Source organism: Anopheles nili, chromosome 3, assembly GCF_943737925.1.
Source record: "Anopheles nili chromosome 3, idAnoNiliSN_F5_01, whole genome shotgun sequence".
Lineage (NCBI taxonomy): Eukaryota > Metazoa > Arthropoda > Insecta > Diptera > Culicidae > Anopheles > Anopheles nili.
In genome coordinates, this window is record NC_071292.1 from 11,037,786 (window position 1) to 11,106,463 (window position 68,678).

The following is a 68,678-nucleotide window of genomic DNA, read 5'->3' on the forward strand; positions in this document are numbered from 1 at the left end:
GCTTCGGGAGCGAGCGCGTGCGGGGTTTGTTTTCCGACTCGTGCCCTTTTCCACCTCGGGGCCTCGCATCGCTTTCACCGTCCATCGACTCGTGGCTCGTGGGGTCAGGGAAATGAAAGAGTGAGAGAGAGGTGTGGTGCTTTCCCGTCCTGCATCCCCATTTCGATCCGCCGAAGGACGGCTGCTTTTCCGGAAGCAAAGTTTTACTCCCCACGCCTCTCGGGAAAGTCGAACCACCCGTCGGTGGGTGGGTGGCTTTTTTTTTTCCTCTCCATCCGCCTCTTTATTTGCGCTTTTCCTTCTCGCTTCCATTTTTTTTCCTTTTTCCGTTTTCCTCTCCTTTGTTTCTCCTTCTCCCTCCCTCCCCACCTTCCCCTTTCCCGGATCTGCTGTGTCAACTGTCAGGACACACGCCAGGCTCGTAATTCATTCCACCCGGGACGCCGGCCAGCGAAACCGAGCACTTGGACGGTTTAATCCGCGCGGGACGATGCTGCCGGGCTTTTTCCGGCTCCCGGCCGGCCTTTAGCGCACACCTTTCGGTGAACGGTGGGTGGTCGAACAGGCATCCCACCTTCTTTGCTACCAGCAACAGCCAAAACCCACCCCGCCGAGGTAGCGTGTGGAAAATTCGCTCCGTTTTCGGTCGGCAGCCCCGTTTCATCACTTACTTTTCCACGAAGGAGGCTCGGACGGGGTGGTCGGGTGTTGGGAAAGTTTTTCCCTGACCCCAGCCCGAGGCCGGAAGGAAAATCCCCAACCACCACCGGCCCCCAAACCCGACCATCCATTTAGGACGGCACGTTAGCGCTCACTCCCTGGAAGGGGCAATTGGCCGCCCTCGTTCGCTTGTGGCTTCGGTTGGTTCGTGTTTGCCTTTACCCCTTCAGGATCGCTTCCGTCCCGTGGGTGGGTGAGGATGGGGAACAAATAGCGCGCGCTCACGTCCGGCCGCATTCGAGCCGAACGTGTCCGGCTTTCCCGGTGGACGTGGGAGGTCAGACCAAACCATCCTTCACCCGAGTTGGTTCCGAACGATGATGGCGATTGCGATTATGCGGTCGATGCGGTGCGCGGTACGCTCTTCACCTCTCTGTGCTTCCCTGCTTTGGGCCACGACCACGCCAATCAACCCATTTCCCTCATCGCGCTCCGGGCACGCCTTCACGCTAACGACGACGCCAGCCTTTCAGCTGTCACTTTTCCGCCCTGTCAAATACGCGCACGGACTTCCGGTCCTTCGGCGAATGATTTCCGGTCGAGGAGGGAGGGAGGGGATGATTTTGGGAATCGTTTGTCTTCCTGCCTTTTCCACCGGTCCACCCACCCCGGATGGAGGCGCCCAGTCGCGCTGGTCGCGTGTGGTGCTGTCCGGTTTGCCTACCCATCAGGCGCGTCCGTTCGTGGTGATGGTCACAAATTTCGCTTCCCACACCCGCGCGTCAGGTCAGGCGAACCGGTCACAGGATTAGGGCAGGATTTCCTTCATTTGCACCCGTTGGGTTGGGTCGCACGTTTGGGGGTGATTTTCGTGCCGAGCGTTTTCGAGCTGAACTACCCAGCACTCCAGCTCTCGCACCAAACGTGGCGTTTCGTCGGCACGCGAGCCTTCACAACTGAAATCGGTGGTCCCCTCTGGTCCTCTTGGTTTCCCCTCACTCCACTACACGGTGGGGTAAGCACATGAAATATGATGCCATAGCGCGCGCACGAGAAGGCTAACGATCGCCGCCGTCGTCACCGTCAGAGTCGTCGTCGTCGTCGTCGCCGTCGTCGTCGACACTAACCTGCTGACAATCAGTGCCGAGGCGTGCCCCGTGTCCGTGTGCCACTGTACGTGTGCCAAACGCACACGCCGTCCGGTTGGTACGGAAGCGAAAAAGGACGGAGCCTCCGTGCGCCACCGTTTCGCACACTCTCTAATCCCAAATTGCAGCCCAAGCAGCGTTGGCTCCCATCGGGGCCAACGGAAAGGCCCCGGCTGGCAAACATCCTTCTGCTCTTGCTCTTCTCAAATGACTGCCCTTCGCCCTTCTCCAGCCATGGCCCATCACACACACCCTCTCTCGGCGTGCCGTCCCTTCGCCACGTTTGAGGATAGTTTTCACTTGGGACCGACGCTCGGGCGCTCACTTGATGGCGCCACACGTTGCTCGTTCGTTCGTTCGGTCGAGCCAGGATGAAGGAGCCATCTTGTGGTGGAGTGGAGCCAGCAGAGGAGGCAGCGAGAGGGCGTAGGAAAATTTGATGTGATGCCTGCCCTCGGGGCCCCCGGTCTTGGGCTCTTGCGTCGGGTCGGGTGACTCGGTTTCCGCCTCGTTTTGCTCGTTTTCGCCCACACGACGTCCCGATGGCTATCGTTCGCTTGGCGCCTCGCAGCGGGTCGTACTGTTACGCTGGAGCCTGTCTCGTGCGGTGGATACACAGTGTTGGGCGTGCGTTTTGCGGCTTGCGGTGGTTTGGCATAAAATAAGGCTTTAAGGCGGTCCTTGGAAAAAAGCCTTATGGATAAAGTTGAGGAGTTTTCGAGACAATGGATCATTTTGTACTTAAATCCTCACACCCATAGAAGCTCATTTTGTTCACCTTTTGAAGAATAAAAAAAGTCTCTTGTGATTTGAGTGTATGTTCTGCAAACGACTCTCAAGCAATCCTTTGCAAAAGGTGTCAAACCTTCATAAAACTCTCTCCCTAATACATTATCAAATCCTCGCAAACCTTGCAAATAAAAAACAGTCCCTCCACACTGCCGTAATTGATTGCCAAACGTATCGCGCAATAAAACGTGGTGGTAATGGTGGCAAGCGGCACAAAAAAAGTGTATACATTAGGCATAAATTTGAATTTATAAACGCTAATTTCCATACGGCAAGCCGCAACTGTCGTGTCACACACTGTACCCAGTGGGCGCGCACCACCCAAAAAGGACCTGCCGGCTCTAAGCACGCCGTGGCACACGCCTGCTGCTATCGTGCCACTCTCACACCCCACCCCCACCCTCCTCTCTCTCTCTCTCTCCACCATCCCTTCCCAACCACAACCGCGGACCCTTCCAGCTCGGCGCTTCCGTTGCTATTGCCGTTTCCTGTGGTTGGCTCTGCTTGCGTATCGTCTGCACCGGCGACCCACCGACCCACCGCCAACACTCCTTCGCCTTTCCACCTCACGACAGCACGAAACCGCTCCTCCATCATCAAACCTCCCTCCGGTCCCACGCCGCTATCGCCTGCGCCATTTCGCCAGCAAACGACATCGACGAGGACGACGTCGAGGACGACGTGCGATGTTTGCGCTCATGCAACCGACGACCGAGCCCGTGGCCCCCGTCCTCCTACCCCCGTTTGGGTTTCGTTTCGGTTTTTCCGTCGTGCCTTTTTGCGCCTTTTCCCTCGTATTTTTTTTTCTCCTTCTCATGCCACGGTCGACAGGCGCAGCGCTCCCTTGGGTTGGGGTGCGAACGTTCGCTGCCAGCTTCGGGGGTGGGTTTTATAGGACGGCGCGTGCACACTCCCCCACCCAAAAACGATTACCAGGAACTCCCTCCCCCTCTCCTCCCACCACACCTCATCGTTCTCGACCTCGTCGTCGTCGTCCGTGGCCCGTGGTGTGCTGAATTTAACGAGGGTGAATAACGCGCGCGCGATGTTCACCTCCACCCACCCGACCTACTCGTTTTACGCGGGCGACAGCTCGCCGCAGGAAAATTCCACCACCGAAGCCGAGTATGGGGGTGGGGGGTTGCGAGACGAATTTTCCTTTCGCAGTCGTGAGGGGGAAAAACCCATCCGAGTCGCGAGCTGCGGTGCACCCTTCGCTCGCGGTCACCCGCTTGCGCTTTCCGACCAAATTATCCGCGCTTCCGCAGGCCAACATTATGCCCGGCACCCTCCGTGTACCCCTCCCCCCCCCCCCCCCCTTCACGACACATTTCGCGCCTTCAGCGAAGGGCGCAGCCGGCACTGCTGCGATCAACAATCGCTGCCGTTTGCCCCTGCAGGGTAGGCAACCCGCGATGTCGCCGTGGCGTGTGGTGAAGGGTGCGCCCTTGCGCTCTCGTTCACCCTCACCCGTGCAGCCGATAATCCCCCCTCCCCCGGTCCCTGGCTGCTCGCTTCCAACCGGGGCGGAAGGTGATGATTCAGATAAGTGGCAGTAGCGTGCTCGAGCTCGAAACGCGTGGTCGATGCACACCGGCACACGCACAAGCGTACACGTGCACAGCACCCTCGCGTCGAGTGCTTTTCCGGTGCCGGTGCCGGTGCTGGGGGTGTGGGTGTGGGTGACTCGTCAGCGTTGGCTGCGGGCTCGCTCGGGATGCCGCTCGAAGGGCGCCCTGGGGCTCGCTGGCTGATAAGGACATCAAGCCGTGCCGTGGTTGCGTGGGTTTGTAAGGGCACACGGGGTGCTGGCGAGGGAGGAGGGGGGAGGGGGGGAGGGGTGAAATTGGTGTGGGTGGGCAACCCCGGGGCGCATTTGATGGTGGTTTACGTTTCGACCGTCGCTTCGCCTTTTCTCGCTGGGTGTTTTTTTTTCTTCTCTCTTCATTTTGCTGCTTTTTCAAAAAGCCACCACCACGCAGCGGACGGCTCGGATAAATCCTCACCCCTCTCAATGGGAGGGGGGGGGGTAGGCGGTCTGAGGGGAAGAAAAAAAATAATAATAATACCGAAACGTCAACCGTAACCGCTGCGCGCCGTTCCGCCCGGGTGTTGAAGCGGATCGTGGGCACGCTCGAGCATTTGCGGCCGGCTGAAACACCCTGCCGCACATTAATCCCCGTCGGTTTTGGCACCCTTTGCGCCCGCACACACACACACACACCCCCGTCCTCTGGTTTTAAGCACCTGCTGCTGCTGCTGCTGCTGCTGGCACACGAGCACCCTAGCGCTCTTCCGGGTGGGTGGAAAAATAAAACCCACCCTCTCGCTTTCGGGGTTTGGGTTTTTGGGTGATCGTTTCATGACTTCCGTCGTGCGCGGCTCGCCTGGGTGTTAACTTCCTTTGCGGGCGCCTTTTGGAAGCAGGTCGTGAGTTGGGGTTACGATTGGGCACACACACACACACACACACGCGCGGACATGATGATGGATCCGATTTTCCCGGGTGCGACCTGAGCCAACCGGCGGCAAGCTGGCGCAAACTTTTACGCAATCCTGCCCACGCGGGCAAAGGAAGCAGTGGGTGGTGTCGTGAGAGTGAGACCATTTTTCGTCACCCCCACCCCCAGTGGGCGAATAATTTATGCAAGCCAAATCCGCCCGCGCTAACGTGCGCGTTCGGTACGCTCGACTAATGCGCCGGCTGTCAGGTTGGAATAATCGGTAAAAATTGCTCCACGCGAGACGCGAAACGGGGGTGCGTTTTTCCGGCCGTTCGATACGCGATTGATGAGCGGCTGGTGATCCGGCTGGCATGGAAGAAGAAGAAAGAGGAGGCTTCTGTTGTGAAGGATTATGCGAAAGTTCCACCTTCCAGCAGGCATCTTGGCATCGTCGTTCGTGTGGCTTTAGCGTTGGCGTGGGGTGTGATATATTTCATCCCTCCGCACCAACCAAACCAGCTGCAGTTTTCCTTAATTTAAAGCGAACGCACACGGGAACCGGGAGCGAATTTAGATGTTTGTGCAGACGCCCCAAAGCAGGGCTTATAAAACATCCTGCAGGCTTTTGTTTGTCTCACCATTCTCACCGGTGGAATTTAATCCGAGTTGATTGATTTTTTTCATCGTTCGTATGGCGCAAAAAAAATCGCCCACCTTCTTATCCTCGATCGAGGTTCCAAGCGCGTGTATGTGTATGTGCTTTCTTTTTGTCGTGCCAATTTGCGGAGGCGCAACGTGGATTATTTCTCTCACCACCGATAAACGGTGCCGCTTTCCAATCAATCCCATCCATCGGTGCGCCCGGTGGTTTCGCAAATAGTTTATTTACGATTAAATTATTTCCACTCGATGCTAAAATGTATCATCTTCGGGTGAACCGAACGACTGAATGGGGAAGCCTCGCAAAAAACGAGCCACCCCCACGAGGTAGTTAAATTAATAAGAGAGCCATCTTCCGTCCCACTTTAACGCACCGTGCCGCACACACACACAGACCGTAATGCCCGGTCGCAATATAAAACACCACCACCACGCCTAGGGCTCACCCACGCCTCTCCGCCACCTGACCACAGGCGGGCGGGAAAACTTAGTTTTCCAGTAATTGCCCCGAGCTCGACGCCGAACTCGGCTGCGTTCACGTGCCGCCGTACCGTGGCGCCAAAGGCAGCAACGATTACCGTTTTGTGGTCTCCACACCGTGGGTGGCAGCTCGGTGGAATGTAAAACGGACGACTGTAACGTACACTTCACGCCACCCACCGAGCAAGAGAAAGAAAGAGAGAGAGAGAGAGCGAGAGTGATCGTGGGCGTGAAAAAGAGGTGTAAACCGAGAGCCCACGAGTGCGAGAGAGTGGAGGGATGAAAAACCACCCACCCACACAGGCAAAAAAAGCGACAACATTATCCTCCGGTTCGCGCCGTGGCCACCGATGGGAGGAAAATTCCCCAACCGTGCCCAGCGGTGGTTTGGGAAGGAAGTTGGAAAATTAAATTTATCACCGGTAGGTGGCACCGATGACCGGGGGCGGGGGACCACCGACAACCGGTGGGAGTGCATGGTGCTCCTGTCTGCTCGTGTGCCAACCGGATGACACCACAAACCAGCGGATGATAAATTGTCCCGGGCGCCGGGAAAACCCGGCAGAAGCAGAGGAGCCAGACAGGTGGGCGAAGGTTTTGGAATAAACTTTAATGCTTACCGCTCTCGACGGACCCGGTGGGTCGGTGGGGGGTGGGAAGGGGGGAGTGTTGGATGCGGGGGTCAGTCCTGGGTGGCGTGTCCTTCGCCCCTGGGCCACGGAGCCCGGTTTTCCCGGTAGGGACGAAGACGGTCGGTTAATTAGATGGGATAATTTATAGGGCTTTTGGCCGACCGTGAAGCCACGTGCCTGGAGCCCGTACGTGGGTCGGTGTTTTGGGGGAAGGACGTACTCATATTTCGCCACATGTCAGAGTGTGCCCGAGTTGGGGGGTTGATTTTCGGCGCGTCTAAATCATGCGAGAGAAATGGGACCGGGAAAGCGAACCACGCCGTCAAATGAGGCAACCGATCCGAAAGCGCAAATTATCATCGAAATTGAGCCTTTAAATGTTTAATTATAATGAGGATTAGGCTGGCTGTGGGGTGGGAAAGGACGAACAGAGTGAAGGGTCGATGCGCTGTGAAATAAGCCGTGGGCTTAGTTGGGAGGCACGCGTCATATTTTTGCCCTTTCCTCGGTGGCTTCAGTTGCCGAGCCCATGACCATTTATTAGGAAATTCATTCGTTTACTCGATGCATTATTCAATAAGGCTGTGCTAAATTTAAGGAATCGAAATGTCAAATAATTAGTGCATATCAATAAGTCGATCTAACTATCGATCTAATGCACGTGTACTAATCGAAAAGGAGGATGCAAAACAGAAGGATTGAAAAAATATAGGAGATTTAATTTACATTTTCCCATAGTTTTTCAACATTGTCTCCACGTATTTGTAAATTTATCATATCAAGAGCGCCACCTGAAGCTATAGAAAACCAACTGCTACCATAAGCAACGTTTCGTTGTTTCATTAGAATGAAGCATGGCACAAAAAAGCACCTCGACAGCTGACGAAAACCCTGCCGTCAGCTTTGTAATTTACCGACAACCCAGAGGGAAAGCGATTTCCACGATGCGGCAACCCTCTTAGTGACCGTCACCGTGCCGACAGGCTTAACGAAGCAAACCAGATGCACCGACGCGCTTGAACGCGCTCCAACGCCTGCAAAACCGAACGCCTGACGGTCCTTCCGGTGCCCGGATGTGTCCGACGGTTCGGTTTTCCACCGCTCGCTTCGCGCCTCCGTGCCGGGCTCAGAATTAAATGTATATTTAAACACGGCAAAAGGCACGAGTCACCTGCGTGCCGGCGAGGCCGACGGTTTCTCCACGCGCCCAAGATTAGGCTCGTGCAGCTCGGGACATGTTCAGGACCTGTTCTGGGGAAAAAGGCGTGACGTGTGGAGCAGGAAAAGCTGGCAAAAACACAGACACGAGCCGGTGCAGGCGGGTGCCACCGTGCTCTAATTTCCTCCAAATAGCGAGGGCACGTTTGCAGACCGTGCGCTGCTTCCGGTTGTGTCCTTTCGCTTGCTCGTGTCCTCGCTACAGACGCCACGCCACGATAGCCAGGAGGTTTCCCTATTTTTCTCCCTCCCCAGGCGCCAGGTGTGGAATGGGCTTCCGGCTGTACGGAACGTAATGGCTGCAAAAGGATCGACAGTGGCGATAGTAGCAGCAACAACAGCAGCAAAAAAAAAGAACAGGGTGGAACAGGAACCCACTCACACTCACGTATTCTTGAGCGAACGGACGCACAACGCACGGCCATGTCACGCAAAAGCTTATCACGTCCACCCAGGGGGCGCCAGGACGAAAGGATAGACAACCGGTCCTTGCTGCAATCACCTGCAGACGGTTCTCCGGTCATGTGTGGCGAAGCTGTGGGTCCGTCACTTGATGCGATTCCCGGGCGACATCCGTACCGGTGAGCGGATCCTGTACCCGGCAGGTGTGCCACACTAACGGAAGCGCGTTACCGTGCTCCTGTGTGGGTGTATGGAAATTATCGTGCCTCAGAGTGCTGTTCGTTATATTAATTATCCGACGACGGCAGATGTTGGGAAAAGTACTGCACCCTGCGTTGGAAAGCATCCTTATACGGGTTGTCTCTGCTGCGGAAGTCGCAGCCAAAATCTAGGAGCGCATGTAAACGCGCCAGGACCTTGCAGTGAGTTTTGTGCTAGGATTATCCGACGAGTACATCGACAGCAAGCTAGCTTTAAACTGCGCTAAGCTACGCTGCTCGTTTGTATGTATTTTACAAAAGGTGGTACAAAAAAAAACGATGCTTATTTAATTAAATTCTAGCACCTTCAACGAACGCAAGGAGCGCTTGAGCTCGTGTTATTTGCCCCACGAAGCACGCCAAGGATCGCACGCTACTTGGTGAGTCTCGCACGGATGCTTGAATCCGACCGTTTTCCCAGCCCGCGTGTGAAACGGTAGAAAATGGTTCAACGCGCCACCCAGTACGCGCGGGAAAACCACCCAACCCGATTGGAAGCGCGTTCGTTCGCCTGCACTTCGAAGGATACGGTCTGACGCTCCGATACGGCCCCGAGCCGTATTCACCGCATCTAACGGCGACCGTGAGCACGCCATCGCCAAGTGGGCGTAGAAGGGCGTGTATGTGTGCCCTGTCCTGTGTGTGTGAAGCGAGTTTTTTTTCTGACTGTACGTGCCAGCACATGCAGGCTTGGCTGCAGAAATTTCATGCTGCACCTGCCGCTCGAGAGGACGAGTAGGAGCCCAGGTTTTTCACACAACGACGGTACGATCCTGCGCTCGGGTGAACGTGGATGGGTTGTGTGGGAAATGCACGCATTTTCGCATCGGTGGCTTTCCCGCCCGAAGGTCCCGGATTGAGAGGAGCTGTTGACTCCGGCTGGAACCGTCCACTCGAATTTTCTTTCATGAATTTCCACGCGTTCCACACGGGACGGGTTGCTTTGCGTTGTGGCCTACGCGCAATGCAGTGGCGCATTTTGTGGAATTGGGTGCTTTTTTGCTGGCGGCAGGTGGAAGGAAGGCCCTTCCATATAACCCACCGGACACTCCTCGAATCCTGGTACCCTCTGGCAATAAGTGCCCAATTAACCGATGCACACGTTTAAACGCGAACGTAGCTGTCGGTTTCGAATGGTCAGCCGTGGCCTACTGCGCTTAGTATGGAATATCGAATTTCGATCGAACGCTCGATGGAGGCGCCTGGTCGTTTGTAGCCATACCTCCCCACATCGCTACAAACGACCAGGCGTCTCCATCAAAAACAGTGCAAGCAAATTAACACCCGCTCGCAGGGAGCTAATTGAATTCGCTGAATTGCCTTTCGATTTCGTGCGGAGTATTTATGGTGAGCTTTTTTTCCTAAAGTTATTTACAAGAAAAAAAAACGTTTATAACGTTTACAAAATTGATTGAATGGTTTGCAGATAACTAATTTTCCTCTCCAGAAGCGCTCTAAGAACCTCTAACAATCGTCCTGGCTTCTGTTGCCATTTACTGACCGTGCTTTGGTGCTTTTTCTTCTCTTCCACAGACCTCTCAGAGGGTTTGACGATACGTTTCCATTTTTTGTCTTGCTACCACCGACCGACAAAACCGGACCGGCATGCCAGTCGACACGTAACACGCGCTCGACCCCTTATTAGACTTTTTATTTCAACGCCATCGCGAGCAACCATAAAATGACTGCAAAGAAGGATAAGGACTACAAGAATCATAAACACGGCAGTGGTAAGTCTCGATTTTATCGCGTCGATCGGGGTATTGAAGATAAAAACGTTCCGAACTCTCTCACGCTTTCCGCAGAGTTAAGCGCAACAGCAATATCGTCCAAGCTAGACAGTCACCTAGCAAACCACACCGGTACTACCGCATCAGGTCTGATATCGGCTCAGGATCCTTTAAAACGCACCAACAAACCCCTGATGGAGAAGCGACGGCGGGCACGCATCAACCAGAGTTTGGCCATCCTGAAGGCCCTCATCCTCGAGTCAACGGTGAAGAGCAAGACGGGCGATGGCCAGACGAAGCACTCGAAGCTGGAGAAGGCCGACATCCTGGAGCTAACGGTGCGTCACTTCCAGCGGCACCGGAATCTCGACAGTCCCGGCATCGACAAGTACCGGGCGGGTTACACAGACTGCGCCCGGGAGGTGGCTCGATATCTGGCCACTCCGGAACCACCTCCACTACCAAGTGTCCCGACGCTCACAGATGCCGGATCGAAGGCACGGTTGTTGCGTCATCTCGACAACTGTATCGCTGAGATCGACACGGAGATCTGCCCCAAAGGGACCACCGGAAATGGACACGTTCCGGTTACGGCGAGCGGTTCTGTTGGTCAGGACGCCAAGATGTTGGTGGATGGCTCGAGTGGAGCGGTGATGTATGATGGGTTGAAGAAAGCCAAGGACATGCTGGTGGACTATGGCACGGGAGCCGTAATACCACCGGACGGAAACCCGCTCGACTACAGCAAGTCAAACCGTGAGATTGGCCGCTCGCCGTATTCCTACCGAGGTTCTCCGACGGATCTCGCTATGTTGGCTGCCTCAAAGACACCCGGAATGGTAAGCATCAGTTGCGGTGGCCAAGGACGGTTGATTTTTCGATCGAACGGTTCGACTGATCCTTTTTCCGATCTTCTCATACAGCTGCATCAAGACGAGAACAACAACCGAGGAACGAGTGGTGGAACTATGGGTTCAGTACACGGTGTGAAAGCCAGTGGTCACCATCATCACCTGCATCATCCGGCGACGGCGGTTTCAGTGGGCAACCTGGAGGATATGATCCACGGTAGCGAAATAGCGACAACCTCAGCCGGAGGCAGCCATTCGGCGGCGTTAAACAAAATGATGCTTGGCCACCATCAACACTCGCACCCGCACCAACAGCAGCACTCAAAACTGTCCATAGATATGGCGAACCTGAAGAACTGCAGGTTGGATCCGAGTGCGATCAAGCACGAACCTGGCACAACCGCAGCGATGCTGGCCAATGGCTACTCCACCACGTCCTCGGCGGTGTCCTCTCCAACACCGTCACCTGCGGGCGGTAACCTAGAATCCGACAAAGATGTTTCAAACGTAAGTATATCCGCGCGAGCCGAAGAAGATCCTTCAGGTTTGACGTGTGGTTGACGTATGGTTTGTTTTGCAGCACTCCGAGCATGGCGTTGTTGTACCACCGGCGGCCGGATATCCGCCCCAAAGCCAGGTGGCATTGCTTCTCCCCGACCACTACATCCAGCTGGCGACGGCTCTCGGGCTTGGCAGCACACCACCCATGATGGAACACCCGAGTGCAGCAGCAGCCGCAGCAGCTGCTGCAGCAGCGGCCGCTTCACTCTCAAGCACCGACTTCGAGACGCTAATCGAGCAGAACCGCCGACAAGCAGCCGTAATGGCGCACGAGAAAATGACGGCCGAAATGCTTGGCAGTCTGCACGCACTTCCCGAGAACGTGGACGAGAGCTACTGGGAGTTGTACAAGAAGTCACTCGGCATTCCGGACTCGATCAGTAAGCTCAGCCTCACGGACGTACGGGCGCTAATGGCAAAGGGCATACCGATGACCGGACCATTGCCGAAGGAAGAATGTGTAAGTCCTCCCGTAGGACCACCAGCGCCCGCGGCCACCGTCACAAAGATGGAGGTCGACGAACAGCACCACACCGTTCACGCACCGGTTCCGGTGAAGGCAGAACCACCGATTGACGTGTCACCGGAGCCCGGTAATTGCGACCCGGACTGTGAGGTGACGGGCGAGAGCCTACACGTGAAGAAGGAATCGGTGGATGGGGACACGCCAATGATATCGACACACCCGGAAGCACCCCGTACGCCCTACCTAGACGAACGGGACCACCGGAGTGTGAGTCCACGATCGCTCGAGGATCGTCGATCGCCAGCTAGCAGCAGTGCCAGTGGAAGCAGCGAACGATGCAGCAGCAACAATGGCGGACCGATGGATGGCATGCATTCCCAAACATGGCGCCCTTGGTAAAGGCAACCTGCGTCTCTTCCGCGAGAGTGGCGTCAGACAGTGTAAATATTCCCAGTACATGTGCAATAATTCTACTACGTTTGTAAGTTGGCATGGTCCCACGGTGGGTCGTAAGGGCCAGTTTCACGCCCATCCAGGTGGCGTGTTTTATTTCCCTCTGCTTTGTGGGTTCAAGCATGCGGTCGATTGCCGTTCGATCGGTTTGGGACATACTTCCACTGCACCTCCCGGGGATTCCTGTCGTTCTCCGGGGCGAATGTCTCATGCGAATTCGAACTGGCACACCGCGGAGAGGCTTTACGTGGAAAACGAACCCGGAATGTGCGTAGATTATAGAAGAAACCAAAAAACCGATGCATATAGTTATATCTAACCAAACCGATCGCTTGCTATCATTACATGAACTCTATGATTACTGAATGTGAAGTCTTCTTGTTCTGCGTAAACAACAAAAAACACTAGATTTTAGATTGTAACTAAAGAACGGGTGATGTGAACAAGCATAGAAGCATAACACAAGGCAGCGCAACATTTCGTGGTAGCTCTTAGAGGACACGGTCATGAAAGCCTACAATATGAGCGAATAAAACAAAAATGAGAAAATTACCTATTTGCATTCTTTTTTACTGTATTTAAAATCACACGAGAGAGTTGGCACATCCGAAACACAATGGATCACGTGGCGACTTTCGGCAGATGGGGAAAGGATGCGTCATCATAACCGTCGGTCCATTTCGTTGGGACTCTAGCTCCACGGAATCCAACAGCTAGGATGTACGGCTTCGGAAGAACAGATAAGGTCCGTCCGATCACAGGTTGAACACGCGGTGTTACGCGATGCCAAAGTTCTGTCCACAACAGTTTCGTTTCTGATGTACTTTAAGATCATTTTTCTGCAAAAGAAAAGTGCAAACATGGAGATATTAGAAAGGTTTTGTGTGGAAATTATAGAAGATTCTGTACCTGTGCGTACGCCCGACCACAAGGACATCCGTACGGTCGCTCTCCCGTATGAGTGCGGATGTGAATGCGAAGTTTATCCGAACGTGAGAATGCCCGCCCACACGTTGGACATTCATGCGGTTTCTCTCCTAAACGGTAATGAATTAACGTTAGTAAAGCTCAACTAGAGACGTATCTGCGAACAAAAACATACCCGTGTGCTTCCGCATATGCATAATGAGATCCGCACGACGTGGGTACCCTTTCCCGCAAACCGAACAATGGCAAACGCTCTGTCCGTTGTGACGGCGTAAGTGAACCGCCAAGTTGCTGGATGATCCGCAATTATGGCCGCAAATGTTGCATAGAAAAACCCTTTTCGGTTTACACGTTTCGGGAACTTTTCGGGCAATTTTTCTCCTAACAGTATTTGAGGGAGATCCGTCATTTCGATGCGATTTTCGATGGTTGGTGTAGCTTGACTTGTGCTTCATTTGCCTCCCACATACCTCGCATTCAAACACCTAATGGTTGCGGTAGTAGTAGTTTAGTTATACCGCAAAAGTTTATCGTTTGAAATTTCTTACCTCACGTGCATTATGCTTGATTATGTCGTCTTGCCGTTGCATTAAAGGTTGGCCATGTGTTTTTGAATGTTGCACGTTCGCTGTCTTATCCGGCGGCAAATGCTCCTTGTGAAGATGACTAGAAAGCCAATCTAAACAGTAGACCGTTTCTGAACATGTGTCATAATTTAATGTTTCCTGCCGACTATCTTCCGTCTAGTTAAATAGAAAATAATTAGCTCCCTGTTAGAATGTATTCAAATGTTCAACTTGCACATATGTACCGTAGATTTTTCTGTATCATTACAGTTTTTCCGTTTATGTATCTTCCGATGGTTGGAAAGGTAAGCCATTGTGGTGAATCGTTTTCCACAATCTTCACACACATAAAATCGATCGTTTGCGTGCGTTCGTAAATGATCAATAAATAAGCTTTTTTTGCCGATCTTTTTGTCGCATTGCGGACATTGCCATAGCTCTTGTGGATGAAAATTCAAATGGTATTTCAGCAGCTCAAACGACGAGTACGCTTTCGGACAGAAGAAACACTGGCGAATCTTGGGAAGCCCACGATCGTCAGCATGATCACTTTTGATATGATAGTTCATTTTACCGATGAGAATGGATTCTCCGCATAATGCACATGGCATATGGTCACGATCCGTAGTTATGTCTTTAAGAGTATCGGTAAAATGCGAAGATGAGTCTTTTTTGCTTTCCATGTCATCACTACTTCCGGTGAGCTCATCTTCGCTGCCGGCATCGCTATCCAAGTAGATTTCTGAGGTACACTCCTGTTCATGTCCAATGGTCCCTGGATACGTCTGCTCTTCTAACGAATCACGCCTGATAATATCAACGTGCAGCTCTTCTGAATGTTCCGGTGATTCATTTCGATGACTACTTTGGGATTCTACAAGCTGTCGCAATTTTTCCTCCAGCACATTACTTGATTCAATACACATCGCTTTGAATTTTACTATGGACTCAATGAAATCGGTGCACTGACTACAGATCAAATGTGATAATGAATCTTCTTCGAATATCTACAAAAAAAGATGAATGAGTGTTTTGGTAAAGTTATATGCTCCAGTGATGACAAATGGTTACCTCAAGTTTAGAAACGTTCTGAACAAGATATGGAATATCGATGGTTACGTGGTCAAAAATTGAACGCAAACTGCTATCATTTCCAAGGCATAACCGGCAGACCGAATGGATTTCGTCTTCAACCGACTCCTTCTGCATTTTGTGTTTTTTTTTTTTTGAAACACAAACCACGTGTACTATAAAGCAAAGACCACGTGTCGATGGTTTGCAGTTTGTGGCCGATTGATGTTGCGACTACTTTCACTTATTTACTTTAAAGGCATACTCGTGAGACCGATTGGAGTCCAGTATTACATGCAGACACAAGTAAACGGAACCGAAAACGGTTTCCAGGCCTTTCTTGATTATACTACGCTCTGACGGACTAAAATCAGGATGACACTGCCAGAACCGATAAGTTCTACATCTAATCGCATATTTTCCTGCATTTTTTACTGTTTGCTTTTAAAAACACTCGCTTACACAGTATAATATTTTGATATTACATGTTTGTTGATGTAAATTTCTTCGATTTGTTGACATCCTTTATTGACAATAGCTCATGGTACATGACAGGTTGGGCTAAACTTTCTCCTGTCAAAAGTTTGTCGAGTTGTAAACAAACCCAATTTTACTCATCGTACGTGGGAAGTAGTGATTTTTGTGTTGTATTTTTGAAATCCTTTTTAAACGCCCCCAAAAACACGCTTCCCGCTGTTGGGTGCATATTAGTTCCCAGTTCAGCCCCAGCTTCCGTCCGTTGATCGCCGTCGGGGATGGAAAACGATAAAATGGAAATCTACGAATCGCTGGTGCGTTGGCTGAGTGTACTGAATGTTTCGGCTGAGCATGAAACTGTACAGCAGCTCTCCGATGGTGTAGCTCTCGCACAGGCACTAAACCAAATCGCACCAGAAATATTCACCGATGGCTGGCTGGCCAAGATAAAGACCGACGTCGGGGCCAACTGGAGGCTAAAAGTGAGTAATCTGCGAAAAATCATCGAGGGCATCTACGTGTATTACCAGGACGAGCTGAGCTTGAATCTGTCAGAGGAGTTGCGCCCGGACGCGCTGAAGATCGCCGAGAAATGCGACGCCCACGAGCTGGGGCGTCTGTTGCAGCTCATCTTGGGCTGTGCAGTGAACTGCATCGAGAAACAGAAGTACATCACGCAGATCATGGAACTCGAGGAGTCGCTACAGCGAAATATCATGGCCGCGCTGCAGGACATCGAGTACATCTGGCAGGGCACTTCACCGTCGCGAAATTCCATCAACACCACCGCTAGCTTGGACGTAAAAACGCTGCAAGAGGACCGGGATACGTTGGCGCAGAAGTGCCACGAAACGAACAAGAAGATGTTGGTGCTGATCGAAGAGAAGTCGGCCCTGCAGCAGGAGGTTTCCAAGTTGCAGGCCATCGTGGGGCGGTACGAAAATCCCAATCTGATCGGAGATGACGGAACCTCGCTCGGTCCGATCCAGTTGGGCTCCTCGAGGTACAACGATTTGCGCAAGCTGGTGGACAGTTTGAAGGATGAGCTGCTGCAGGCCGAAACAGCTCGGGACGACCTGAAGATGAAGTCGATGATCCAGGAGAAAGAGATCGGCGAGCTGCAGGTGAAGATCGACGAACTACACGCGGCCTCGGCGGAGATCGCCCAGCTCAAGGACGAAATAGACATTCTAAAGGAGGCGAATGAGAAGCTGAAAATATGTGAAACGCAGTTACACACGTACAAGAAAAAGCTTGAGGACTACAACGATCTCCGGAAGCAGATCAAGTTGCAGGAGGAGCGCAGTGCGGATTACCTGAAACAAAATCTCGAATACGAGGAAGAGGCCAAGAAGTACGCCGGTTTGAAGGGACAGGTAGAACTGTACAAGACAAAAATCCAGGATCTGCACGGCATGCTGGACGAGGAGATGGGCAAGACGGTCCGAGCCGAGTTCGAGTACAACCAGCTTCAAGCCGAGCTGGCGGTGATTCAGCGTGAGAAGGAGCATCTGCTAAACGAGCGAGATACGCTCCGGGAGGCGTTCGATGAGCTCAAGTGCGGCCAGGCAATCAGTGCGGACGGCACGGGTCATGGCAGTCATGGTGCGGGTGGAAATACAATGTCGAAGGAGCTGCACTCCAACAATCTGTACGAGCGTATCGAGCGGTTAGAGCGTGAAAACAAGGCACTACGGGAAGGACAGGGTGGACAAACGGCACTATCGGTGAGATGGCTTAAAGTGAGTTTTACCAGGAATGATACCAATGGGATCGTTTTTTTTCTTCTTGTTAGCAATTATTGGATGATGCAAACCAGCGCAATGAAAAGCTACGGGACCAACTGAAGACGGCGAACCAGAAGATTCTGCTTCTCAGTCAGCACCACACGGACGACACCAGTTCCAAGAGGTATCTCTTATTCTATCTGGCGGTTATTATTCTCCCCAAGAGGCCAATTCATTCTCCCTTTTTCTCACACCCAGCGAGTTAGAGATGCAATTGAAGCAAACGCTTGAACTCGGTGAGCAACGTTCTTCGCAAATGGACGAACCGCAACTGCAGATCAGCAATATGCACTCAAAAATCGCCAACCTAGAGGCCGCCCTTGTCGTCAAGGATCAGGAGCTGCAGGCGGCTGACGTGCGCTACAAGAAATGTGTAGAAAAGGCGAAGGAGGTGATTAAAGCCTTAGATGCCCATGCGATCACCGGTGAGTAGTGCCTAAGGTGAGCCCAAAAGGCTCGGTTTCGGGCGGATCGTATTGAGCTTGTTTCAATTTTCACCGCACTATCGCTATCCTTTCAGAGGCACTTCTCATGGATAAGGTCGACTCGCCGAGTGGTACCGGAGTCGAAGGGAACCTGACGACGACCGGGAGTGGCACTCGGCCACCGATGGGCCAACAGGAAGAACAACTGATAGCGACAGCGTTCTACCGGCTCGGTATGGCTTGCCACCGGGAGGCTGTAGACGCACGATTGCTCAGCGGTCCGGGGCAAAGCTTTCTCGCTCGGCAACGACAGCCGGCGGCGAGGAAACCGATGAATGCTAATATTGGCAAGAAATAACCAAACATTGCGTTTATCTTCTAATCATCCATTTCAACGGCCTGTACGCCTGCCGGAACGGTGCCTTACCCTTAGCGAACTAGTGGTCTTGAACGGCGAGGACGACGGTAAGTTTTGTTATCAAGGTTTTGATTTCCTTTCGTATGCAGTACTCTGCAGTAGAGACAAACACTGCTTCCAATGTGGGAATCGTGCCTTCAGCGAGCTCCCACGGATATTGACTTACTTTCAGCGAAAGTAGCATTGGATATTTGATTGTGCGTGCTTTTTTTAGGAGTGAGATTGTTTGGTGTATTATTTATTTTACACGGATGATTTACGTTTTTAATCTTATATAAATGATCGAATCGTATTGCAAAGACAAGAAATATATATATACAACGTCTGACGAACAATCTGTGTGGATCGTTTTCATCTAAACACGTGATATTTATTCATTAATCCTGAGCCCGTAAATAGCGTGTCAAGTAGGCCTAAGATTCCTTGTTTTCTCCGTTCGCCGGTACCTCGTCGATCGAGAGGAAGTCATTTCGATTGGACGAACTCAGCCCGGCTTCCAGCACACGGTGTGCCCATCGTATATTCTCCTGCACCTGCTCGATCTTCTCCACGGGGGTCCACGTTTGATCGAACTCAAGCTTATAGCTGCCCAGGTACTGATGTTCGCAACCCTTCGGTCCCCATTCGTCAGGCGACAGCATGCTGAAGTATGTCTGACCCGAGTCCCGTTTGTACAGGTGATAAATATGACCAGGAATCTTGCGAAAGTTACATGCTGCGTGATGAAGCTGCTGGGCAGCTTGTGTTTCTTCTAGAATCTTCTTCGCTTGCTGTTGGAGGAAGCGCACTTGTTCCGCGATCATGACTAGCTTCGCACACGCATTGTTCGTCACAGCAATATCTGCCGTCTGTATTTCCTTAGCGAGAGTAACAATGTCGTCCGCTTCCCGTACTCCCGTCCTGTACATGCTAACGATCGCCGTTCCATTTGGGGCTGGATTACGTTCTACCAGGGTTACTGTAACAAGAATCAAGAATATTTTAGAGTTCAAGCGATTCTGGTTTCTCACTTGGCAAACCAATATAGCAAATAATTCGCATAGTTCCTTTGCAAGACTTACCCTTTGAGAGCGCGTCCTGATACTCTTTTGCTGTTTTGTCTAGAGCCATTGTGATTTTCAAACTGTTGTGAAATATCGGTTCAACAAGCACATGTGCTGCGTTGAGCACAGGACGACAGAAGATACTGGATTGTCTGGTCCTCTCGTGCCAATGATTCCTTCTGTGCTCTTATCAATCCATGCTAATGTGAAGAGCAAAAAATCCCGAACCCCACCATGCGGAGGTTTACGCCAAAAATCTACGAAATAGTGTCGTTATCAGGTAACTTGTTATTGTAAGTTACACTGTTTACGTTTTAATCTAAAATCAAGCGATTCACAAGGTTCTGCCAGAGAGCAACTATTTGACATTAAAAAAAAGGAAGAAATTTCAAACGGTTTGACAATTGCCTCACTAAATTAATACGTTCTTCGTAATAATTATTCTCCAACATATAGTAATTCATAATACATGTAAATCGGTAGTCTATTTGTAGCTCTCTAATTCCAAGTTCATAACATATTCATTACCCATCAACTACTCTGCCTACGCACATGTTAGGTGATATGTGCTTACTTTTGTGTACTTGATATCATTTATTCATTTCATAGTTGTTTACCAAGGGGTACATGAACTTAAACACAGACGTTCTTATACATTTGAATTGTTTATATAGTGTAGTTATACGAAATATATAAAAGGTCAGAAACGCACATTTACCGTCATATAACACGCTACGCAGACTGCAAATTGACCATGATACGACCTAACAACTGACAAGCACCCTCACAGGGTAGCGCTGCACAAAGTTTTCATTCACTAGTTCACGAGTTGGTGCCAGCAAGGGCAGAACGGCAGCTCGACGAGCTGCACCACAAATTACAGCATCCAAAATAATACGAGCCCTCCGCCGAGTGTCGTCATCTGGTGTACAGTGCTGGTGGTCCGGGAAAACCTTCGATCACGCCCCGCAAAGTGGTTGTGCTGCCGCCAAACCCTGGGGGGCCTCTAATTGGTTCACCCTAGCGCCTCGCGTATGTTGCGTGTATGTTTTTTTTGCTCTCGCTGTTTTGACAGGCTGCGAAAGGCAGCCAGGCAGCAGTTAGCTTTTCTCGCGATGGTGGTGATGAAATAGACCCAATCAATCCCAGCGCCTGGCTACAAGTGGAACGAAAAAGGCCCATTCACAACGACGATAACGTACGCGCACCAGCAATCGAACTGCTCGAGTGCAGTGACAAACGCGAGCCAAAAGGCAAGGGCTTGGTGAAGAAAAAAACGAACCAGAACAGAGAAACAACAAAGCAAAGAACAGCGATTCGCGGAAGACCTTACACACGCTACCGTACGGCGGAATGTCCGCCTGCTTGCGTACGGGGTGTGCAAATCGCGCAAGTGGCCCGCATGTGTAAAGGCAACGGGTGTGGTGAGCTAATTGACGTGTGGGGGGGTTTTAATTTAAGCGGAATCGCGCTACTACGGAGCGGCAGGGTCTGGTGCCCTTTAATTTGAAAGGTTGTCAAAATGTGCGCGCATCATGCGGGAACAGCCCCGTTCTTCCCGTAGCCACTGCCCAGACTGCCCAGCCCCGGGTGCGAAACGGTGCTGCCTTCTCAGAACGGTGCGCTGGCTAAAAAAGGAGAAACGACCCGCGACTGATCGAACGTCACGATCGCGTGCGGGATTGGGACGAGAAAAGTGCGCATATTTCGGACAACGCGAGATTCCGCCGATCTGCCGTCTCCTAGGGTGGAGGAGAGTGGGAGTGTGCGTTGGAGAAAAAAAAGCTACGCCCCAAAAGGGTCTGGCTTGGGCTAGTCTGAAACCCTAAACCCTTTCCCTATCTAACGCGTGGTGTTTTACGCATTTTAGTCGCTTTTATCGCGCCCAGATGTCTCACCATCCGGTGATGACGCAAAACCAAACGGTGGTTGCTTTGATGCAGTGCAGTTCGTGTTTACCTTTCTCTGGCCTATTGCGATTCGTGCAGAAGAGAAAAAAGTCCTTCCTTTTTTTTGTTCACCTTTTTTTTCAATTCCATTCTCTTCCATCCCCAAGCAGCTCTCGTGCAAAACCACCCGAAAAGTATAGCTCAACATCGTGCAGAGCAACCCCCCTTAGCTGCTTGTGGTGGTGCGGTTCGTGCGTGCCCATGCCCAGTTGGTACGTGTGCGTAGTTTAAGTGTGTTTCCTGTTTTATTCGCGCGGCGCGTTTCCTTAATTCGTCGCCTCGAAGGCCTTCGCCAAACTCCCTTCTCTCGTCTCTTTGGTGGCCTCTGCTGCACTTCTATTTCGGTCCCTTCTAGCACCGCCTGCGCTTATGTGTGTGTTTGTGTGCATGCGTGTGTGTGTGCATCAGTCTCCACCCACCACCCACCAGGGGCACCCCTTCCCGATCGTGCGTGATCGGTCGTAAATGTGCGTGAGCGAGTGTAGGGTGGCTGTGTGTGGTAATTCTGTGCGTGTGTGTTTTTCAATTCGTTTCTCTCTGTGTCGGAAAAGTGTGCAAGAATACTACGCACGATCGTGCGTGCGTGAATCGCCATTGGCTCGTCGTGCATGATCAACTGCAGGCCACAAGAAAGTGATCCCAAATCCCTGCAAGCAACAAGTTCGTGTGCGTGCGTGCGTGTGTGAGCTGTGTTTCCCCGGGGGGTAAGCAACCCCCTCTCACCCCCCTTCCGGGTCAGTTCGGTGGTCAATCCTCAGACAAGGATCGTACACAGCGGGGGAAGGATGAAAATGTAAATGAAACGCCCGCTGCCAATTCCTGCCTCGACGGAGTGAACGCGTGTCACGTCCTGTAACGGACCGTCCTGATCCTGGAAGGCGTGCAAGCGTAAGTAAGCGACCAAAAGTAAACATTTCCTCGTACCGGTGAAACCGATCCATCGGCTCGGGGATGCTCCTGGCGTCGATGGGTTGCAGCCGTAAAGGAAGAGAGCAAAAAAATAAAGGCAAGGAGCCTGCCATCGAGGCCAACCTCGCCTAGCAGCAAGCAGCGAGCAGAAGAACGAGAACGACGCGGACTGGCAGAAAAGTTTCTATTTTTAGGACGATGATGCGCCGCAGGATGGTAGCCCCGGGGCGTGCCAAGGGCCCAGCCGTTTCTCTATTGTTGTTTGAACGTGCCCTTTCCGCTCCTGCACGCTCTCCAGCCACCCGCAGCTTTCCCGCTGGCGGACGCGTTTCCTTTCGGGATTGGTTTTTCGAGAGCCGAAAATGATACCTTTCTGCGCGTTCAAACAGGACCAAAAAATTACCATACATTTTCCCTCCATCCCAGGACGCGCAGATGACAGTTTCGGAGTTGTCAATGTCGAATGACTAATGTTTTTTTTTGCGTTTGGTGGGGGGCCGAAAGAGAAATGGAAATGGATGGAAAATGCTCCGGTAAAACAATTGAGCAACAACAAAAAAACTGTAGGGAAACGACCATCCAAAAGGGACCGGTGCGTCCCCATGGCATTACCATGGCTACCTGTTGTTTAGCTTTGGTGTTGCGTTTGAAACCCTTGCCGTTTTACGTCGCGTTTACAGTGCCGTGCCAATTTAGGCAACCCCTGGTAACCATATCGCTGTATTCCATTTCAATTTGAGCGGTTTTTGATGAAATCAGATAACAAATCTCGAAGGTGCGGTGAAAAAAAAATCCCGCTCGCTTTGCCCATTCTCTCCTCCCCTCCACGGTGCTTTCCTGCTTCACCCTGCGACCGTGTACCGTGACCACCGAATTAATTAGAACTCCCTAGAGCTCAGCTTGCACCGCTGTGCCAGTCGTGGTGGTTCGGTTTTGCTCGAGTGGTTGCATTAGCACATTGCCCCTGGCCCTGGTTCGGTTCGGTTAAGGGGTGGATTGTTTGGTTTTTGGCCCTTTTCCCCAAACGCCCAACTTCCGTTTCCGCTGGTGACCATGAGTTCAATGGCTGGCGCATTTGGTTGTCGAAAAACGGATGCCTTTCGGTACGGGGGTTTTCGCAAAAACATACGCCCACACCCTCCCTGCTCCGTTCGCGCCCGCTCCTCTCTCCTGCGCCAAATTAGCCATTCAGGGGGGCGAAAAATTAGCACACGAACGCAACCTCTTGTTGCGATTGGAAGAAATTAAATCGACATGCAGTGTCAAAGGCAGCGTATGCTGATAAAATAGCACTTACCCAAATTAGATCGCCAATTCTTGAGCATCGATTCAGGAACCGCGACAGAGCGAGAGGCAGAATCTCCGGGATCTCCACCGATCGTTCAGGGCTGATTACGAACCCGTTTTGTGGTAGGGTGGTGCGTGTATACAGCAGGTTGTTCCGGTACTGCAAACTCGCAACCGGCACGTCCTCGTGGTAGCGATATTTTTAGGTGGTTTTTCTCGACCAATTTTCTCCGCCCCCCCCAGGATGGGAGTTTTGTAAACAATCCCGGCAAGTGGCGTTGCACTTTCCGTCGGTTCGCCGATGTGTGCAATAAATAAGAGTTCGGAATGTTTCTCCGAAACGGTCACGAGGCGGGGTTTGTTTAGGTACGTCTTTCTGGTTTTGCTGGCAGCTGAGTTGAGATTTTTCCGTTTTTTTTTCGGGAATCGAGAAAGGTCGGCATCTATTTCTACCATGAAAAGGGGTTTCATATTGCTTGGATATGATACGCAAAAAGGCTTCATTGTGAGTCATGAACGGACGTAGGTGGCCGATGAGCAATGTTTAGTTTACAGAAGCAATGTGTTCTCTTTGGGGCAAGGTTTCGAGTGTTCGGAGGATTCATAACACTTTGGAAACCGAATGTAGGTCAAATAAGCCATTATGAATCTAAACAAATCGTTAATGAATAACGCAAGGTAAGACTTATTGTTTTCTGCATGTAGAATCTCCAGATGAACTTCTTGAAGTCGAGTAAAAAAGTTCGTAGTGAGCTCCTCTGTTTCCCTGTTGTTTAAAAGACATATAAACGTGCTAAAGGTTGTCTAATTAATTTCCTTAATAGCTCATTCTTATTATTGAATCGAAATCGACTGTCCTGCAACGGATTGCATTCGTATGCAAATAGCTCGTGGCCCAATACAATTGCTCTCAAGTAGACTCAACCTCCTCAACACGATCATATGCATCCCTCGTACCGTATCGACCCTGAAGCAGTGTTTGTTTAATTGAAAAGTTAATTGAGATCTTCGGTCGTACATTGGCCAAACCTACCTACCAAACCCGGGCGGGCGTACATTTTCCGGGAAATCAGATAGCACGGCGCTCCCTTTTCTTCGACTCCCGGTAGCACCGAAGGTAGCCGGGTGCGTGTATTTTACCGATAACACCCCAAACCAGCCCTTCGACGTGGGCTGAGAGCGATTCAGCTTTCACTGACAAAAGGAAACCGCGACGTTGCTGACGTCACGATCTCGCACCCCAACCCCATCCATCAGGAATAGGGGGTGGGAGGAGGAGGGAGGGCTTTTCCCACCCCAACAAACCCGCGTCGTATGGTTCAAACTTCCAACCGTTGGTCGAGGTGGTGACTCATCTCATATGAGGTTCGCTCTGATTACGCGGCGATAGCAAACCGAGGCTGTTCGTTGTGCCGGCGGTTCACTTTTGATACGGGTCGTCCTTTTCCGAACGCCACAAATGCACCGATAATGCACCACCACCACCATCACTACCCCACGCCTCTCACCAAGCGACCATTGTGTTTCCGGTATTATTTATCAGACCGAAGAGGAGACTCATGGACCCGGACAAAGCAACATGTCTGCCACTGTGACTGAGAGTGACATTCAGCTCAATTTGCGACCCCATTGAGATCCGGTGTGGACGCAAATGCAGTCGGGCCGGCGCGGTTTTCTCCCCCCTTTGTGGCTTTCCTTCCACATCCGTCCCACCTACCAGCGTGCCGAGAGCATCATGTCACTTCAATCGGCCACTGTATGGGTGTGATTTATTACGATTTTTTTACTCTTATACTGTTGTGCTATCTCGTCTCGGACTTCTTTCGACGTTCCGACTTTCGTCCGCCTTGCTGACCAACCGGATCGATCGAGATCGCACTCCGTGGGTGACACTTCCGGTTCTCCTCGCTCGATGCGACGATCCATCCAGCAGCCACAAAAGGCAACGCAACTTCTCGAATGGACGGGTTCGTTTCCGTTTGTGTTATGAGCGCTTATATGCCTCCAGATCGGCTTAGGTCACGCGCGGGTTTCACGAATTCCGTATCGGTTGGTGGTGTTTTTTTGGCTCAAATCGCCACGCCTGTGGGTGGTTCTCGTTTTGGGAATCCGGCCAAGTTATGGGTGGATATCGGACGACATTTTTTGGGGCTTAATGGTCATTAGCAGCATTGGGATCGTATGGTGTGTTTTATCGAAGTGAGTAATTTAAATACATTTTATAGTTAATCGGAATTATTTTTTTTTAAGAAGCTTTGTTGCTTTTTCCTCATTTGCTGTAGTGAGCACAATACATCGGGCTTGCACACATTGAAGCTATGATTGATTTACCGCTTTGTTAAACCGTATTATCCTGCTGCCATTTTCACAGCCACTGGCACGCGCTCGAAGGAAGAAAACGAAGGTTATCTTTTCAATTTAATCTAATCCAGCGGGCTTTTCCGTTGAAAAAAGAAACGGGCAAGAGGTCTCGCTGCGCCTGCGGCAGGCAAAACGTCTTCCTTCCTCCACCGGCAGCTTATTTTCACCTTGATAAGCTCTCGCAACTTCGTCTCGTGAAAGCTCACCAGCTTCCTGCCCTCGCGGGATCATATTCCTGCGTGGGGATCCCTTCGACCGCTTTCCCAGAGCAAGGCGGTCCGGACGAATTCCGGCGGAAATGAAAAAGGAAACATCATTCGTCAACGGAAGTGTGCCTTGCCTTGCCACCGCCTGGAAACCGTTCGCAAATGTTGTCTCGTTTTTCCATTGCGTATACGGCGGCTTTCGACGGCTTTTTTTTCCCGGAGGCGGTTTCTGGTTCGGATGGCATCTTTGCTTCCTGGGCACGAGCAAATGAATATTATGTTTATTTTTTGTTAAATCTTGCGCGAATGGATTCAACTGGTGTGCCCCTAACCCGAAAGCAGTGAGTGAAAGGGAAGTCCCCGAGGACCGGAACGCGGAAAAACCGTGAAACGCATTGATGTTTTATGTTGGTATCCTTTTTCGCTTGCTCTCTCTTTCTCTCGCTCTCTTTCGTTTCTTAAAGGACATCCTCCTGCTCTGGAGCGGGATCTCACTCGTTTCGTTCTCGTAAATCCTTCTGTGCGAACGATGTGTAAACATTTTCGCTTCCAGGATTCTCGGGATGGTGAATCCTGCTCGTGCTTTTTTTACACCATCTCTGTAACATTGTACCGCTGCCTTTGCGTGTGTGTATGTGCAGGTTTGTTTTTTCGAGTCCCAGCAGCCATGAAGTGGACCTCATCAGGACGGTTTTTCTATTCATTTTTTTGCTGTTGGTTAGTTGCCCATCCATTCGCTCGTCCTTGCGCACAGAAAGACGCCCAATGGTTGGATAAACTGTGAGCCGCGTTTTGCGGAACGGACACACGCCAAATGTTGCGGACACGCTGGAGAAAAAGCCTCCGCCGGGGCACACTTGGAAAACTAGGCCAGATTACTAGGCTGTTGAGCGAAATCATTCATCTCATTTTGTCGCGGTGCTGCAGAGAAATGGGCCATGTTATATTTGCAAATAATCTCGGACTATCTCAGCTCAAGCGAAAAACTGTTGAATGCGCACGAAAACAGTCCTTTTACTGGAATATGTTTGCTTAAGGTTTTTAAATTCTATCGCACCCCAAGTGTGCTTGAATGTAGAAAAAACGACTTCAACAGTCTTACACCCGTGCACAACAGTCTGGGCGTTGCTTCATGGATGGGTTTATTTTTACATTTCACCATTCTTTGATGTCCATCCTGGCTTGGCTTTCAGATGGCACACACCACCATGCGTTTGGCGTTTTGTCGCTGAAAGAAACCCAAAGACACCGCAAAGAATCCTTTTTTTTTTTTCGTGCCGTCAAACCGATTGAAGGCGGCTTTTGAGGTAGTGGTTTTCTGTTTTCGGTGTCTGCTGCATTCGCATTCGAGTGTGGGCATTTGTGGATGCTGTTTGAGCATACTTTAACCGCTTTGATGTGGCTGAAGGGCGAGAATAAACGGCAGAAAGCTTTCTCCGAGGAGCTGTAATATTTCACTATTTTACTCACGCTGTTGAAATTTAAATACACGCCGCTGCATGCCGTTTAAATGTCCGTTCTGATGGCGTTATTTTGATTGGTAGAAAAAAAAACCTTCCATAACGATAAAAAATTGTCGTCTGTTACCAAGGCCACCTAGCGAGAAATTGCATTCCGCGGGTTGTCTGTTTCGCGTGCATCAGCGACCAATATCAAGGCCCATTGTTTGAGAACAAAAATAAAATGCCATAAAAGAATCGCGCAACCCAAAGCCTGAAGCTGCTTCCCCTATCAACCAACAACTGCTGGTGGTGCAAAGGAACAATCCCGCTAGCGCGATGTCACGCATGTTCGCTCGATGTCGATTCTGATGTTTTCGCTAATGGGACATCGGGCACCGTTTTATCGGTCACCGTATCATCAGGCCAAGGCAGTCGGGGCGGGCCATTAATTGGGGCTATCGAAGTTTTAACGCTACTACTACCCCCAAGAACAACGGAAGGCGCACCTTATCGGTGGCGCAACATCTCTGCCGGGACTTTCCGGTCGGCGCCAATGCACTCCAATCGAGACGAGAGACAATCAAGGTGGCCAGCCAGCCAGTCGGGTTGTTGCGGGTGCTTTTAACCCTCCAATGTCCGTGCGTTTCTAATGTTTACCACTCCCGCGAACATCCTCGCCACTCAAGGACGGAATATGTGATGAGGCAAAAATGGAATGCTAAAATTCTAGCACCATGTGTGGCGCATTTATTTTGCCACAACGTGGTGGCTCATTAATCTCGGGCCGCAAATTAAGCACCGAATCGAACGCATCTCTACCACCGGCCCTTTCGCGAAGCACTCCTGCTGATGAAGGCGCCCGGAATCAACCCAACACGGCACCCGGCGGTTCCAAACATAAACCGAAACCATTAAACGCTCTCGCCCATCGATTAGCGTAATTGATCTTGCACCGTGTTCGCTGCCTCGGCCGCCGATGGCATCCCATTATCAATTGAATGCAATCAGCTCGATTGATTGCAACCACCCTAGACCGCTTTTCCGGGGTTTTTGTGGGGGAGGGAGAGAGGGCTGGAGATTCCAGGACACGTCAACGCGGCACAGGACGACAAAACGCTGCTGCCATCTTGCCGAGAACGCGACAAGAAACCCCTCGAATGAGCCGCCAATGGCCACGCTCATGTCGTCAGTGATTTCGATGGCTTCTCTTTCGATGGCTGGCCTGATGGGAGGAGTGTGTGTGTGTGTGTTATCCTTGGGGTGGGTTTAATTGCGCCACTGGCGGGTGTTCTGGTTGTGCTGCATTCGGCATACGGTTGTCTGTTGTGGCTCTCTGCCGGTCGAAGCGTGAAGGGCAATTAACAATTTGCAGCCATTCACGAGGACCGTGTTGGGACGAAATCGAACGAACGCTTGCACTTCTTGTGGTGGTGTTAGAATCGGTGTGGCTGAGAGACGGATATCCTGTCGGGGGTGTACTTGGGAGAATGTGGAGTGATGATTAGCCAGCTTTTGGAGACTTGTAGTTGAGGCTGGGGCGCTTCCAAGTTGCTTCTTAACGAGGTGCAAATATGTTCTCGTGGTTTAGGATACGCAGCATTTTCATGCCGTTTCTAGGATGTGCTGATACTCTCTTTTCCGAAATTAATTAAAGCTTCACATCTTCCCGGCTGAAAAAACGATAAACGAAATGGCTTTTTTTTTCATTTCCCAAAATCACTCCGGCTGAGGTAATATTCAACAGTTTTTACACTTCACGTGACCGTTTCTCTTTTATCCCTTGCAACGTGCACACGTAAGGCATGTTTGCGCTGGCTAAGGACCTCCGTTGGTTGCCTCTTCTAGTGGCTCAAGTTCCCCAGAAGTAACCGTTGGCCTCCAACGAGCAGTGGCTCGTGTTACTATATGCTGGAGAGATGAAAAGCGAGCACAGCAGGTCGTTTTTTCATCGATTGATGAGATGGGATGCAAAGCGACCACGACATGCCATGATGATCCTACCGCTGATGAAGCTTCCCAACGTTGCCCTTTAGTTTCCTTCCGCGGCCGAGGTCAAGGAGCAGTTACAAAGTAACGTGCACTCACACAAACACACACGCCACAGGGCCGCCCGGACGGAAGAAAGTAGCCCCCGTTCAAGGGTCGTTACTTGCAGCAACCCATCAGCCCATGATTGACGATGATTCATGTGTCTGCTTGATGGTGGTTGGCCTGTTCGTGGGTGCGTTCCTGTGAATGGTTTCTTCCTTGCTTTTCTTGGTTTATCACTCTCGCCTCCCCTCTCCTCATGGGCATTTCTCCTCCCCACGGAATGGCCTCCGTGGCCCCATAGAAGGACGTCTTTGGCAGCCCTCTTGGCGGAAGTAACGATATTGAAAGCATATCCTCTGAGCTGTTCGCAGGCAAACACAGACCACCGTCACCTCGCTTTCCATGGTCCATTTGAATGATGCCCGAAGGCGTTTTTGAGCCATGAATTTTGTAACGAACGGCCTTCGTCGTTCTCATGAATGCTTCGTCACGATGTTCCTCCCAGGAAGGACATGTGGAACGTGTGGGACGCATTCCTTTCACCGGAAGTTGGCTGTAGTTTTGACAGCATTTTATTATTATTTTTTGCACCTCTTTTTGCACGATCGCACGTGATAAAAAAGGACGAATTCTTTTGATGAATCCATTGCTGAACCTTGCGGAAGATAGAGCAGCTCACAATTTCATCTCTCGGTCGGTATTGCAACCAAACCCGGGATGAAATCGCACAGGAAAAGGCTTTTAAAAATGTTCCAATTTACGCGCGAACTGCCCTCCGGCCCATTGCGGCGACATAAATAAGCGTATCATAAACCCGACCAACGCGGAAAGCTTTGGTGGCGTGTTTTTCTCGCCATCCCCGGTTTTGCTCCAATTTTGACTTATTTACTGCCTCCTGCTGTCACCCGGAACGCCATCGCTCGTGTGCACGTTCCATCGAGTTTTCCCTCAAAAGGATTCTCCTACGCCGAACGGTAGAACGAAAAGTCCGGAACTTCTCCAGGGTTCTGTTTTCCGCCCGAGAACTGAGGTCCTTTTTTTCTGCTTCGTTCGTTCCATTCTCAACTTACACCACCACACTGCGTGTGATGGGATTCTCAGCTTCCCGTTCGCTAGCACGACCGGTCTCACGCCGATTTTATGCTCGCCCGGGATCGTTCATACATATTTTATTAGCAGCAGTTCGTCCGGGCACGCCAAAAAAAAAAGGGCGGCACCTAAGGCTGCGCGCCGGTAACGGTAACGTCTTCACACGAATTGGCTTTTACTGCCGGGCGTCGTTTCCCGGTTCTGGGCTTAAAGAGGCCTCGAACCTTCACAGCCTGGGCGGTCCCAGCCAAGGACGCCAGGACGTGCGCAACCGAATGCTCCAAATTAAGGTGTCGTAATGATCCTTTTTATTGGGAATTACTAACGATTCCTGCGATGCGGGCGGGCTCGCCGTCGACGGTAGCTCGGCAGAGCGAAACGATGCCGTCTCGGGACAAATTCTGCTAATGCACCTCGCGCCGGTGTACGCATTTTAAGTAATCTTCTTTCGTCGATGATGTGGTGCTGAGCTCGTGGTGCTTGAAGAGGCTGGTGTCTGTCCCGAAATTACACCTTCCGGTGGTTGTACGATTCCACAAACATACGAGCTCGATAGGAGCTTTTTTACTCGGGAAAATAGTACACTTGATATGCTTGAGTTCAAGTTAACATGATTAAGCAATCGTGAGGAGTTTCACATTGAACGTGTGAAAGCGAAAAAAGAATTTTCCAACCTGCGATGTGTCTCGGCTCAATATCGAGCCCCTTTCACGTCCGGAAAAGCGTTCTGTTTTTGTGCAAATGCTTTATTTCCACGTTCACGTCCCGTTAAGCGTGATTAGCTTTTTCGTCTGCTTCTGTTCGCTTAATTGCAGCGCTGCGTTTGATTGTTTCAATTGCATTTTATTGAGCCTTTTATATTTTTGGAGAGGGGTTATAGCGATCGGCCGAAATTAATTGCCAAAATGGCCTTCCACGTGCTCGTGACCGTGAGTGAACGCTTCGGGGGTTGATTATGAAACTGTAAGAGTTTTCGGCAGTTTGAAAAGCTTGTTTTGCAATTTCGATACGTCGTCCTGTATTTAGATAGCTGATTGTAAGAGGGGAAAAAAACATAAATACAGTTACGCAATATTTGCTCGTTGTTACAAAGATGTTTTTAAGTAGGTTCGTTTTCGTTTTCCTTGATCAATATCCAACACGGTATGGTACGAAATGTATGTGTTTTTTTGGTTTTATAATGCCTGGTGGCTATCTTTCAACTAGCAGAAGGGGAAAACAAAAAAAACCATCGTTTTCACTTCTCTTAAGGCTCACGGAGGTGGGCTTTTGGGTGGCACTTACCTTCGCCTTCACTCGCCCGATCAAGATCACGCCGCAACACTGCTGGCTCTGGTGGGACGGTACGAAAAAGTAAAACCACTTCGAAGGCCATTATGTGTGGCAACGCGCGCTCGTCCCTCGACCGAGCGGAAAGGATATGTTGCTCTTACCGGTTGGTGGTGTTTTCATTTGCTTCTTTTTTCTTTTCTCACCGCTCACGTTGGTTTATGGTGGCGTGTCACCCTTCTTGCTCTTTTTCTTTCCCACCCAAGCTGGCTGATTCTGGCGGCTCGGTAACGCGCTAAAAACTGCATCATGCCTCCCCATGCATAATGCGAATGTGTGTGGTGCTACCTTTCCCGCCGACGGTCTGCTCCGTCGTTATCGCCCTCTCGCCGTCATCGCCGTTGCATATTAATGTAATTAACATTTTCTGTTCCAATCGCGCTAGGTTTTTTTTTTCGTACGAAGAGAGAAAAAAAAACGAAGAAATTACCCAAACGGCGCGAAAAGTAACAACAACAGCACACCGGCTGGCGAAGAAACATCACCCCTCGAAGGAGGGTGGTTTGGCCTCTGCCACCCTGGCAACCCTCCCCCAGTAGTAATCGGTTTCTCCTGCGAAAATATAACGAAAACAACACACACACACACGCTAAGTAAATACATAACGCACGGTTTATGGGCTGTGCAGCACGCGCTCGATTGCGCACATGGCTTTGGGGCGCGTGTGCGATGTTTTCGGTGCGATTTATAGCGCAAGCGGGTTGTTGTGTCGCGCCGTTGCGCAGTTTGCGCGAATCTCCAGCGCAAATGCAGTGACTCACGCTGCGGAATCCACCCGGTGCGGGAATGAAGCCGGTTATAACCCAGTGCTTTGTGTGTGATGTATTGCTATTTTATTCAATGAAAGTCATTCGTTTTGAGTGAAGTTCAAAGAGCATTTAAAACACACAGCTGGTTGATAAATTATGCATTTATTAAAGTAAAAATAAACCTGAATAAGGGGTATATTTCGCGTAAAAGTAAGAAATTCTTATAGGTTTAGTAGAACATTTCGCAAAGCCCCACAAAAGCTCATGGAGAAAAAAATGCAATCATGACGAGAAAAACAGTAAATCACACACACCTCCAGGGCAAGTAGCGCGAGCTGGAGATTAAGCTCGCTCGCCATTACATTGTTAGCTTACTTTCTTATCTGCCATTGCCCGTTGGTCACCCCCGCATAAGTAAGCCCCACGCCAGCATTCCGACACGTGCTGCGTGCAGTCGAGTGCATGCGCAATTGCACCGTTTTCTGAGCATGCACCGTGCACGGTTTAAACGCACTCTTTTACATAGCTCCTTTCCTTCGAGAACGGACACGAAAGAAAGAAAATCCATCCACGATCAACAACACATCACGCCGGCTCGTGATCGCCATCAAGCAGGAAATGCGACGTTGATTTATCCCCACCCATGACGGAAGCAAGCGGTACGTCATTATCGTTGAGAACGATCGAGGCAACTCCCTCCCAAGCCAGCCTCTTGCCAAACCAGCACGTGGCGTGTCATTCGCGTCCATGTGTCAACTCCGCAACCGGTTCTTATTCGTCATCGGACGCAGCACGCATTATGATTTTATTTTCCTGCTCCTGTGCGCGCTTCCCAGCGACGACAGATTTCTGCGAAGGTCTGCACGCCAAGAAACGGTTCATTAGGGTGGCTTTCTTTCGCGATGTAACGGACTGCACTCGGCGGGAAAGTGACACCGTGACAAATTACGAACGTTTCTGTGGAAGATCATACTCCTTTTTGGTCCTCCCACACTCTCGAGGTCCTTGACCGGCTATGCAAAGGATCCTGGTTCGAAATTGCTCTCGCAGCTCGTCACTCATCGCCATAAGCGTCCATGAATTCATCAGACATCCGCCAAATCATGCTCGATCAAATCAAGCAATCTTTTGTTGGTTCGGAAGGGCCCAGCCGGCGCGTGCCGCCTTGTGCTTTCTTTTTATAATTGTGCCTACCCTTCTTGCCCTATAATTCATTCGGCGAAGTCGTCTCTCATTAGCATTTGCTGCGGGTTGTGCCGTCGTTTGCCACGAAATGCGGAACAGCTCCATCCGGGGGGCTTGTCACGGTGCCATGAGCAATAGGAACGGGCTTTTTTTACTGCCTTTTTTGTATTATTTCGCTTTCTTCCAACCGCCCTTCTTTTGAGCAAAAATCGTCAGCACCGCGATGAAGGCGCGATTCCGCGATGAGGAACCTCATTTCAGATCTTATACGATGGCGGCGTCAGCAATATATTATTCATAACGGGTGTCTTTCTTTGGGCGTGAGGCGTTATAAATTTTTCATATGTGTGTTTGCCTGTTTGGCACACTAATACGGGCACTTTGGGTTTTTATTTCTGTGCATGATTTTATTTATTTTGTAGAGTGGCCGGTTCCAGGCCATTAAAAACCACATCTCACCGGTGGGCTGTTATCGGACAGCTTTTTTTTTTTATTTTATTTCCACCCTCTCCCATGTTGAATGGGAAATACATTTTTGTTGCTTTCCGCTCTGTTTACCGTTTTGAAGGGCGTTCGAGCAAACACAACACGTTAGCTTCTTATCGTAAACTGCGCGAAATTCGAGAGACGAATGAGATTCCCAAGCTCTACTACCAGACACGGTATTGCGTTTCCACGAAGCTTACTGCCATCGTTGAACGAAATCAAAAGTAACTTAGCCCTTGCTAAGCCTTTGCAAGCCCTGAAGCTAGGAGCTTGGCTTATCAGCGCCGTCGATTTCTGCTCAAACCCATCACGATCACGAGTCTTGCACAATCAATCGCGCAAACAAGGTCGTCCTTGGCGCCACTCCCTTAGCGGCTTTGTTCGCGCACGTTCTCGCACCCTCTCTCGCTCATTTTCGCGACCTTGCGACCCATCAAATAAAGCAACTGATGATGTACGGTTTTTGTGGGGGTTGTTGCAATTTAATAGATTTAAATTTAGAACCCCCATCGCGGGGAAATCCTACCCTCACGCGGGGCACACCCGAGACCTGCGCGATAAGACAACGTGTTTTTGTGTGACGTTGGTTTTTGTGGTGGCGTGATCGCACGATGATTGAAGGTGGCGCAGGCGGAGAAGGGAGCTTTTGGAGAACGCGAACCTGCCATCCGTGTAGGGCGTAGCAGTGGCGCTGCTCGATCCGGTCTGATGACTAATGTCCATGTTTGTGCAGTGCTGCGGAACGGTCGAACAGCGGCAAAAACACCACCCCCTGCACGGGGTGGAGTGTGGTGCAGTATGAATGGAATAACGCGAGAGGAAGACAAAAACAACTGCCTCACTCACTCACACCCACCCACAAAAGTGGAGCATTTTTTTTTGTCTCTGTTTTTGTTGTGTTCGATGATTTATTTACTTTTCACCGCAACTATGTGGCTGCGCTTGGGGAGCTCAAGGCCCGTGGATGCTGTCGCAGGAAGAGAACGATACTTTGGTGGCCGCAAAGGGGAGGGGGGAGGGGAGAGAGAGAGACACACTTTGCGGTCCGATTGTCTTACCCATGGGAAACCAGCAAAAACAGCGGTGCATATTGGTGGAACGTGCTCTACTGAACCAAACCGTAAATTCAAACGCCAGACCGCAGCCATTTTTGGCCGCGTGCATTCACAGATGGTGTGCAGTTTTTCACAGGAGGATTAAAATGCATAAATTACGCGTCAGAGACCTTCCTCAAATTAAGCGCAATATTGTAGTTCAATAGGAATTTTGCAATTCAACATAACAATGTTGTACTTTAGTCTCTTCAGTGCATTGAGTCATCCCTTCGAATGTGATGCTTTTCCCGAGCGGCTTTTCCAATGTCACACACGCATTCGTTGACGCTGGCGGGCTTATCAACTCACGAGGTGATGGGGTTAAAACTCACCAGATGTTCAATGACCACCATTCGATGCCTGGGAAGGAAATTCCAACTTACTCTTATCGGTTTCGATAAGGGGATTCCAAAAATTACACCACATTGGCTTTGAGTGGGATTTTACCAAGCCACAATCGGTCAGGGTTGGAAAATCGTACGACGAAACGACGTTCACAATCGCTTCTCCTCGGAATTGCACTTTTATCTGCCAGCCGTTTACATATCAAGGGAGAATAATTTGTTGTATTGGCAATTTCGTTAAATTCCAACCGTTTGCTATTTTCAACCGTAAAACTACATTTTATTCTTGCTTCCAAATTGGTTGCAGTGATTCTCCGGTTTAAATGTGTACCTTTATCCTCCCGTAGAGTTGTTAGCACTTTGTTACGTATGTACCCTTTGCGCCCGTGCACGTGTTTGGAGTGAATTCAATCAGCATGATTTGGCTCGGATTTACGAAATAGGATTCGCGACGAAGCGTTGATGAAACAAAATCCTCCCAACGGTCCCCGTGGAGGGACCTGCCCGGTATGCCGGCAGGCAGAACAAGGAACGACGGTGCAACGTGTTGCACAAAGAGAAAAAGCCTTTTATGAAAGGGCACCCTCACGGTGAGCCCTGCGAAGGGACCAAACGAAGGGTGGGCACGTTTCACAGCCCAGGTGTGAACGCTGCGACGCCGCGATATGCAAAGATGGGGCCTCTGGGGAAGGCCCTGGGTGGAGGTCACGGGACACGACCAAGGGGTGTGTTTTTCTTTTTATTTGCACTCACCCCTACGGCAACCCCAAGGCCGGTTTGGGCCGGTTTCGTCACGTTGTTCGGTGGCGTTGCTTCTTTTTATTTATACGTTTTTCTTCCTCTCCTGCGGCTTGTCTGTCCTTCCATTTTGGTTCCTCTCCGTGACCACCCTGACCGCCCCTTTTGGGTGGGGTGGAGGGTGTTTCACAAGTGCGATCGAATAGCCGCAATGACACTGCAGTGGTACAGCGTCGAGTGTTGGTCACGGTGCTGGTGCGAAACCGTTCCACTGAGAATTGTTGTCCATTGAAGTTGCTGGCAAAAGAGAGAGAGAGAGAGAGAGAGAGAAGAATTTTTTTTGCAACCCAAATACGCCCCTGATGGAGGCAAACCAAACCCTGACGCTACAAACAAAACTGTCCCCGTTCTGTTGGTGGACGCGATTCATCTGCTTGTTCATTCAGATATGAGAGCGATCGCTTGCATTTCTAGCGCGTACAAAGGGAGCGTAAAGCGGGCGGCTGAGAATAATAAATAGGGCGGCCCACCCGAGCATAGGCTGTGGGATGAATTGATTGAGTTAACTTACGCACATTACGATCGACGATCGCCGAAGCGCCAGAACTCGATCGACAATCTAATGTACACAAATAAATTCTGATTCGTTGGCGTTTGGGCCCGAGATGGAAATTGGAACTGCAATAGACGGACGGTTGGGAGATTTATTGCTTCATTGGAAGCTGGAATAAAATTGAATAAATGTTTCGCTTCATATTTATGCTGCAGGATCTCATGTTGAAACCAGAAACCCGTAACTTTTCATCATTTTCGTTGCGTTGTTTATAGAATTGTTGGAAATGCAAAAATATTCTCATCGCATGACTGAAATTATGACCATGAGATGAGTTCGTCCGATATGTTGGCGATAAAGTGTGGATGATAAAAACCTGCACTAAACCCTTCTAGTGGGGTGCTTCAAGCTGTTATACTGGTTTTGCTGACGTGGTTGTGCTCACCAACCGAAGGCAAAACGAAACCCCAGCAAACCACTAGGCTGCCAGCGCGTTGTGTCACGCACGAGTCGAGAAGTAAATTAAGATGCACGCCTCCACCGAATAGCGGAAATGCGCAGTGATTAAAATTATGAAAGGTGCGGGCGGCCATCATATAGTACCGTTGGCAAACGCACTGACCATATCCGGCACACAATGGAGGGTTGGGATCCGGCTAGAGGACCGGAAAAGGAATAAAAATTCACCCTTGTCGGTCTCTCTCGTGCCCTTATGCCAGTGTATTAAAACCCAACGGCAGATTGTATCAAACTCGAGACCCGTGCTCAAGTGTGCGCCATTTTCTTTAGAGCCCCATTTCCTCGGCCAAGCTCACACACCACACACACACACATACGTGCACGCTCGATTGCTGCAACGGTGCGATATCCTTCGGAGCGATGACAACGAGCACTCATCAAACACATTACTATCGACGAACACAATCATCCACCCCAAAACAGGGGGGTGTTTAATCAACGGCCGGTGTAGAACCACGCGCTGTAAATGGGGCAAGTCAACAAAATGGCGCCCGATGATGCGATCCGATAATCGAACGCCGTTGAAAACTGAGGTCAACGAATGTGGGCGCGTACGGATCGGGTTCAGGGTTTGTCATCGACATCAATGGCGGCGGTGGCCCTTCGCCAAAGGGCGGTCATTAGGTTATGTTTTCTTTTTTTCTTTAGTTTCCTCATTTCCACGCTCCGTCCACGGTCTCGTAATTTCCCGCCCTGTTCGCGCTCACACTTGACGCCGGTATGGAACCGAGCGGAAGAGCGTTTAAATGAAACCGGATGCGGTTTTGTCGGTTTCCCTCACGATCCCAGTGGGTTTACGGGTTTCCTCATGAGAACGAGTCCCGTCATGGGACGCCCATTAAACGCGACATTATCCCCGTCCTCGTGCGGTACGCTATGTGTGATTATTAAACCGCCTGTCTGTCTTTTTTCCCCTTCTCGCCGGTTTTTTTTCGGGGTTTTCCACGACCCAGTACCGGTGTCGTGTGCACTTGTGACCAAACGGCCTGTCCTGTTATGGCCGATCGCGTCGTAAAAAGTAAAATCAATTGCTACACGACGAACGGCGAAGTGGAACGGAATTATTTTGTAAATAAAATATCGCTTCGATTAGTTTGCTCCTCTCGCAGTGTGGGCTTTTTATAGGGCCCAATTTTGATGCGTCCCTTAGGCGGCGGCGTCGTATTTGGGAGGGTCTAACATATTCCACTGAGGTTCTTGATCAAAAATTCCTCTCCGGACTTGTTAACAGTTAAGTAGCACACATTCTTTTTAGACTTACGTCGCTCGGTCCCCAAAACAAAATCGATCTCCTCTGACGGGTGATGAACTCGGACCGATGGCGTCGACCGTTGTGTCACGTTTACGCGTTTCGTTATCTGCATTACTAACGCTCAATTGCACGGAATTCGGTGTCGAACCGCAAGCAGCATATCGGCGAAGGGAAGATTATCGAAATTCCTGGCCCGGTTTATCGCTCCCGCTATCGTCCGTCGGGCATGGGTGGGTTCATAGAACCAGCTGGGTGTCGGGAATGGTGAAGAGACGGCAGAAAAAATAGCATAAACATTAGTCATCGGTACACAACACAGCGGGTTGTGAAATGCGACGGCGGTATCAGAAACGGAAGAGAGATAATGTCCTCCATGGCGCACCGGCCGTGAGGATTGAGGGCGCGTGGAGTGATTGCTTGTGGTGGGATGGAGCTTTGGTTCGGTGGCTTATGCTTCGTTATGCGTTACGCTGCGTCCGGTTTTATGAGCAGAAGGGCTCGGCTGATCACGCTCTTCGCCACGACCAATGCTGGCGACGGTACGACAATTTATCTACATGCAGTTAAATGTGTGTCGACAGAGCGTGAAGGATGTTCCAACACAGGGTGAACAGCCGGTTTGTTTGGACGATAATTTAATATACAACAATCTATTCATTTGTGATTTAAATCATACTGGTTTGAGCAAAATGTCCATATTTTGTAAAAGCTACATTATTCAGTGAAAATTACCAATAAATAAGACGCATCTTTCTCGTTCGGTGATCACATGATCGATCGATTACATTTGATAGCTTTAGTCATTGCAATAAGGATATGACGAATAGTTTTATAAAAAAACTTCTAACAGCATGATTCATACAGTCACAATAATGTTTGTGCATTGGTCCAAAACCTCATGTCTTCCCAAGCCCGAAACACACCCTGTACGCAATGAGCATTCCATTAGGTTGTCTTTTTTGCCACGCGGCAAAACACCGATCCACCCGATTCCGGTATCCTACGCCAACGAAATGGCTGAATATTTGCACATAAGTACGCCCGACGGCATTGACCGGACTACGGGAATGAACGCCAAGCAAGAAAAGATGCGAATAAAGTTTGATGCTCTCTCTCGCCCCCGGATTCGATAGAAGCAGTCGATAGGGTTTCTACCGACTAGCCAAGGGTCGCACCCAAGTCGCCACGAAATTGCAGTGGACATGAAAACGTGCCTGCTGCTGGATTTTTCCCGTATCTCTAGACACCACCAGGGGAGATGTCTCGGGATGGGGACACCCTAGCCCGACGCCTTCGACATCTTGTTGACCCATTAAAGGCGCATTAATTCGATTCACTCGTACCGCCGTGATGGCGCGCTTCCGTCGAAGGCGATGACCAGCAGCGAAAAAGGGGTGGCAAGTGCCGTCGAATTTGCCGGCTTTAATTACTCATAATTTTTCAATTACACTTCATTTTCCGCCTGGATGAGTTTTAACAGCACACCACCAATGTCTCGTTTCGTTCTCTTTCTCTCGTTGCAGGGCAGGAAAGTTTGACCGTTGGAGCTGCGTTGGTTGCCGATGCATCTAGCCGTGTGGCTTCCTCGGTACAGCGTCCTGCGAAGGAAGCATTAGTGTTCAGTGAGTGTGTGTGTGTGAGGGGGCTGTAATCGGACCGACCCCCATCGGATAGCAGACGACAGCAAGAGAAGGAATAGGTGTAAGTTTGGGTGCAAGTGACAGACCCCGGGGGTACGCCAGGGTTCGCCAGGAAAACGTACGCTGGAGTGGCACCAGCGCCCGAGCCTGATAGTACGGCGTCACCAGCCATGCTAGCACCGGGCATCAGAGTCGCCCGCGGTCCCGACTGGATCTGGCACGAGCAAGGTAAGCGTGGGATTTGCAGCAAACCACTGGGAATGGAAAAGGTTTCGTTCTCTCGACGTCTTGCTCTCTTGGTCAGCGTTCTCTCGTTTCTGTGGGGGGCTTATTTCATTGGGATGAGGTAGAAATTTAACGGAAAATATGCACCCAACAGCTAACTAGCTCTCCCGAAGCTTACCGTTCTTCCAAAGCTTAATTCCTATGCGGCATTTTCATACGGTACGGAAAAACCTGCGTACGACTTAATTCGAGCAGTTCATGTCGACTGCTCGCCGACTTGGATGCAACATTATTTAATGAGGCGCGCGACATGCAAGCTGCTCGAATTTCGAAACATTTTCTCACGACTGGTTTAAAATGAATTACAAACAAAACTATTATTTTTATAGATTGCAAAAGATGTTGATAAATGAATATCAAACATGCTTAATATTTCATTTTTGTCAGCTAATAGAAAGTTGACTTTGTAAGCCAAGAAGTAGATATCGCGATTGATGCTACACCTACCAAAAAGGATTTAGATTTAAAAGTCCTTTTGAATGAACTTTTTATTGAAACCTTTTCTTATATGCCTTTGGAATGAATCATACGACAAAATCTGCCAAAGCAATTAAGCATATATTGCAATTAAAAGATATCTATTTGTATTTGTGTATATTTCCTAAGATCGAAAGACGATCGTACTGGTTAACTGCGATCGTACTTTGTGCCTCGCCAGGATTAGAAATAGAAATGATCACATTATTTAACCAACACCCAGCGCCATCTGTTGTCAGGGGCAGAAAGCTCACCGATCGCCAGATCTCGCATGCAGCCGTGGTGTGTGCTGATGCGTACGTGTGCCCTGATCGACGGGATCGTCCGTGTGCTTTCTTCCATCGCTCCTTTTCGTCAGCTGCGTATGGAGCTGCGCTTCGCCTCGGTTGGTTAAAATTAGGTCCCCTTCTGCATTCGCATCGGCATCCCTAAGACGATTTCTCCCTCGATCCTGCCAGAAGGGGTTGTTCGTAGGGGTTCATCTGATGGCGTTGGAACACCCCACGGGCGCGATCTGCGCGCGATTTGCGGCTGTTCGTGCGATGCGCCCGGGGTTCGTGCGGGGTCACTTCTATTTTCATCTCTACTTCGATGAAGCTCTCTAACACAAGAGATCGGTAGGGAGTGAATTCAACCACGATTTCGCTCGCCAGCCAGACCGGCAGACGGATGGGTCGACTAGGAACGTGACAGAACGAAGCAGACGGTTCACCTCGCTCTGTTGCTGCTCTTCCACATGGGCTGTGTCTGCTCCTGATGCACGAATCCCATGTGGACGGGTGAATAAGTGTTTATTTTTTGTTGCCTCTGCCCCCAAAAATGCTAACAGCCGGAATTGATGGCAGTTTCGTTGCGGCCCTGGGCCATCCCGTCGATGGGGAATTTCGAAAATGAGCGCTCACAATTAACGCGCTGCAACATGGCCGACTATTTATGGTTGGTTAAGAGTCGTCCGGATCGCTGCGATCAATAAACGCCCGGCGGTATTAATTACGATATTGAGCGAGACTTGAAGCACTCTGTGGGGGGCTAGAAACATAATTGATTCTAGATACACATAATTTAATTAGGTTAAAGTGTTACAGGTGGCTAATGGAGCTCTCAATTCCCTAATAGGATAGCTTTGTTGGTGCTTAGTTACATATAAGTATCCTTTCGATCCTCTTTAATTTGTTCGGACGACGTTACCGATCATGCAAACTCATCGATGACCTGAAGCCACAAGAAGGTGGGTAGATCAAACCCAAAATGTACCGTAAAATTTACCCGGAAATTACTCTGGCACACACTCCACACAAAGAGTGCGTACTGCTGGTCCATTTACAAATGGACTCTAAAGTTTTCGGGAAATCTGGTTTAAAAAACCCGGAACTACCACCCGTCCCGGTTGGTGGTGTGAAAGAGATAAAACACAAACAAACATGCACCCAAACTGGTCCTTCCCGGGACATTCCCGATTCGCCAGGACATTGACCTTTGTGGCCTTGAGGCGACGCCAGCAACGGGTAGCAATCCCTTTGGTCGAAGCCCTAAAATGAGGGTGGGCGCCACCGCCAGTCAGCAGAGGCGGAAGCAGCGTTGATGGTTTTTTCCTGTGGGTTTTTAGGGCCCCTTTTACAACGCCTACCTACCCTTGTGACCGTGTGGCTTGGTGTGTGCGCGGGCGTGTTTTGGTATTCTCCCGGTAGGGTGTTTCCCGTAGCTGCTCGTACCCCGCGAAGGGCTCGAAATGGCTACCCCTACACACTAACCGCACGCGGCACATGGTGGAAGTCCCCACGGGTGGACGGACCCACGAAGACAGGAAGATAAACTTTCCTGGTTGTTTGGGATTTTTCCAAGCCCGCCTGCTATCTGCCCATTTTTCCGTTTTCCCATTTTCGCGTCGGTTGGAAAAAGTTCCCATCGTCATCTGGCGTACGCACACGCGAGGTGAGAGTGAGCAGATTTTTTGATTTTTAATTTCAACCCTCGAAATCTACCCCCACCCTTAGAGGGTGGTAACGTCAGACAGGACGAATCCCTCGCGTAATAACGGGCGCTGATTTCCATAATTTGATCGTTTCGAATTTTTCGGACCATTCGCGTCCTTTTTTGTGTCCCAATTTTTTTATTTCATTCTCAAACTGTTGCCCTCTACTACGGAGATATTTTTGGGCTTTTGTTTTCCGCCCATTTCAAAATCCTCCCCCTTCTAAATAGGAGAACGAAACAGAAGCCAACTGAAATCCCCGGGTGGATCAATCGTCGGAGTTTTCTCGTTGGGTTTTAATTACTCCAGTTACTTCACCACCACGGGGAACCCGGGGAGAACCTTCGAGGTTTCAATTTCAACCTCCGTAACACCTCGAGGTGGTGTAATGCTAACGCTTTTTGATAAACGACCGTCAAACGTTGGCTCTCGCAAGTAGCTTTTTTGCTTTTCGCACGCATTAGCAATCGTTGCGTCAACCGAAACGCCGTTTCACAAGCCATTGCAGTGGAATTCGATTTACAAATTTTAGCAAAGTGAGTGAACTTACGCGAAAAACATTCCAAAAATTTAAATTCATCGTTATCGCATCGCGCATTGTTCACGGCAGAGAGCCGTGCTTTCTCGAACAGAAGCCGCGTTTTGAGCTTTCGAAATACTACTGCAGTCGTTAAATCACTAGTTCTTCCCGCAGATGGCAAGTCTCCTGGAATCTGTCTAATTGAGCATGATTTAAATTCATAAAATCCGTGTGCAATTCCATACCAGAAATACCCCGAATGTAACCAGTATCTGTCACCGTGTGTGGCCCTGACCATTTCCCATTCACGCACTCACTCACACCCGATCGGGTATTGTTTACAGCGACGGAAAAGGCAGATGCGCCTCCACGTTGGTGGCCTCATTTAGGGCGACCTTCGCGTCCCCCGCGGCCAAGGGTTCATCGACGGCCTCAATCCCGCTCAACACCAAACGTCAATCGAGGCGCATCGAAGCGCACTCGCGACGCGCGTTTTGTTTGCGAGATAATTGGAAAAGTTTCGCAAAGCTGCTGGTTGGGTGGTGGGATTCACCATTCCCCGAGCTGGCGAGCTCCGATCGGGCTTAACCATCGTTTCCGGAAGCCGACCGTTTTGCCTTTTGATCGTCCGCCGGTTGGGACACGACGCAGTGGCGGTTTTCCGTGGGCTTTTCTCGAGAGCGAGAGAATGCAGCGAGTAATTTTAATAATGATGCAAAAGTTTCACTCCACCCAGCAATCGTGACGTCTTCGTAGTAAGTGCTCGTACGTTGGTGTAGGCATATGCGACGAATGTGCGCCCAAAAGCCTCCACGTGTTACATAGCTACAAAGGCTCGTTCTGGCGTGTTTCGGTACGTTACATCGAGCATGACATCGGGCTTTACAAACTACTGCTCTGCTACATGGAACGGTTTAATTGCGATCACAGTGGGCTTTCGGAGAGGGAGACGATTTTATAAGGGCTCTTCCCCAACTCAGCGTAATATCGCACGGCTTCATTGTACAAGCCTATTACCTTCATTGCACCCGTGTGCCACGTGCGGGAGTTGCGTAAAAAATGGCCGTTCTGGTGAGTGCGCGTACGCAAGCAAGCCACATCACGTTTAATTCAAAGCAAAACTAATAAAAACACCAGAAATTCTTTTTCTTTCGCCTGCAATGAGGCACATCACTGGGTGATGCGATTAGCTAACCTAACTTTCCACCGAAAAGCACGATGGCGTGAAATTTATAACGCGTGTACGCGTGGGTTTTATTTATTGTTTAAGCTTTCCCCAAGCGATAGCTTCTCATTGGAGCCCTCCGAGGTGCCATTTGCACATTTACCGCTAATCTCGTCCTTTTCGGCACAAGCTGCGGGATGTGCTGCCTCCAACATACGTATGTGTGTGGTATTGGTTGGGGCTGTTTTTCCGATTCAACCTCCCCACTGGTCAAGGCTGTTTGTGAAATCCAAACTCACTCGACGACATGCGGACTCGGACAGAAATAGCTCGACATTGCCCCAAAATCGGAGCCTAAATCCAGCTTGCTTCTCCTCACGCCAAAGCCAACCGGCCGGAAAGGGGCTTAAAATAAAAATCAAAAATCAATACTGCAGATATAGGGGTTTGGTTGCGCTGTGCTTTAGGTAGACGGATAAGGTCGCACCTTAGCGCTTAGGGGAGGGTAAGCTGCACTAAGCGTTGCCTTGTCAGGCTTTGCTGCGGGGACGAGCATGAATATTTGATCGTGGTGCAACGATATTTTAGTCCATTTAAAAGTCGACTTTTTCGGTTGGGGAAAAACAATGGAATAAAATGCATGAACATTCTGGGAACGTCCTCGGCAGGCTCGTCTTTTTGTTTAGTAAACCGTTTCGCTCCTGTGCTTCCTTATGTACATGATTTGATCGATTTGTATACGTGTTGGGTCTGTTTACGATTACACATGTCCCAACATGCTCGCTGGGACGCGACAGTGAATCATCCCCAGGACGGCGTATGCCATCGCTCGACTGTCAGGAAGCGTCTCGTGCTCGTGTGCTCGGGTGTTTTACCAGCAAAGAAGCTACTGCAACAACGCGATCCCTTGATACTCACCCCATCAGCGGCGAGACAGAAATGTCTGCTAACAACCGAAACCGGACTCCCTCCGGAGTAATGAACGGCGTCGAGAACGGAAGGAAGCCTAGCCTAGAAGGCGAACGACGTTCCCCGGTGGTGTGTCATTTACCTTTTTCACGATTTTTCACGCGCGACGCCGGGATCGTCTGTGCTCGCGCGATTTATTACAAACACCACTTACACACAGATGCGCGAGACGTGGGCCATATGTGGTGCGTTACCAGTAAAAGAGACCCTTTTGGAATGGGGTCTCGGGTCCTTCGAGAATCGGGAATCCAAAAGGACTAAAAGAAAACCCGGGAAACTGGGGTCCGACGCACGCACACGGAAACGACGTTCCTTGAAGGAAGCCCAGTGAAGGTTTCCCGCGAGCTCGTGGTGCGGCCCGATCACAGCAACAAGCAGGGGAAAAAGGGCTTCCTCGTGCTTCGTAATTCCAACCATTCACACGCACCCTCCATCCTGAGCTGTTGCGCCTCGACATCATCCCCGTGGTGACGCTAAAAATAGCGTTGGAAAAGATTTATTTTTAAACAACACCACGCTCACTAAAGGGCGCGCGCGTGCCATCGGAAAATGTCGCACCAGACCGTGGCCCTTTCAGCGGCCGATAGGCGGGTGGAGTTTCCGAGGCACACACACACACACACACGCTCGAGGGGGTCGAACGCGCACCATGTGCCGGGTTTTCGGGGAAGGAAATATTACTTGTTGAAATTTGTCAGCCCTCCTTGGGTCGCTTCCCAAACGGCTCAGCATGTGCATCACTTCCGTTCTTCCGTCGCCACGATCCGTCCTGCTAGCCTAGGGTGGGTCTCTTCTCTTGTGACGATGATGATCAACAGCGACGGCAATGGATTTTCCCCCTGCGTTCGTTGTGTGGAGTGCATTTTAGCATCTTCGCTTTAGGCGAGACCACCAAGAAACACGACGGGCTTTCCAACGCGAAGCATCTCGAGCAGAACGGCAGGGTCTGGTTGTTGCTTCTCGGTGGCTTTTCAGGTTTTTCCCCTTCGTGATAAATATCGGCTCCCGAAAACCGGCAACCAGAGTTGTGCTTCCTGCTTTTTTTCCTTCAAGAGTGATGAATTATTGTGCGCCGCCACGCCGCGAAGAAACAAACTCATCACAACGAGCTCTCAAGGCGCTTTTGAGAAGAAGTGCGTCTTCTGAGAACTGAACGCTGTAGATAAGAGCATACATGGCAATGGTTAGAATATGCGTTTCCTTTCTATGCGAATCGTCGATTGGCTCTTTTTCCGTAACCGCCGCCGTGTCATTACCGGATGTTTGGTTTTTTTTTCTTAAGCAACTGGAATTTCTTTACAGCGGTTACAACATCCTGCAACCGATTGCTAGCCTGAATGTGCGGTGCGTTGTCGCGTAGGTAACGTGTCATTGCCCCATAAAGGGGATTCCTGTGAGTAATAGAGCACTATGTTTTCCAGCGACACAATATTCCATCACCTTTTTGTTGGATGTAATTTTTAGAAGCAAAAAACCCTTTGCAAGACCCCGTTTAGCGCATTTGCAACGCGTTACGGTTGCTTTAGCGAGAATAAAATAATTGCACAAGGACGGACGGTTCATTATCGGTAGAGTACGCGGATACGGCGTTGAAATGTTGGTCGCATGGTCATGCTGCTATTTAACGGTAATTGCATGTGTTTTTCTTCACCCTGCATTAATGCATCGAGTCATGATCGATTAAATTGCATCCAATGCACCGTTGGTGGGCTTTTATTTGCCGTTGATAGTGAGACTGGCTCAAAGCAGGTTCTCGAATCGAAGTGATAGTGTCTTTCATTCATCTTGGCTTTTCTTATCGACAAAAAAATCACTTCCACGTGTCATATTCAACGCCACATGATGTCACTCATAAGAACCTACGCGGATATATTTATAGCTGTTCTCCCTGGCAAAGGGAACAGTTTATGCGTGGGTTAAGGGGCGCGTTTTTTTTTTCTCCAACCCCCAACCGAAGCCAAAGCTCACACACCGGCGTACGTTTGAGAAACACTTCAAAAGTCACCCAGCATCCCCAATGTAATGAGATCACGTGGGGGGTGCGCTACTGAAGAAGCGAAAAAGCCCCCCAAGCATGATTAATCGCTTTTTGGGCCTCCTTCGATGACACTTTTTGTTCGCGGCGTGCTCTCGCGGCTCCATTAACCCTGTCAAAGTACGTCATGACTTTTTCGACAGCTACCGACATCCTTTAGCCGGAAGTCCGACACGAACCCGGAACCGCTGGAGAAGAACAATCTGCCAGTGGATGACTCCGATGATTGTGTGGTTTGTTGGTGGGCTTTTTTTTGTTCCTCTTTGTTTCTGGCGCGTTTGTTTGCGCTTTTGATCATGTTACTGGGCCGTTAAATGCACCACCACCCACCAAAACCACCCGCGGTGTGCTGCTCACCTACATGCGCGCGTCTTATCGCGTCATCACCGAAAAAGGGTCGTTGGTGGTTGCGTTTGGCCAGTTCCTTGTTTTTTTTTCTTTTCCTCCTCGTCAATTTGCCTCTGCTGGCTCCCATTAAAAAGGACCTCGTTTTTGTGGTGTCGCTAGTGGGCTTTTTTTCTTTCTTTCGTTCTTTTTCCTGCGAGCAAACGCGTAGACAAGCGCCTAGACGTCCTAGACTTCCCACGCCACCAAGAACCGGATCCTATGGGACGGATCGATGACGCTCCGTTGTTTCCTTCCTTCCGTCCGGTCGGTTTTTGGGGTGCGTTTCGTTTGTATGTGGGGCATAGTGTATGTGTGTTTGTGTATGTGCGCCTGGAGGATGAGAAGCAGGGCTTTACGTGATATCGCTTAATGCGTCCACTTTCCATCACCTTCGACCGCGAAAGGACCACACCGGACCAGGATAGACGCACGAACAAAGAAAATGCTTCAGCGTTTTTTTGTTTCCTTTTTCTATCGAGACGCCGTGAATTGACCGAAAAGAGGAGGTGGCCGCTTGAACGGCTTCTTTCCCTTCGCCGTCCGCTCTGATTGATGACGATTTTCGTCCATTGTACCATTCCGTGGTTGAGCTTAGAAAGAGCCGTCTCGATGGCAAAAGGCCATGGATTTCGTCTCACAGGCGGCGACTGGCTCACGTTGGAGCGTCTCACTCGAAACTCATGCAAAGCGCGATCATGCTCACCATCGCTCCATCTCGCTTTCCTACTCATGTGGTGCACAAAATTATTAGTCACAACGTCGAGCTAAGCGCTAATGACGTCGGCTTCGGCATCCCTTGGAAGTGTAAACAAAACGTGCGCCGCGACCTCGCGAGAGAGAATGAGAAGACACGAGTGAGCTCTTGACGGTGCGCAGTTCACGCAAATAGCCCCCTTCGGGAGGATATGTGAGCCCCAGTCGCAGCAGCAGCAGCAGCTGTCGAGTGAACGTTGTGTCAATCGATCGCCAGACTCAGGCGCGTTCGGTCGCAACGGGAAGCGTGCGTTTATCTCGCGGCCAAAAAAAAATATCGCCCTTGCGGGGCGTGAGAGTGAGAAAGTCCGTGACCCATGCGTTGGTTTGTGTCCTCGCCAACGGTGGGTGCCTATTTGCCTATTTGCCGACTGGCTGGTGAAAGTCGCCTTAGACGGCCCCCGCAAACGGTTCCGAGTGTCCGGCGCGTCCGGTTGTTTTGCTTGCGTGTGTTTATGCGCCTGGACGCCGAGAGCTCGACGTCAGCGAGACGCTCGTGACATTCGTGATACGCAAGTGACGCCATGTGAGGGAGGTTTCTTTTTTTGTTTTTGCTGATTTCACTTCCCAACCGGAACGGAATTCGCAAACCCGGAAGTGACAGAACTGGGAATTTCCCCCTGCGAAACGAGAGAAAGAGAGAACGAGAGAGAAACCGAGAGTGCGAGTTTGTGAGGACGCAGATGTCCAAAAAAAAAAACAAAACGAACCCCAAGCCATTTAACCCCATTGTGACGTAATTTTCATCCCCCGTGTGTCTCCCCTGCTTCACCCCGTGCGTGTGTTAGATGACGGCGAAGGACACGTCGGGACATTGTGCGAAATAGGACGCTCCGGGTCAACGCATTCGCCGGACAAAACGGTCGTCGTGAACTGGGATTCTGGTCACCGGACCAACTATCGCGTTGGCTACCACAAGCAGTACGATCTGATTGTGATCGATAACGCACAGATTGGCGTCAAGCATCCGAACATCATCTGTGACGGTTGCAACAAGGCAGGCATCGCCGGTATCCGTTTCCGGTGTGCGGATTGTCCGTATTACGACCTTTGCGCCACCTGCTACGGTAACGACGTCCACGACCTCGAACATCCCTTCATCCGCTTTCAGACCGCTAACTCTGTTGGGTAAGTATCTTATACTCGTTTTATTCTTCATCATAAAAAAGGACACGCTGGTTTAGCGTCGATGGCTCCCTCCTAGGTACTTATCAATCCGTTGCAACTGCCGAATCCAAAAAAGGGACACCCAGGAACGCTCAGTGACCCCAAAAAAAGACCACATCCATATTTAGCCCACCGAGACCGACCTCGTTTAAGGTCGCACGGGTCAATATTCCTTTCCTCGCCGGGGCAAGCCGAGCGAATTCGTTAATTCCGGGCCCTCCCTTTTGGCCCCATTAATTGCTGCGGAGGTCCGTTGCGTTCACGATGGCCACGATTACGACACCGTCGAGGCCCGGCTAAGGTGTGGTGTGTCACCTTGGCGGTGACCGTCATTGCCTAGTTGGTGCACACACACACTCTGGGCTATCCCATTGGGAAATTGACACTATCGACCGGGTACCAATGTGAGACTGCGAGCCTAACTATCGAGGGGACCCCATTACAACGTGCTGTTTCAGCAAGCTGTTCCACCGAATGACTTAATTTCCAGCCAACCGCCTTCCAGCGGCGCGGTATGCAACCAACGAACGCGCGTGCACACAATGTGCGAAGGGTTTTTCCGACGTTTCGCGGCCATAAACTCATTTCCCCACTCTGCTTCTCGGCAGTTTCCACCCCCGTGGGGAGTTGTTTAAACTCGCGTTGACGATCGCGGTGGATGGCAAGTTCAAGCCGGCTTGAAAACGAAGACGATCGTGTACACGTTCTGTAGCGAACTCTGTGGTAGCTCTGGCGGGAACAAAGACGCCTCTTACTCATCTCGGATGCGAATCAGCGCAGAAAAATGTCGGCCAGTCCAGTTGGGGAGATTCTTCGTTCCCGTTGTCGGTCGTTCGCCCTTCCTAACCTGCCGATTTACTGGCTTAGTAGAAGCTTGTTGGGAGAGCCAGCATAACTCCATTCTGCAGACTGGTTTTATAAACACACACACACACCAATACGAGGGAACATTAAAATCATAAAACCCCTAACCCATCGCCCCTGAAGAGCAATCGATGCTCCGATCGCTGAATATTTTTGCTGGCGGCGCGTTTTTTTCTTCTTTTTTTCTTATTGCTCCTTCTTGTACCATTTCGCGCGTTTGGGAAATCCCCAGAAAGCATCTGCCCCCTCGCTGTCGCCTTATCGCGCGCAGCTTCCTCGTGATTCTTGAACGCTGGGGGGGTTTTGTTAATGACCACGATGGGGCACGATCATCAGAGAGAGAGAGAGAGAGACTCCCTATTGCGTCACGTTGTTCGGCAAATGGGGGATGGAAAGATCAATTGATCTTCAGAATAATGGTAGAAGACGGCTCGTAAAGAAACGCCAAAGTTTTTTTTTGGAGACAATTTGTAATCACTTTTGAGCGATCGTGAGCTGATCGTGAGAAAGAGCATGTTCGTTAGGATGGTACAAATTTAATCTAAAAATGTTGTATTTTTGTAGCCCCTAATGGAAGGGTTAATCGATAGTTTTTGAAAATCCTCCGTCCAAATTCCCGACATTTTCTGCAATTTCCCATCTCCGTGACAACTTCCCCGTTTGCTCCCATCTGGCGTCGTTCAAAAACACCCAAACCGTATGAGTAATGGATGATGATCTCCCGCAGCGCCCTAAGGGTTTATTTGTTGGTGTACAATTTCACCTCATTTATCGGTGCCCTCCCGGCGCAAGGGAATTTCCAGCCGGACGTGACTCTGTCCGAGGCGTCCTTCATATGCCTTTTTTGTTTTGCTGTTATGCTCAACCAACGCTTGTTCAAGAGAAGCGCTTTTGTGTGGGACGGTCAACAGTGAATCCCCCGGTAGAGTGTCTCAGAAAGCTGCAGTAAGCATTTCCTGCACCACGACGATCATGAGAGGAAGTTAACTTCGCAATGAGAGAAATTGGAAAGCGCACAACATATGGCAACGGGCCGTGAAATGCGGCGCCTGACTTTCCCAGACTTTCCCAGCTGGATTCTCCAGCTTTTGGGGGTAGGTTTTGGTTTTTTCGCGTGGAATTTCAAGCTACCGGTGCGACCCGATAGCTTCGTCCTTTTCCCACCTCCTCGCTACCTTGCGTGCGTTGCCTACGAGTACCTACGAACGGGACGTTATCCTACCTAAGAGCCGAATGGGCATCGAGTTCGTATCCTTTAAATAGTCCAGCATACTGACATTCCACTCATCACTCTTACAGCATTCGTCTGCCACCACGGAAAGGCTCAACCAAGGTTCAACTGAAAGGCATCTTCGTTGGTGCGAAAGTAACACGCGGTGCCGACTGGGAATGGAATAATCAGGACGGTGGTCCAGGCAAAACGGGTCGTGTTATGGAAATTCGCGGCTGGGACAACGAATCCTGTCGCAGTGTGGCGAGTGTGGCCTGGGCTTCCGGCTCAACGAACGTGTACCGGCTCGGACATAAAGGGAACGTGGATCTGCGCTACGTACAGCCGTCGCTTGGAGGATATTACTACAAGGATCACATGCCAGTATTAGGTGAGTCCGGGTGGCGCCTCAAACCGCGGGTTTTAGCAGCTTTTTAACGCCCCTTTTTCGCTTTGATTTCATTTGCAGGACAACCAGAGGAACAGCAACCGGTGTCGCCGTCGGTGCGTTCGCATTTTTACGTCGGCGACCGGGTTCAGGTGGCCATTTCGGAGGAACGCCTGAAAACGCTCCAGCAAGGCCATGGCGGATGGAATCCACGCATGGCTGAATACCTCCCGAAGGTCGGCATCGTTCACCGGATCACGGATAAAGGAGACATCCGGGTGCAGTACGAAGGCTGTGCCAATCGGTGGACCTTCCACCCGGCGGCTTTGGTCAAAATCTTCAGCTTCAACCTCGGTGACATCGTCACGTTCATCGCGGACGCGGCTAAAATGCAACAACTGCAGAAAGGCCACGGCGAGTGGATCGAAACGATGCACAACGTGCTCGGAAAGTCGGGTAAAGTCATCAAGATCTACAGTGACGGAGATCTGCGCGTCCAACAGCTCGATGAGGACATGGCGTGGACAGTAAATCCGAAGTGCATCAAGCTAGAGCTCTCGTCGGTGTCTCACGCGGCTGCCACTGAACGATCAAACAGTATGTTAGCCCTGAGTAATCAGCGCACGAGCGAACACCTAATGACGCCGCTATCTGGACTTTCCGGAAGCTCACTGGCCGATCGGTTAGTGCGCGAGGCGGCCCAAGGCAATCTCGACTACGTGCAGAACTACCTTGGGTAAGTACAACCCGGTCTGGTTCGTGATACACCAGTGTACTAACGATCCATTCTCACCCCTTACAGAATACATCCGGAAGCGGTGGATTGTGTGAGCGGTGGCAAGACCTGCCTGCAAGTCGCCGCCCACCAAGGACACGTGGAGCTAGTGAAGTATCTGCTCCAGCACGGCGCAAACGTGAACGTGGTGGACAAAGAGGGCGATTCAACGTTGCACTACGCCTCGTTCGGCAACCAGCCGGAAATTATGCGCGTACTGCTGCAGCACAACGCCAGCATCGACGAGCTCAACTCATCGCACTGCTCAGCACTGCACATCTCAGCGCACAAGAAACCGCCACATTGTGTCAAGCTGCTGCTCGAGTTTGGTGCGAATGTGAACGTACAGGATGCGTACGGTGATACGGCTCTGCACGACGCGATCGGCAAGGAGAACACCGAGGTGGTTGAGTTGTTGTGTGGTTGTCCAACGCTGGATCTTACCATCCGGAACAATCGTGGGTTTAATGCGCTACACCACGCTTCGCTTAAGGGGAACGTTCACGCCGCCCGGAACATCATCCGGCTTGCACGTCAGCTCGTGAATGTGCGCAAGGACGATGGTTTCTCGGCGCTACACCTAGCCGCGTTGAATGGACACGCGCGCGTTGTCGAGGTGCTGGTGAAAGAGGGCCAGGCCGACATTAACATCCGCAACAATCGCAGTCAGACACCGTTCCTGTTGGCGGTATCACAAGGCCACACAGCCGCCATCGAGAAGCTGGTTGATCTCGGATGTGACATCCGAGCAAGGGACGAAGACGGCGATAACGCGATGCACTTGTGCATCATCAAGAAGGCGAACCTGGTGCAGGATGTTTCTCCGACGGATGCGCCCAAGATCCACGACATCTTCCAATCGCTGGCCGGGTTCGTGAGCGAACACCAGCTGATGTACGCACTCTTGTGCTTCCTTGCCAGTGAGGGTTGCCCGTTGGACGTAAACCACAAAGGTGCACGAGTGCTCGACTGGATCCAGAGTCCTCAGATCAAGGAGATCATTGTCGAGTACGAACGGACGCGGCTGGCGAGGGAAGCGGCCGCTGCTGCCGCTCCGAATGGCCCCGTTATCTCAGTCAGCTATCCAGCGACCAGTGGAACCTCATCCCGCAACCTGCCCAACATCGAGGAAGACGCCCAGCAGCAACTGCTGTGCAATTTCGAAGCCATGGGCATTTCAACTCCGGCCGCAGAATCTACGACGGCACGTGTGGAGAAGCTAAACGACACCACCGTCGGAATCGCTCCACTGGCACTCGAGAATGGGTTGGCGGGAGTAAGCGGTTTACAGCAACCTGCCGGTCCGAGCAATCCTCCAACACCAGCTCGACGCAATCGTGGCCACGCAGCACGCGATCCTTCGTCTTCTGGAGCACTCGTCACACCACCGGCCGTACTTGGTGCCGGTGGACACAGCGACGAATCCGAGACACCAAACCTGCACCATCTGCACCTAACGGCAGCCGGCGGATCCTCGTCATCAGCCAGCGATAGTGTCAGTGCCATCACCAATGGTAACATCGCGATTGTAGATAGCCCCGCTCGGTACAAGTCACCTAACAGAGCCTTATCGCCGGCTGGCGAGCCCCTGCCTGCCGCACCTACGCCACCCCCGCACGGTTCGTCTTCGGCATCCTCGGGCGGTTCCGGCTGTTCCGGACCGGCCGTTGGTCCCTCGGCGAAGCATATCAGCCGACGGCAGTTCGTGCTGGACAAGAACGCGCCACCCACGCCATCGTCCTCTAATCCTTCCTCGTCATCCTCCTGCTCAGCTAGTCCGGCGTCGTCAGCCGTGGTGCCCCCGGTACCGCCCCCGACACCCGCTAACGCGGCCAACCACCTGCACCACCTGCAGGTGATGCCACCGTCCGACGTGCCGCGTGAATGCATTGTGTGCAACGAAACCCTGCAACTGATCGTGTTCGATCCGTGCCAGCACCAGATCGCCTGCGAGGAGTGCGGGTTACGCATGAAAAAGTGTCTAACCTGCGGTATGCACATCGATCGTCGGAAAACGGCCGCCGGATGGCCACTGCAGTGCTCGAAAGAAGGCCGTCAACCATCCGCCGATCGGTTGCGGTACCTCGAGAGCAAGATCATGGAGATCGAGGAGACGCACTGCTGCAGCATCTGTATGGAGCGCCGGCGCAACGTGGCGTTCCTGTGCGGGCACAGCTCCTGCTCGAAGTGCGCCGAAACGCTCAAGATCTGCCACATGTGCCGGAAGCCGATCACGAAGAAGATCAACCTGTACTAAGGAGCGGATTTAGGGAGCATAGGCGAATCGATCGTTGTTGTTAAAGCAGTACCAGACGGATGAAAAGCGAAGAGAAACAAAAAATGCGCTAGGTTTAAGCAGGGCTAGAAGATTAGCTGTAAGTGTTCACTATTTATTTACCTCCTGGGCCCACTCCACCTAGGAGCAGCTATTGTTTCATCCAGTCTCGCACGTCCCGTGCCCGGAAAACACCACAAGGCGACGATCGGCGACGTTAATGGCGCCCAAACACTATTTCCTAAAACCTAGTCCTATACGTATTCTGTTTAGGGAGGGAGTGCGGGCGTCCAATAGATAGGTTTTTTTGTTTGTTCTCGGATAGGCACTGTACGCCGCGTGTATATGTAATGTTTTTGGACCATATGTTGTAAGCATGAATGTGTAATGTGTAATGACAAGCTGTTAACGAACGGTTGAACGATGATGCACCAACGGTTCCGCTCGCGAACATGGGCACCAACTCTTGTGCATCGATGTTTCTTCGTGAACGCAATAGATAAAATTACCTACGAAAATTCTCTGAAAGTTATCAAATCATTCAGACCCACTTCACTTCTTCCTATATCATCCCAAAATCGCCACGAATTTCCCTCGCACACGCCGGTTTCGTGCGTCGAGTGGGCTATCGAGAAATCTCTTCTAGTTGTAATTGCAAAGTTTCTACCAATTTTCTCTCGTTGCAAAGCTGCATTGCACAAACAAATTCGCTCGACGTTGTTCTTTGGTGGCCGGTTGATGTGCGTTTAGCCGAAGAACCGCCACTTTCGAGCTTTATATGTATATAATATGCTTTCCCTCCCCGGGTGGGACGATTTCACTTATTTATATATTCCGCTTCTGTGTACCTCTCGTCTGCACCGCTCCAAAACGCGTTCACCACACGGTTTATAAAACGTTTATCGTTTCACCAACGCTTGAGATACGTCGGTGGCTTGTATGCCCTTTTGCGGGCCATCTCACGGTACGGATCATCTTTCCAGATTTACACGATCACCCCGTCGATGAGTCGATGTCATTCAATTGCTAAAGCTCGATTGATTCTTTACGCGGTTACATGTTCGCGACTGTACGATTGTACACTGACACACTGCCTAAGCAAAGTTACGCCAAAATTCGTCTTCTCTTTATAACGAATGACTTATCTGGCGAGTTCGGCCAACAGTGAGACCTAGAAAGGCATTACGAGTACGGAATGACGATATTGCGTCACTAATATCCTTGCACATCTGGAAAAGCGATCGATGATTTTATGGGAAGTGTATTGGCTAGTTACATACCAGTGGAAACGTATAGCAAGCTTCGTCAAGAGACGTATATAATGCACCGTAAAAGATTGTAAAGCGTACCGCATTACATGTGCGATCCAATATTGTAGAATCGTTCCAGGAGCATAATTTGCAAAAGAAAAAAAGTCATGAAAATAGAAAAGGTATAGACTAAAACATAAACTCCCCCACCACGTAAAACTATGACTATGTATGAATGTTTGTATGTGTTGCATCAAAACCAGCTGCCATGGCAAAACAAAAAAGGAAGAAACCGGAAACCGATGGATTGTTTCCATTTTTAGTGCTCTTTGTTTTTCGAAAACAGCAGGCAAGCAAACAAACCAGTAGTTTTTTTAATCAATTTTTTCCGTTATTAAAATTTTGTACCTTAATAGCACGTGTTTCGTAAGCGGGATGGAACTACACGTAGGAAAGGAGAGATAAAACAACAACCAACCAACACCGATAGTGGGTAGTAGTCCCCGGTTAAGAACTGCTATTTTTGTATAACTGTTTACACCTGCTTTTTGGGAGTGCAATATCGTGTGCAATAAGCGTAACCGGTAGGTAGGGCGAAAGCGCAGAAAGCATTGGGAGGCGATCATGATCGAAACAGATAGAGACTCCCCGCTAGATAGATTTGATATTTTAAAAGTAACCCCCAAATTTCCAGCTGCTTCTAGCATGCGTTGGTGTGTTGAACTGCGTTCAATTGCAGCTGGTTTCTGCAGAGCAGAGAACCGTTCACGAGAATCTGCACAACCATGCTTAGTGCTTCGTTTCTCTTTGGTGGGAAAAAAAGTCAGAGGGATCGAGTTATTGCACGACATATTGCAATAGGATAGTATGCAACAACACATTTAAAATAATGATGAAACGGAGGCAAAGGATCGCTCCTTAGTTCAGCATCGTGTACACGCGGTCCTGCGATAGATCTGTCGAATAAAGCGGTCTCAAATTGTGTTCAAATGCAGATGGTTGAACAAACAACAAAACGAAAACGCAACAAAGCGGAATGAGATCGTAAAACTACAAACTGTTGAATATACAAAACCAAAATTAGATCAAGAGCGCATGAGTTTTGCAGCGAATCATTCCCTACCATACTGCTAGCTGTCCCAGTGTCTAAAACATGAGGCCAATCGAAAGGAGAGAAAGGAACCGTTGTTGTACTGGCTTAGGTTGTTGCTGAGATATTACCATGGAAGGTATAGAGAATGTGCCGAGATGCATTAAGAGTACACACGTTTAACCACGGAAGCTTATGCGGTGAGTGATAGTAAAATGAACGAAGAACGTAAAACCCATTGAACGCTAAAACCATTTGTACCCACAATCGTTACTAGACCCATATTGTATGTAAATGGATAAAACAAAACTTTGTATAAAATAAAGGAAAATATGATTTGGAAATGAATTGAATTTGTATTCGTTTTTTGGGTTACCAATGATTTTTATCTAGCGTATATTATTTTTTTAGCTAAACTGATGAGCAAAAGAAATTGCTAGAACTGCACCTGACGACAGACAATTCCGGCTGATGGCTCGTAGTAGCCTGGCAAAATGCCAACTGATCTAAATAAATAACTCGAACAACCCATCGAAGCAACCCATTTTTCTTGGCAGATCAACTTCAACAACCGTTCCGAAATCCCCAGTGGGATACGACATCCATCGGAAGACATGTGGTCTAAGCTAATACCGTTTAAGCCAACAACATTGGTGGGGCTTGTCCAAAGGCGTACTTCAACAGATGGCCAAAGTACAGGTTAGTAAGTCCTGATAATATGTTGGTTATCCTCAACGCAATTTTATTTGTACCGTGTTTTTTACTACATTCAGGGCATCCGCCGGGTGGATACAGGTTCTGGAAGAAGATGACATTATTGGTAGCCTTGCCATCCGTTGGGTTGTGCTTTACGAACGTGTACTTAGCGCATCAGCACGATAAACACCACCATGTCCGACCGAAGTTCGTCCAGTACGAGTACCTGTGCATCCGCAACAAGCGGTTTCCTTGGGGTGATGGCGTGAAATCGCTTTTCCACAACCCGGAAGTTAACGCGTTACCGAATGGATACGAAAAATAGTACTCCTAATTTTTAATGTAATAATTTCTATACTACATGAAAACAATTGATGATCTTCTCAATACTTAGAGGCAGTAACTCATTTTGATCTATTACTATTTGCATTGTGATGTGGAAATGAGCAAGCTGGAAAATGACCTTGTCTGTTTATTAACTCATTAGGCTCCTTACGATAGCGGAGTTGAAGAAGGACGGTCTGTTTGGCTAATAGTCCCATTAGAGGCTCCTGTCTTGTCCAATTCTGCTAATATTCCCCAAGAAGAGAAGCAATAAATCTTCAACGTCCTCTCGCTTACTTCAGCTGGCGACAAATGCATCAGCAAATTCGTCCGTTGCATGACGAGAGAAATGTGGACGGATCTTCTTTTCACCACGCCGAAACACCGATAAGCGCCAAGTGAGAGTGATGCGTGATTCACGCGACTCGTCTCTTATCGCTCGTTCAGCAAACTTGCCCCAGTGACGATGGTTCTCGCATTCTACCGATCGACGGCGAGTAAACAATCGCAAACCAACCGATAAGGCGATGATTAGCACTCCATGCTGGGTTGAGGATTGGTAGGCCCGCGTGTGGACACGTGAAGAAGCATGTCCTTGGTAACTGGCCTCTTTCCTTAGCGTGAGAACCGCAACGGAAACAAGACAAGATTCCTAGGAAGTTCTCCTACGCGACGTCATTTAGGACGCCGTTTTACTTTAACATGTTGCGTTTCCGTTAATGTCCAGCCTCACTCACTCAAGTTGCCCACAGTGCAGCTCAAGATGATCGTAAGCACTCACCCCGGTCTGGAGTGGCGATCTTCATGTGTCGTAGCCGCATGGAAACCGGTAACACGGTAAGTGCATGTAATTGAACCGTGCGTACCGAGTCGGGGGAGAACTCAATTCTGCTCCACAAGGCCACAACTAGCGCGTCGGATGCTCCCTCGTAGGACGTCACTTAACGTGCCCTGGCTTGGCCACGGGCTAGTAAACAACAACAGGTTCTTCTTTCGCCCTTCCGTGCGTCCCGCCCTTCGGGAACCCAACCTCAGCCCTGTTCGCCGGTGGAGGAACACAGACGGGAAGGGCCAGGGAACCGGCCGGTGGTATTCCATTTCCATTTGAACCTAGACTCGTCTAGGCGTTTATCTCGTTACATTCTCTCCTTCTTGCTTGCTCGCTTTCGCTCTGTCGAGTGCTTGCCGTCCTGCTCGAGTACTCGATCGTATGGCGTAGCCGGTCTGGAGGTCGAGAGCCTTGACTGGATTTGAGCCGCTCCCGAGTATCAGGGACGGAATCTGCTTCAACCGTACATAGTTCTGCGTCCGGTGCAGTTGTGGTGTGTCGTCTCTAGAACGTGTCGTTTTCTCCATTTCACAAGTCGCTGACCGATCGAGCCTGCCTTTCACCACCCGCGATCCTTTGCCAGCACACACACACACAAACTCGTCCTTAAAACCCCGTGTCGTCCTTAAAACTCGTCCCGAAATGCCTGTGGAAATTAAGCGTGTCCTTGTGTGCGATGCCGTCGATAACGCATGTGTCAAACTGCTGCAGGATCACGGTATTGAGGTGAGATTCAATTCCAGTTGCTGAGAGAGTCCTTTTTTGGCGGGAGGTCCTGGAACGCGATCTAACCACACACGTCGTCGAATTTCGTCTCCGTTTCAGGTGGATTACAAGCTGAAGCTGTCGCAAGCGGAGCTGATCAAGGAGGTTAAGGTGAGTTGGAGAAGTGGAGTGCCGGAACAGGGACCGTCCTTCGAAAAGGGCCTCGCCCGTGAGCCGGGTCGTTAAGTGAGCAATTGGAGACAAGTGCAAGGGAGGAATGAGCGTGCTGTGGAAGTCAAATGCACACGATGCGATTGAATCGCTTGAATCGCTTGAATTTGATGCGACAACTGCACTTCAACGAAGATGTCGGTGTGTTCGAGTGTTCTTGTTTGCATTTCGTTTGCATTACAAGAGAGGTTGTTGTACGCACTTCTGTTTCTTCTTTTTTAAACGTATTAATTGGCATCAAGGACGATATCCTACAGAACATCTTTCACTAACTTTTTTATTTAAATTGTTATCAAGCACTCAACACCTCTAGCACCAGAACCAAGTGCTAATTGGTCCTATTTAGCCCCTTTTGGTGGTTATAATACCTTCAATACGATCCGTTCATAAAATTAAACGTTTCGTTTAGTGCCCACTTTTGGTTATTTGCATACTCGCGTTCGCGTATTTTATCGCCCTTTTATCGTTGCCTCCGCGAGAAGTGTTTTCCTTTTTCGGTAGTACATTCCAGTACGCAACCACACGGAGTCCTTTTCATACGCCGTCCGATAAATCCATCCCAGCTGGCTAAGGGAGTTTGATTTTCCTTCCGCGCTACGCCTATCCACCCATCACACCCATCCCACCCACCGCACCATTTTCATTCATTCGCACGAAAGCAATCCATCGCAATTAATCACGCTGCGAAATGAATGTGGGGTCTTGCGTCAACATTCAATCGAACTGCTTCCCGCCGCGTCACGAATAGCCGCCGGCGACGGATATGGGGCCGTAGTAAACAATCCCGCGAGTGGAGTGGAGGGATGTGCACGTGGAAAACCCTCGTGACCCGCCCGGTGGCGATTTCCCGCGGAGAACTAAACACGATCCGGAGGGTGACGGATGAGTAGTTCGCGTGGTCGAAAGCGTCCACGGGAAAGCAAATAGCAACACTGCCCTTTATGTGCCAGCCGGGGTGGTGGGCGGGGGGTCTTCTTACTACCCCCCCCCCCCCCACCCCTTCTTTTGCAACCCCCCAATCGCCTTAAGGAATTAGATTTCCCATCAAAACTAATCGTCCCGGGGGTGACGCGTGTGTGTTGTTTTATTACATCTCTTTTTCGTTGTTGCCTTTTCTCGCCTCGCCTTCAGAATTATGACGCCCTCATCGTGCGGTCGGACACGAAAATTACGGCAGAGGTTTTGGATGCGGGCGCCGGGAGGGTGAAAGCCGTCGGACGAGCGGGAGCCGGCGTGGACAACATCAACATCGACGCGGCCACAAGGAACAACGTGCTGGTGCTCAAGTAAGTAGCCGACGGGAGATGTTAGTGATGTATAAGCTTCGAGAAGGCGCTTAGAAAATGCGATTTTCTTTCGTTTTCCAGCACATTTGCTTTGTTCGAATGTTCAAGTCCGCCTCCTGCCATGGAAAAATGTTTGTTTTTCTCAAAAGAATGCCTCAAAATCGTTATTTCTGATTCCATATGGCAACCGGACATTCGTTCATTCGCTAGGTCTAATTGAGTGGCTGGGGATTTCGAGGCTTATCACTCCACTCAATCAACCCCTAATCTGGTTCCCTAATCTCTCACCCCAAGACACTAACTCCCCACTTTCGTTTTCCCCCTACCACAGCACTCCCGGTGGCAACTCGATCTCAGCGTGCGAGCTAACATGCTTCCTGATCGGGGCGCTGGCTCGTCCAATCTGTCCGGCGGCGTCCAGCATGAAGGAAGGCCGCTGGGACCGGAAGTTGTACGCCGGCACGGAGCTTCACGGCAAAACCCTCGCCATCCTTGGGCTCGGCCGGATCGGGCGTGAGGTGGGCATTCGTATGAATGCCTTTGGAATGCGTGTGATCGGATTCGATCCCATCACGACTGAGGCTGAGGCCCGAGCCGCTGGTATCGAGAAAATGGAGCTGGAACAAATATGGCCATTGGCAGACTACATCACTGTCCACACGCCACTCATACCGGCCACCCGTGGTAAGTCCTTCAGGGTCCTTCAGGGTTGATGGAACCAGAAAGTGCTCATCTCCAACTGCTACTCTTCCAGATCTCATCTCAACAGCGACCCTGGCGAAGTGCCGTAAAGGTGTACGAGTGATCAATGTGGCGCGTGGTGGCATCATCGATGAGGCGGCCCTTTTCGCGGCCCTCGAAAGTGGCCAGTGCGGTGGTGCAGCCGTTGACGTGTACCCGGAGGAACCCCCGAAATCGGACACCACTCGAAAGCTCATCAATCACCCGAAGGTGGTCGCAACGCCTCACCTGGGTAAGTCATCAACCGTAGGGACCAGGCCCTACGTCGCCGGTTCGTGCGTCTAATTACGCTCCCTTTATTGTAGGTGCCAGTACGGCCGAGGCACAGGTGCGTGTTGCCGTCGAGGTGGCGGAACAATTCGTCGCCCTTACCGGAAAGTCGCAAGTTTACACGGAATACGGTGGTGTTGTGAACCGCGAGCTGTTGTCGAAAGTCGCGTAAATCGAATTCACCGGCGCTATTTCTGGGCCACCCGGGGGTGGACTTGCCGAATGCCCGCCAAAATCAATCATCCGGATCCGGTCGATCGACGTGAATGTATGACGTCAGGACCTGAGTTGGATCCAAAATGGGCAAGGGTGGCGTGAAATCGGAAACCGGCTTGGAGTTTTGACAAATAGAGGGGTCTCCGGGACTTGGGACAAATAAATGATAGCATGAAGCGCGAAAAGGATGTGTGTTCGTTCATTCGCTCCCCCGAACTAGACGCCGCAGGCTCACCGAAGGTGACACTTATTGGTGAAGGGCGCCCCGAAATAGATCCGTTTTCGATCACATCCGGCGGTGGCAAGAAAACGATAATACGCTCATTTATCAAGCAAATATCGAGCTGGGAGTGTCCTTGCTGGGAGGGTGAGACTCGCCAAATTAATAACGAAAAATGGGGACCAAACCATGCTACACCTTCAGTGCAAATAACATCATCGAGAAGCTACAGCTGCAGCTGCAACGAGCGACCAAAGCAGGCGTCAAGGACGAGTCTCAGTTATGATTCTTCTTGCGGAACGCAAACCAACCTTCCTTCAATTGAAACCGTCATCAACAGTATCAGCGGTATCTTCGGTTTGTGTTGATGCCGTGTGATAGCCACACAATACCCTACCTACCGGAGCGTGCAATGACACTTTCCTTTCCTGGCATTCGTTGTCGATTCGCTTCACGAAAAGTTAATACCTCTGCCGCAAGTTTTCCCGTTTGATGCCAGACGAGAAAGAAAGCCTTTCGAGCGGTACAAGGAAGTGTGTTCCTTGGCTGGCGGAACGGGTTGGCAAATACCTGGAACCTGGTCCGGTTCCGAAGAAGGCCCGTGCAGTTGGGAGTGGGCCACGCGAAAACAGTTTTCCTCCATAACGTCAACTTAATTTCCCGATGTCCTCGAGAGGCCGCGTGGCTCATTTTCCGCCCGCAATCTCGTTGGTGCTCGATGGAAAGCATAAAATAGCACAAACCACCAACCAATCTTGGCGGTATGTTTGTGTCGTTTTCCTTCCTTTCGCCAATAATCCTTCAAGCTTGCATACACAAAGTAATGGAGCGTGGTGTATTTCCGGGCGGCATTGGTCAAATGCAGCACGATATTGAGAGCTAGTTTTCCAGCGAAAAACTGGACTGTCTTTTTTCTGCTTAAATTTGTTTCGCTTTTTGATGCGTACCATGAAATAAATTCTTTCACGAGCTCGCCGTTTTGAGCTCGATTACGTGCTGATTCAATTTTTAGCGGTACAATTGAGCTTTTTTCGGAGTATAATAATCGACACTTAGTACACTTATAATTTTTCTTCTTAGTAAACCGAATTTACAATATTTTCCTAGTTTATTTAAAAAAAACACCCTGCTTCGTTCGGTTTCAAAACCATCCAAACAGTCCAATGTAAATTATGTTCTAATCATTCTTTCCACACATTATCATCGCCATCACCAACCCGATTGGAGCGAATTCAGTAACCGCTTTTGTGCGCGCGAACGTGCCATTTTAACCGCGTTGCACGTGCGATTTCTCTCCGCTCGAAAACGAGCTCCTGAGCGCGCGTGATCCTGTCCCGTTGGAGGAAAAACGCTGGCGGAAAATCCGAAAGGACCCGACCGGGCACGATCGCAAGAGCCGGAAAAACGGCCGGTGTTCTCTTTCTCTCTCTCACCAGCAGAGGTTTTTCTTCCTGCTGCGGCGTGTATATAAAGCAACAAGTGCCCACGCCGGCAACGGCCAGTTCACGTTCATCCCCAGCATCGTGCCGACAGGCTCCTACAGGTCCTGGCCAAAAGTTCCCCGTCGGGTGAAAGTGAAAACGGTACCGTACCGGTGATGGGGTTTTAAGTTTCCAATAACGTTTAATTGGAGCCAACTCACACGCACACGTGCAGTGCAAACGGTGCCAAAGTAAGCAAACGCCTTCCCAAACCACCCACCACCGTTGGTGGGTGGGGAAAAAAGGATTATAAAATCGAACGTGCCAGTGGCGTCCCGCAGGATTAGCTCACCAATTGATGTCAATTAGATCGTAACCAGTAAGCGGGTGTGGAAAAGTTGGCAGCAAAAAACGTCCCCAATCTTCGTATCCTCGTTCGGGTGTGTATGCCAGTGGTTTTTGCTTTTTATTTATTTTTTTAATTGACTTTTTACAACGGGGATCCGGGGTTCCGTGGGATTGCTGCTAGCGACCGGAAGTGTGGTGTGAATAACGCGGTCAGGGATGGGATCGACTGGGCGATGCGTTTGCGAAACGACCCCGTGCTGTGTTTCATCCCCGCGGGATTTCACGAGTGGATTAATTACGATAACGGTGGTGAACCATTATGGCAGCGTTTTGTTTCATTCCATTTTTTTTTTTGCTCTCTCCTTTTCCGGTGGCGAAAGTTGTGTAATTATCGGTTTTATCGTTATCTGCTTTTGTGCGTAAATAAATGGAAAATGAAAATTTGCACGGTCAAAAGAAACGTTAACAAAAAAGAAAGAATCACTAAACGAAAGCTTCATAGGTCAGTTTTTGTATCATAATCGTAAAGTTCATTTAAGGAAATAAAAAGTTTGATTGCCACGAAACAATAAACGTACGTTGCAAGGACGAAATTAAATCCTTATCGCCGAACGGAAGCACACATCGTGATAATTTGCGTGAGTCCTAGAAGGACGAAAATGGTTTTTATATGAGTGAAATTCTGCGAATTTCTCTGCGATAAGTGACAAAGTGAAGTGACAAATTGGCACAGCCAAGCTTTTTTACACGGTTTGAGAGGTTCAAATTTAATATCAAAGGCGGTTTCTGTCACCCCTTTTATTCGCAGTTCTAGCTCAACTATTACAGCTCCATTAAAGTTTTACCATGTGAAACGATTTAACCCGTCGTCTCCCACACAGGAGGACAATTTAATCCTTGCGATAGAGCAATAAATCCCCCATTCTGCCTCGCCAAACCCAATCGAACACCTTAATCGCACGACGTCAAAGATAATTTCCCCATACCTAGCGTGTCATACGGAATCGAGCGAGCGTCTTTAATGGGCCAATAAATTATTTAAACCACCCGCAAAGGGCATGAGCCCGCACCCAAAACGTCATCATGTTGCACCTTTGCTGGGCCACGTGCTCCAATCCTGCCCGAACGCGGTCCTCGCCGGGGGGGGGCTGGAAAACAAATTAATTATCTTCGAAAATTAAGATATATCTATCGATCTTTCAAGTTTGCGCCGAAACAGGACACGTCGAAGGGATATCTTTTTCCACCGACCCTACAAAAAAAGGCAATGACTGTTTGTTTTTAGCAGAACGGGAACCCATTCAGGTCATGTTGCCGTCCTGTTGAATGAAAAGGATGAGCAGCAGTTTTTGTGTGCTTGTGGTGCAAATATTTATTTCCTTCCACACTCGGGACATGATGCGTACGATCCTTCAAAGGCAGAGGTACGCTTCTTCAGGATGCTCTCTTTCCTGGCTGGATCCAAGACACATCAAGACCCAACATCCATACCGTCGTTCGGTATATCAATGCGATCCGGCAACGAGGACATTTAAGAGACTATGTGCGAACGCATGAATCCAACAGGGATTATTTCCTGCCAGCGCGTTTGCTCAGGCTGCAATAACTGGTACCGAGCTGACTTTCACGGTCACGGTACATGACTGCTGCCAGGACATGGGGAGCCGGATCGATGGCATAACGAACCCGCCGATGCAGGAGACTGTGGGACCATTAGTAATAATCATAATTTTTACTACTCTAGTTCTACTTTACGGCCCACGGCCTGCAGGCGGAGCATGTGCGTACTGGTTGCGGTAGAAAGAGGTTAATTTTACGCCCTTAATCCGCATCGTCACCCTTTATCACTGTCACCATGCCCGAGTGCGGTTGGAGCTGGCAAACACACGCGAGAAAGTAACAATTGTTACGTCCGGAGGGTTTATAATTCAAAAAGCAATAACACCGGCTACAGGAATCATTTTCCTTCCACGTATTTTTAACCAAATTGTTCATAAACGAGGATTATATATGTCATCGCTCTAGTTGGATGGATTCTCTGTGGCATTTCTACAGCGGTCTCTAGTAGGTGTTGATATATAAAGGATCTAATTCAATGTAATTCCATACCCATATCTCGTTGTCTGCCACGTTTGGGAAAAGCTCACTGAGGGAGAACGTCAGCTCGATGAGCAGCAAATTTGCTAACAAAATCCCTTATCCCTCGTACACTCTGGTGTAGCGTGCATCCCATCCGACGTTCGCTCATTAAAACCTCATTTGAGTCTCATAAACGTTCCCATTAGCGTTGAAGCGTCCATTATAATATTCAAATTTCGCGAACTCGTAGCTGCTCACCTGCCAACTATCAAAATATCACCGGCTCTCGGCTTGTCTCAACGCTCACCTTTTTTTATGGTACAGCAATACAGCTATCTTTAGAGTCCTTTCGAGTCCTTGCTCGGGCACCCTCGGATATCGAATGTTTTGCATTAATTTGATTAACTATCATCCACGGTGTTCATTCAAGATATTCCGTTCGACAGCAAACTATTTCTTGCCCATTCCCAGTCGGAATTATGCAAGAAAAATGAAAAAGTTGCAATTAATTAACCAGCAAAAACGCCCTCAACCGGCACTAATGGGACTGCAAAATTCGCATCCATTCGCAGCTCGACCGTACATCCAGGACGCGCCAGGACGATGATGGCCCGGTACCGACCGCTGGTACCGATGTTACTGATCGCATTTGGAACGTCCACCCTGGCGTCGGCCATCGCACGAATGTCCTGCGATTGTCCTCGTAACGTCGACGGGCTGATTCGAGGGAACGCATCCTTCGCACTGGCGTCGCCGATGGTTCGTAACCGAACAGGAGACGAACTGTACGTGGGCTTTCTCGCTGGCTACGTGCACTCTAAGGTAGGTGCAGCAACCGGTCAAGGTTGCGGAATTGAAACTTGATTGCACTGATCTGGGGGTGGTGAAGGTGTGCATACGTGCAGGTGTATGGACGTTCGTCCTCGGGGACGCAGCGAATGTGCCGCAGACATGCAAGGGCCGCAGGATAATTGTGATTTATCAACCTAATCATCCAACGTCCTGGGGATAGGTCCACGTCAGGTTCACTATTGTTGCACAATGTTTTGCCATTGTTTCAGTTTTCTTTCGGGTTTTCCACTACCCTAAATTTAAGGGA

The 68,678-nt window shown here is 50.2% G+C and overlaps 8 protein-coding genes across 8 annotated transcripts in view; 6 read left to right on the forward strand and 2 right to left on the reverse strand.

The window, feature by feature from the left end:
• The first annotated feature begins 10,374 nt into the window (after positions 1 to 10,374).
• Positions 10,375 to 13,284, forward strand: LOC128725145 (uncharacterized). The gene is made up of 4 exons (XM_053818867.1): positions 10,375 to 10,423; positions 10,499 to 11,262; positions 11,347 to 11,781; positions 11,855 to 13,284. The coding sequence occupies exons 1-4, from the start codon at positions 10,375 to 10,377 to the stop codon at positions 12,698 to 12,700; spliced, it is 2,094 nt and encodes a 697-aa protein (XP_053674842.1). The 3' UTR covers positions 12,701 to 13,284.
• Positions 13,285 to 13,356: 72 nt separating this feature from the next.
• On the reverse strand, positions 13,357 to 15,456 carry LOC128722702 (zinc finger protein OZF-like). The gene is made up of 5 exons (XM_053816377.1): positions 15,319 to 15,456; positions 14,493 to 15,254; positions 13,857 to 14,166; positions 13,664 to 13,791; positions 13,357 to 13,593 (listed from the first exon to the last, which is right to left on the reverse strand). The coding sequence occupies exons 1-5, from the start codon at positions 15,454 to 15,456 to the stop codon at positions 13,531 to 13,533; spliced, it is 1,401 nt and encodes a 466-aa protein (XP_053672352.1). The 3' UTR covers positions 13,357 to 13,530.
• Positions 15,457 to 16,073: 617 nt separating this feature from the next.
• LOC128725600 (protein hook) lies at positions 16,074 to 18,719 on the forward strand. Its single transcript, XM_053819357.1, has 4 exons — positions 16,074 to 17,522; positions 17,591 to 17,706; positions 17,781 to 18,007; positions 18,103 to 18,719. The coding sequence occupies exons 1-4, from the start codon at positions 16,074 to 16,076 to the stop codon at positions 18,363 to 18,365; spliced, it is 2,055 nt and encodes a 684-aa protein (XP_053675332.1). The 3' UTR covers positions 18,366 to 18,719.
• Positions 18,720 to 18,791: 72 nt separating this feature from the next.
• Positions 18,792 to 19,755, reverse strand: LOC128725885 (uncharacterized protein C1orf50 homolog). The gene is made up of 2 exons (XM_053819659.1): positions 19,487 to 19,755; positions 18,792 to 19,383 (listed from the first exon to the last, which is right to left on the reverse strand). The coding sequence occupies exons 1-2, from the start codon at positions 19,533 to 19,535 to the stop codon at positions 18,839 to 18,841; spliced, it is 594 nt and encodes a 197-aa protein (XP_053675634.1). The 5' UTR covers positions 19,536 to 19,755; the 3' UTR covers positions 18,792 to 18,838.
• Positions 19,756 to 40,801: 21,046 nt separating this feature from the next.
• LOC128725458 (E3 ubiquitin-protein ligase MIB2) lies at positions 40,802 to 55,855 on the forward strand. The gene is made up of 5 exons (XM_053819202.1): positions 40,802 to 40,859; positions 49,983 to 50,322; positions 52,525 to 52,826; positions 52,905 to 53,559; positions 53,626 to 55,855. The coding sequence occupies exons 1-5, from the start codon at positions 40,802 to 40,804 to the stop codon at positions 55,853 to 55,855; spliced, it is 3,585 nt and encodes a 1,194-aa protein (XP_053675177.1).
• A 3,042-nt stretch (positions 55,856 to 58,897) lies between these two features.
• On the forward strand, positions 58,898 to 59,234 carry LOC128722706 (cytochrome c oxidase subunit 6A1, mitochondrial-like). The gene is made up of 2 exons (XM_053816382.1): positions 58,898 to 58,916; positions 58,987 to 59,234. Exons 1-2 carry the CDS (start codon positions 58,898 to 58,900, stop codon positions 59,232 to 59,234), a joined length of 267 nt encoding a protein of 88 aa, XP_053672357.1.
• Positions 59,235 to 60,681: 1,447 nt separating this feature from the next.
• Positions 60,682 to 63,682, forward strand: LOC128727380 (D-3-phosphoglycerate dehydrogenase). The gene is made up of 6 exons (XM_053821290.1): positions 60,682 to 60,788; positions 60,888 to 60,938; positions 62,130 to 62,284; positions 62,616 to 62,968; positions 63,039 to 63,257; positions 63,331 to 63,682. The coding sequence occupies exons 1-6, from the start codon at positions 60,705 to 60,707 to the stop codon at positions 63,465 to 63,467; spliced, it is 999 nt and encodes a 332-aa protein (XP_053677265.1). The 5' UTR covers positions 60,682 to 60,704; the 3' UTR covers positions 63,468 to 63,682.
• Positions 63,683 to 68,335: 4,653 nt separating this feature from the next.
• The window catches only part of LOC128722708 (guanylate cyclase 32E), a 5,557-nt gene continuing 5,214 nt past the window's right edge, over positions 68,336 to 68,678 (forward strand). The window contains exon 1 of the mRNA XM_053816384.1: positions 68,336 to 68,401. Coding sequence (XP_053672359.1) covers positions 68,336 to 68,401 — 66 coding nt within the window. The remainder of the gene's footprint in view (positions 68,402 to 68,678) is intronic.

Bases quoted from the DNA above. Each gene is read 5' to 3' on its own strand.
- LOC128725885 (XM_053819659.1), bottom strand. From the start codon at position 19,535: ATGGCTCTAGACAAAACAGCAAAAGAGTATCAGGACGCGCTCTCAAAG. The intron at 19,384-19,486 runs GTAAGTCTTGCA...TTCTTGTTACAG, and splicing joins TCAGGACGCGCTCTCAAAGG to TAACCCTGGTAGAACGTAAT.
- LOC128725145 (XM_053818867.1), top strand. From the start codon at position 10,375: ATGACTGCAAAGAAGGATAAGGACTACAAGAATCATAAACACGGCAGT. The intron at 10,424-10,498 runs GTAAGTCTCGAT...CGCTTTCCGCAG, and splicing joins GAATCATAAACACGGCAGTG to AGTTAAGCGCAACAGCAATA. The intron at 11,263-11,346 runs GTAAGCATCAGT...CTTCTCATACAG, and splicing joins CCTCAAAGACACCCGGAATG to CTGCATCAAGACGAGAACAA.
- LOC128722702 (XM_053816377.1), bottom strand. From the start codon at position 15,456: ATGCAGAAGGAGTCGGTTGAAGACGAAATCCATTCGGTCTGCCGGTTA. The intron at 15,255-15,318 runs GTAACCATTTGT...CTTTTTTTGTAG, and splicing joins AGAACGTTTCTAAACTTGAG to ATATTCGAAGAAGATTCATT. The intron at 13,594-13,663 runs GTACAGAATCTT...TTTCTTTTGCAG, and splicing joins GTGGTCGGGCGTACGCACAG to AAAAATGATCTTAAAGTACA.
- LOC128725458 (XM_053819202.1), top strand. From the start codon at position 40,802: ATGCTAGCACCGGGCATCAGAGTCGCCCGCGGTCCCGACTGGATCTGG. The intron at 52,827-52,904 runs GTGAGTCCGGGT...TTTCATTTGCAG, and splicing joins GGATCACATGCCAGTATTAG to GACAACCAGAGGAACAGCAA. The intron at 53,560-53,625 runs GTAAGTACAACC...CACCCCTTACAG, and splicing joins TACGTGCAGAACTACCTTGG to AATACATCCGGAAGCGGTGG.
- LOC128725600 (XM_053819357.1), top strand. From the start codon at position 16,074: ATGGAAAACGATAAAATGGAAATCTACGAATCGCTGGTGCGTTGGCTG. The intron at 17,523-17,590 runs GTGAGATGGCTT...TCTTCTTGTTAG, and splicing joins GTGGACAAACGGCACTATCG to CAATTATTGGATGATGCAAA. The intron at 18,008-18,102 runs GTGAGTAGTGCC...CTATCCTTTCAG, and splicing joins AGATGCCCATGCGATCACCG to AGGCACTTCTCATGGATAAG.
- LOC128727380 (XM_053821290.1), top strand. From the start codon at position 60,705: ATGCCTGTGGAAATTAAGCGTGTCCTTGTGTGCGATGCCGTCGATAAC. The intron at 60,939-62,129 runs GTGAGTTGGAGA...CCTCGCCTTCAG, and splicing joins AGCTGATCAAGGAGGTTAAG to AATTATGACGCCCTCATCGT. The intron at 62,969-63,038 runs GTAAGTCCTTCA...CTACTCTTCCAG, and splicing joins ACTCATACCGGCCACCCGTG to ATCTCATCTCAACAGCGACC.